The sequence below is a fragment of the Diadema setosum genome, chromosome 14 (assembly GCF_964275005.1).
Source record: "Diadema setosum chromosome 14, eeDiaSeto1, whole genome shotgun sequence".
Lineage (NCBI taxonomy): Eukaryota > Metazoa > Echinodermata > Echinoidea > Diadematoida > Diadematidae > Diadema > Diadema setosum.
The window spans coordinates 7428739-7500827 of record NC_092698.1 but is presented as its reverse complement, the minus strand read 5'-3'; the positions used below and the strand labels follow the sequence as shown (position 1 = coordinate 7500827).

General features: G+C 38.7%; 1 protein-coding gene across 1 annotated transcript; it reads left to right on the top strand.

The window, feature by feature from the left end:
- The first annotated feature begins 34482 nt into the window (after nucleotides 1-34482).
- On the top strand, nucleotides 34483-63079 carry LOC140237853 (alkyldihydroxyacetonephosphate synthase, peroxisomal-like). Its single transcript, XM_072317784.1, is given in 22 exon segments — nucleotides 34483-34552; nucleotides 34555-34663; nucleotides 36504-36596; nucleotides 40155-40242; nucleotides 41435-41555; nucleotides 44589-44663; nucleotides 46420-46491; nucleotides 47392-47471; nucleotides 50178-50258; nucleotides 51146-51271; nucleotides 51918-51971; nucleotides 53137-53191; nucleotides 54012-54139; nucleotides 54717-54845; nucleotides 56288-56350; nucleotides 57227-57276; nucleotides 58452-58521; nucleotides 59745-59806; nucleotides 61197-61286; nucleotides 61711-61810; nucleotides 62429-62486; nucleotides 62863-63079. Coding segments are annotated over 22 exon segments (1896 nt in total). The 3' UTR covers nucleotides 62985-63079.
- The last annotated feature ends 9010 nt before the right edge of the window (nucleotides 63080-72089 follow it).

Here is a 72089-nt window from a genome sequence, read left to right as displayed (position 1 = left end):
CCTTAAGACCAGGCAACTTATTCCTGATATGGCGTCCTCGCCCGTGCTCTTGAGTGGTCTCTGTCAGATCATGAAGTGGGTAACCGACCCGAATGATTTCGGACCTGTGGATCGGGTTACAGATCTTGTGGGCAAGTTCATCGAAGTATTCATGAAACACAATGACTCTCACAAACCCGGTGGTCGCAAAATATTGAAAGGGAAAGTGTGCGACCCAATGACGCCATGTAGTCCACGCACAGAAATTATTGGAGGCGCAACCTCCTCGATATCTACACAAGTACCAGGAGAGAATGCTAGCATTAGGGGACTACTTTCCACCGAAAGCCGTGCCGAAAACCGAAATCCCGAGATTTTGGATGAGGACGAAGTTCGAAAAAGTTTGGCGGTAGTCGCATCTGGCTGCTTTGATGAGAGCAGCTGCAGATATCGGATGGGTGAGGCTGACTTTAACGTGTACCACAATATGAAGGACGCCATGATATTAAGTGGATGCAGGCTGGGGCTCTTGAAGTATGAAGGCGAGGACGAAATCTACCCCACTACTGCTGCTGCCGCTGAGGGGAAGTTGATTCAGTTCAAAATTCCGTGCATCCAGGACCATCTTGCAGCAGTTCATCTGAAATGTTTGATCGAAGGAACTAATGAGGAGCATACCACCTTCACTACCAGCCTGAGGAAAATCCAAAGTGCCAACGACTGCCTGACGAAGAGAAATGTGCTGAAGCATGCATGTGGACTCTCACGTGATGCAAGCAAAGAGATAATAGAGCATGTCATCCAAGTGAAAGAGTCAGAAAACAGGATCAGCATGTCTGACAGAAGCAGAGTCTCTACGAAGCAAGCTGAGCATCTTTGCGGATTAGAAGAACTACTTCTGGAACTGAATTACGAAGCAAATGCAGGTGCAACATTCAACAGCATTCTTTTACCTGCGTTATGTGATGCAAGACTGATCTCACCAACGGAACTGACTATACGATCCTTGCGATACTTCTTTCGTAATTTGCCAAGCCCATCATCTCCCTCACCCAACTTTAAGATAACAATCATCGATCAGTCTGGGGATGCAGGAATGAATCCACCTAACTTTGGACCGAATGTTGACGTGGCTGTGAGGGATATGCCGGTCTCCTTTCGTGTTGGCAGTGACATAAGGGAAGGTTTAGCCTCATCAACCCGACAAGACGCACCACCATCAAATTTTCAGATGAGGGAAATAACTGTGACACCGAAGATGAAACGCAAAGTTTCCCGTAAGTACTCCTCTTATGTGTAATTTCTTTATTCAGAAGGTTTGTTCATCCGAAAATAATATCAGGTTAGTTACTCCAAGCGTTCATTGATTTGGAAATAAAAAAAAAAACAGTTTCGGTAATTCGAAAACAATATAAGGTTTGCAATTAAGAAAGTTCCTCAGTACACACCATCTTTTCAGATAAACAAACCTCATATCATTTCCGCATTTGCGAACCTTCGGAATAACGAACTTCGTTTCATTTTCGGATAAACAAACCTGATAATTCAACAAACCTTCGGAATAACGCCTTTGATTGATGTTCGGATCTACGAATCATATTCATTTTGGGATTAATGAGCATCTGGGTATCCGGAATTTCTGTGTTTCGGAATAGTCAACAAACCTTATTCCATTTTAAGATGAACGAATCGTCGGAATTACGAATATCACCCTATATGTGTAATGGTCAGCACGTGCTATGTATGGGCCCTAGAGTGCACGTTGTTGAAATTTTATATATTTGATTAAAAAGAGTATCCTCTTCTAGTAACTGGTCTAAAGAGCTTCTTGTGATTTACGCATTTTCGATTAGTACAGAATTTGGCATGTGTGACACTCCTTAATATATCTATTTGGAAAATGACGTTATATTTTATGACATTAAATTTTCCAAAAAGTAACACAATATGTGGGATGACGTCACCAAGTAATCGTGACATCGGGCTCTGTTCCGTCACTCTGTGAAATATCTCAAAGCGTTTGCGACATCCAAAAGAAAAAAGGAATTGTGACATATCATAGTGCGATGCTTCGTAAAGTCACTCTGTGAAATGCAATAAAGCCACTGTGATACGGTCACACTATAAATTTCATATAGCAATTGCAGAACACACTTCAGGGGGCTTTCGTCATCTTCATCAGCACGATGTATTGTAATTTTCATTGATATGCTGAAATAAGATGTTAGCAACATTGTTCATGTAATAATGCGAAAGTTGCCGTGTCATTGAATTTCAGCGTCTCGAAAGCTGGCTCCAAAGTTTCAAGCACCATATGAAGATGTTGCAGGTATGCGTACGTAATCCCTGAATACCCGTGCTTCGGTGTAGGTTGCTGAGTATATAAGTGCTAATGCATGCTTCAAATATTTTTGAAAAAAAAATATGAAGAAGGAAGAACAGCTTGGATATTAGAGGAAGGTAATAAACTTTACACATGTATAATGTTGAACATTTACAACATTTTTCGATCTCTCAGTTCGACGCTGTTGCAAATAGGCGTACTAATTATTACTTACCTGATTGCGACAGTGAATATTGCCTCAGTTTCGCTGGGGATGTCGTAGCGAAAGCTAGTTTTATTGCAGAGGCAAGACTAACATTACATGTACAATTTGTAGGTACCTTTTATCTCCTAAGAGTATGCTATTTACATGTGCGTTCATGAAATATGCTATGTCAGATAAGTCTCTCATTAACCTGTCCATACTTCTTTACAACACTTTGTTTCTAGATATGCATTCGAAACAAAAATAGTGGCATAGGCCCACTGATCAGCTAACTGTGAAAAAAAAAAAAAACAACCACATGGCAACATTATAATGACAGAGACTCCAACCCCCAGCACCTTCTGATCTGGAGATTCTCCCGCCTGAAGCCCCTAGCAAACGGGAGACTCCAAATTGATGTGCGCGAAGCGCGAAATTCTTTGCGGCCGGGGTTCAGTCAAGGGTTCTCGATGCTCTCTCGTGCTACATGTATCTAAGGCTTATTTTTCAACATACGATATGACAATAAGTAAGGAGTCCTTTCCAACGGGAGACACAGAGCGAGGGCGGGAGAAATCAAATCTCAAGCGGGAGAACGGGAGATTTTGCAAAAATGTGCTTTCGGCGGGAGATCTCCCGTCGAAAGCGGGATAGTTGGAGTCTCTGTAATGAAAGCGTTATTATTTTGAGTGCGGAAGGCCATTCAAGACCATCATTCACAGGATGAAAGTAACATGAAGCAATTTACGTGAGTCGTTGGAAATAACTTTTTATGTTTCCTGTGATTTTGGTGTAAATTAGTGGAATACAAGATATCTAAATGCCATACGAGAGTACATTAGCGCTGTTATTGGTAGTTACTTGCAACCTCTTCAGTTTAACTTATACTTCTTTCTTGTGCGCATGTGACATATCGGGAAATACTCCCTTGATTACATCTTTGCACATGTGACTATTTCTGCAGGAGTTCACGCAACCGTACTTCTCTCAATTTGATTAAAATCAATTCAGTTATAATCTATTTCCATGCAAGAAAAATGTGAAAAAATACAAAGCATTCATTACACAAAATAATTATCTTATCAATTTGCAAGAAATACATTATGCAATGTGGATCGTTAAAAAAAAGTATATGATAAAATACATGCAGAATAACCAAGAACAGCAAAGCATATTACTGGGCCTATAGCAAGCTTCCTTGTGGGACACTCAATTCGATTGTATTCGTTTGGGAGTCAAATTTATTAAAGTGTACATACTTGATTGAGATGTGTTACTTAAGAAACTCGTGAACCCATCGCAACTGCAAGACTTTCTCGTGTCTGCCGTGATGAGATGATTTTGAGAGAAGTATTTTGTGGTTGATCGAAGGCTCTTGAGTAGTAAAAAAAAAAAAAAAAAAAAAAAAAAAAAAAAAAAAAAAAAAAAAAAAAGCCGATTGTACGTGCGTATAGTGCTGTGATTTCCCCTAAATCCAAATTGGAAATTTAAACAATTCATCACTTGCTTAAAAAAAATATACTGTTCGGATATACATTATTACCTTCAAAATTCTAAGATATAGGTCTGTAATTATTTATGACCTACGACCTCCTTTCTCCTTTCTCCTAAATTAGAATAACTCTCCTTTTGTTCATACTATTTGGCACGAGGCCAGTTGTGAGAGAGGCGTCGTAATTTATCAACGGATCTAGTATGTGGGGAATTATATTTTAAGTGCCATTATCAACTCCATCGTACCCTGGTCTTTTTCGTTCTTTCAAATTGGCAACAATCTTAATTGTGTCTTCCTTATAAATTATGTGATGTCGGGTGTATCTAAGATTTCATTATATTGTTTAGTAGATGAAGGGATGTTTGCAAAAATATTTTCCCAATGAAAAGAAATCATTAAAATAATACCTATAACTATTGGTACAATACTTGAGACATTTCTCATCGTAATTCAGAAATATCAAGAGCATCATTAGGTGTGTCCGTAGCATTTTGATTGTTCTCCAAATATTTATGATGTTATTTTTATCTTTACTTATTTATCCTCAGGTAGTGGCACTAAACTTCCCTCAAGCAGTGGCGCCATAGCTTCTGCTGACAGTGGCACTACAGCTTCTGAAAGTGTCACCAAAGGTTGTAACAGTGGTACCAAAGTTTCTGACGGTGGCACCACAGCTTCTGACAGTGGCACCATAGCTTCTGACAGTGGCACGAAAGGTTTTGGCAGTGGCACCATAGCTTCTGACAGTGGCACCAAAGGTTTTGGCAGTGGCACCATAGCTTCTGACAGTGGCACAAAAGGTTCTGGCAGTGGCACCAAAGCTTCTGACAGTGGTACCCAAGCTTCTTCTGACGCATTGACTCCTGACGCGCTGGCTTCTGACGTTAGTGAAGTGCTGTTTCTAGGTAAGTTTCTCTCTATCTTGTCCTACTGCTCAAAGTGGAACACAAGATATCATCAAGAAAACTGTATGGTTCAGTTCCTTGCATTTATTTCCTTCTGAAAAAGCTATTATAGCAATTAGCATGAGTAATTTCAATACAGCAATAGGTTATTGACTGTTTGAACTTTGAGGGACGTCGTGACATGAGACTTGCCGATGTGACACAGTCTAATTGTCATGCCGGGCATTAACACTTACCGAGTTTGCTTTCAATTTGAAACAATTTTGCAACCAAGCAAACTCAAAACAAATTTGTAATTAAGCAAATTTCTTTTTTTTTTTCCAATCACGTTTCGCCAGAATTAAGCAATGAAAATATATTGATTACAGTGATTGACCTCCAATTTTTTTTTTTTTTTTTTTGGGGGGGGGGGGGGAGGGGGAGCTTGCGTGACCTTTCAACCACTTCCGGAAAAACTTGCGCTACTGACACAGGCTACAAGAGTGATAGACGGTTACGTGGAAAGAAGTCACACCTCCCCTTCTCACTCTGATATTCAAAACCGCAGAATCCGCGAAGCTTCTTCTTGCGTGTGAACGGACGGTGATTTGAAATTAAATTGCAAACAAGTTTGTAATCAAGTTTGTAATTGGCCGTGTCACACCTTTCCGGGCAAGCCTTGCATGCGACTTGCAAAGAACAATTTTTACTACCCGGAGGCGTCCCCGGAATGAGCCGCACATGACAGTATAACTGTACCTAGCACGTATCTCACCCGTAGTCACCCGGAGGTGTGCACGCAAATCTTTTTACCCGCAACCATGTTTAGGCCCTGTCACACCTTTCCGGGCAAGCTATGCATTCTGTTGCGTGTAGGGATTTTCCAGCATACCGGGAATTTCTGAGGGCGAACAAGGATTTGGGCGAGCCAGTGCATGTGTCTTACTTGCTGGACGCGTTCTCCTTAAATTCTACTTGCGGGTATATTGTGTGACCTTTGTACCAGTCGCGTGGGGGCTGACAACTCAGTGAAGGAATTCCTCTAAAGGAATGACTAAAGTCCCACGGAATGTCATTATCTTGGCTGCATACGGGGACTACGAAGTACCTGCGAGGGAGTTGCCTGCGAAGTGCTGCCGCTAAGGGCCTCCTACTGGCGTTCTGCGTGGACCTCTCCGGGCATCCCCGCGACTTACCCGGAAAAAGTTTTGGTCATGCTCAAAACTTAGGTGCGGTTAAATTCGACTTGCGTGAGTACCTCCGGGCAACTACAGGCAAGATATGCGCTAGGTACTGTCAGGTGCGGACCAACTGCGGAGAGCTCCAGGTAGCAAATTTGTTTCCCCGCAAGTCAAGCCGCAAAACTTCCCCAGATACGGTATAACAAGGCCTTGAGCATGCTTAAAACTTGTTCCGAGTGACTCGTGGGGTTCGCTCGCAGAGGTACACGCAGAACACCAGTAGGAGACCCTTACCGGCAGCACCTTGCAGGAGTTGGCTCTCACGCAGGTCACACGGAATGCACGCAAGTAGAAGCTAAGTAGCACGCGTCTAGTAGGTAAGAAACAAATGCGAAAATTGCAAACATTCTTGTTCTTGTTCGGAAAATCTTCTACGTGCTGGAAACTACCTCCTCGCCACAAGCCCGCGTAGCTTGCCCGGAAAGGTGTGACACGGCCTTATGCAACTCGGTACGTGTGAAATGGCCCACAGTGTACTTTGCATGAGGAGTATCCACCCCACCATTCTGTGATCTGCAATAGTGCTCACGCCACGGCCTGGCGGCAGGAGGATTCATTCGTTCTCGGAATGTGCAAACGAACCCAGTTCCATCTGTAGCAATATTTCCTGCGATTCTAACGATACCACCTGTAGATGCTTCGTATCTCCTCTCTGTGTACAAACTTTCATAATTCATACATTTATTATGTGATAGGATATAGCTTGATAATTGCATTTAGAGGGTTGATTGAAAAGGGGAAGAGCTCCCCTCACTGTGCCGTATCCACAACATAACTCAGTGGACTGAGATCTGACGTCTTCCAAGGATGGGGTGATAGAGGATCCGACTGCCATGAGGCATTAGAAAATATAGATAAGTGATATACACATGTCTAAGTTTAAGTGATTTTTCCTTCTTTATTTTTGTTTGTGTTGGTAGGTCATGGGACTTCAACTTGTAATAAGCCTACCAGTGGAACATCTACAGGTACGATAACTATATGACGTAACAGTCTGTGAGTAACCTGAAACAATTATCTGATTAAGTGCAGTGCAGGAAAAACGGTTATACTTACAGGGGCATTCCAGACAATTTATGCATTTTCACATCATATAGTATAACTTAGATTGATAGTACATGTATGGATTTGTGGAATTCATTGTTTTCCTTGTTTAGATAAACCAACACTCTGAAAAAAAACACACCACATAAACCACTGAACAAGGATGATAACATAGGGGACTAACGTATTCCAGTAATCTGGTCATGCAGCAATAATTTCGTCACAAATACCATTTGTTTGACAAGCTGACCTGTGTAGAATTTATGCATGCATTCATAATAGTCATCATCCCTGTTTCGAAAACATTCTTATTACTTACCCCCATAAATCACTATAAATTCTGAAAATGTATGTACAGTAAAACCAATTTATGAGATAGAGATGTTCAAATGCAAACATCTAAAAATCATCTTGGGTTTCCTTTAAAGGACAAGTTCACCTTCATAAACATAAGGATTGAGAGAATGCAACAATATTAGTAGAACACATCAGTGAAAGTTTGAGGAAAATTGGACAATCGATGCAAAAGTTATGAATTTTTAAAAATTTTGTGTTGGAACCGCTGGATGAGGAGACTACTACAGCTTGTGAGCCATATGCGTACAACAGTATAAAGAAAATGTAAAGAAAATTCAACATATTTTCACTTTTTTCGCATAATAATAGAGCACTTGACTTGCCTCTTTCTAAAGGCAGGGGGAATAGTATTAGCCATAACATTTGTCGGTAACGAGTCGGGGGAATGTGTATTTTTTTTGAAAGATAAAATTTTGTGAAATTCTCTTTATATTTTCCTTATATTGTTGTACGCATGTGACATCTAAGTTATTCACTCACTGCAATAGTCTTCTCATCCAGCGATTACTGCACAAAAACTTCAAAAATTCATAACTTTTGAATGGATTGTCCGATTTTCCTCAAACTTTCAATGATGTGTTCTACTAATATTGCTACATTCTCTCAATCCTTATGTTTATGAAGGTGAACTTGTCCTTTAAGAACTCCATCGGTGGTTAAACGATGGCCTTAAGATGCCATCAGGAACAACCCAGTTTTTCGATGATCAGAGCGGAAATGGCAAGCTTCCTTATATCGTGTGTCCATCTTTGCTCAACTTCGGGACAGTGTGATGCCTTTATTGTAGGAGAAGCACTATACCTGCACACGAAGAAAAAGTCATCACACTTACGTGAAAAATATGTTACTATTTTATATGCAGAGTGCGAGAACAAAAACTGGAATAAAATGTGATCATTAGAAATAGCGTGTATATAGAAGAACAGATGGAACCCATCATTAAGCAATTTCCCCTCCCCGTCCCGATTTTTCGGGAAAGGGGTATTTTTTTTATTTGGGGGGGGGGGGGGTCAATTTGTGAAAAAGTCCCGAAAAACGTTGAAATATGGATCTTTCCTTCCTCGCCAGTTACCCAAAGCTCAAGGGCTAAGGTTTGTGTATTTTCCTGCATAACGTGTAATTATGCAAACATTAATTAAATTCTGTTCGAGCTGAGGGGCTTTATAAAAAGAGGTAACTTTAATTAAATCGCACAGCCACTTTTAGGCCGACAAATTTTAAAGTGTGTTTAAGGTCAATTTACCATTCGTTTAGGGAGTATAGTACGTTCTCAACCTTTCTATAAGGCTTATCGGGTTCTCGGTTACACCCCTGTATAATTCATTTTTGTTTACAGGTCTCCAGGACAGCATGCCAAATATCAGCGGTAAGTCCTTCCTCATCCACTTTCCTGGGACACAAATCAAAGAGATAAGTTCGTTGTGATTCTTTAATAGGACTACTGCTTTCAGTTTTGCCATTCTGTCAAATTCATCTCGCTCTTTTTGTTTGGAGACTTTGCATTCCTTTGCAGACATGGCAGAAATACTCTATTCATATCGGAAAGACATCAAACCAATATCTCCTTTGAGTTCAAAAGTATTACATCATAGAATCTCTGAGAATTTCTCTATGTAATTCATTTATGAAAGAATTCTATATCCTGTTGAATTCTTGTGTACATATTGTTGGCATAGATTCACAATATACTGTTCATATTTTGCGTGTTTGGCGTACATTAAAATTGTATCTATACACAAGATACATAATTTATCCTCTATAAAAGGATTTCATTGTTGCTTGAATGAATTACGTATTGGTACTTCTCTAACATAAAGACATTTTCAGACAAGCCAGGAAGGGGAAAAAGCCTTTTTCAGACAGAATATTATCATATAGGCAACATTCAAACTTTTTCATTTTGCAAAGTTTGTCTATGTGGTATAGAGAGTCATGGGCTTCAGTTTGTTATTATCAGTTTCATAATTTTTCAATTTCAAAGCGTGGCTCTATTCAAGAACAGTGCCAACATGGTCGAGGGTCCCCCCAAGAAATACAGTTTTCCAAACAGTAACTAAGTGTCGCAATAATCTCTTTGTATACCATTCTTCGAAAAGGATTTTTTTTTTTCTGACACATTAATCATTATATAGAACTGCCATATTTAATTTGCTTATTATTTCCTTGAAAGAAATCGATATCTATATCATTTGTATACTTAGATTACAAACGTTGAATGTAGAAAATTGAGTTTACTTACAATATATATATATATATATATATATATATATATATATATATGTGTGTGTGTGTGTGTGTGTGTGTGTTTATTTTTCTATGTTTTCTCCTTTTTATTGAGTATTTGCTTTAAGTGTACGCTTCATATACAGTAGAACATTCTTTCATATTTTGCTCTTGTCACAGCTAAGCTTGCATCTGGGCATGTTAATACATGTAATTAACATTATCATAACTATTTTTTGGAATCACCAGTCTTGCTTTAACTTGCTGAAAAGTTAAGAATACACCACGAGGATCAAGCAAAGAGTTTGTTCGCAGTTCCTGTGATGGGGGGGGGGACTGTTCCCCCCCCCCCCACCACCACCAAATCTGATTTTTGCTCTACCTTCTTTAATCTAACTATTTGACTTTTTTCATCAGAATATTTCCCCTTATCATTACGTTCAATATGTGCGTAAAAGCTAAAAATGAATAAGAAAGAATAAACGGACTGCCATTGCTCTTCCATAAAAAAAGCCAAATGTATAATCGGGTGGTTCTAATACTAATAGGTTCAGTTTTTGTTTCGTTTTAAAATGGCGACACCTATTGTAATTATTAAATGGCAATTTCTCTTTTTCCGATGGTTATCCAGCATTATTGTATAGGCCTATCTTCGTTCTCTGTTGAAGGTTAAAAGGGAATATTTTGTTCACAATATTTCAGAATTTTTTATCAGTTTTCCTTTGAACATAATATGGACGTGGACAACACAGAAGATATTTCAAATGTGAAAGCCGACCTGTAAATATTCATGAAATATTCACTTTAGTGTCATATTTATAGAGATATGTGGTTTCCTACTGCTCATTCGTGACTGCCTTAATAAGTATTAGCCGACATGGCAATGAGAGAAACGCTTATAACATATTAGTTACACAGTTTATATGTAATAATCATGTACATGCGCACATGTATATACGTATGTCTGTTTAATATTTCTTTCGTCTGTCATTAATCGTGATAGAGGTCATTCTCGCAGTGTGGTATTCACGACAGCATCAGCGGCATCAAAGATAAACACAAGAGTAATGTCAAGCAGAGATAAGCGAAGGTTTTTAGCTTCTCCAAATTGATGATTTATCATTAAATTTTGCCACCCTTGCTATTCATCATCGTATAGCTTCTATAATTATTATTAGTAATTGCTTTGTGCCCCGCGTTAGTGGCTAATGTTGAAGAAAGGACAACGGGCTTTAGATAATGGTGTATGGGCTGCAGAGTACGATGATGATTTCTGACGTTAAATTGATTCTAAGGAAAAGCAACTCTTGTCATTTCCGTCTGTTTCTCAATGCCCCAGGTATGATATGGATCGAGAACAAAGAAATTGAATATGGAGATTTTATCGCAGAGGGTCGGTTCGGAGAAGTATACGCGGCCAAGTGGCGAGATATGACGGTTGCTGTGAAGCGAGTAAAGAACGTAGAAGGATCGATACGAAACAGCATAATTAAAGAAATCAAGATTTATCGGTGAGATTCGTTGTGGTTGACGAAAATAATACGCCCAAAACAATATTTACATTTGAATTGATTTGATTTGATTTGATTTGATTTGATTTGATTTGATTTGATTTGATTTGATTTGATTTGACTTGATTTGATTTGGTTTGAGTTGATTTGATTCATTGGCAGTGGCGTATCTAGGGAAAACGGCGCCCGGGGCAAGCACGAAAACTGCGTCCCTAATTGCTGAAAAGGTGTTCAACCCCAACCCCATCCCGGTAGGGACATAAAACAAAGTCCACATGATACGCTTTTTCAAGCACTTAAAAGGGGTCTTTTGAGTGTGATATAAATGTAATGAATTTTGATAAACTTTGGCGAGCGAGCGCAGCGAGCGAGCTGAATTTTTTTTTTTTTTTTGTATTTCAGCTTATAAAACTTGGAATTGTTGTCATATTTTGCTTATCAAATCTTACAATTCTAATCAAGACATAGTGACGGCCTTATAGATAACGATTTAAACCAACAAACTGAGGACTTTTACGATTAAAATAGTTAAAATTAGTACGCGCGAGTGAGCCCAAATTTATATATTTCCGCGTCATCATCACGTTTTGTTCTTATCTCTCTTTTTTTTTTTTGATAAATTTTGGCGAGCGAGCGCAGCGAGCGAGCCGAAAATTTTTGCCTACAAAACATGGAATTTTTGTCATTTTTTTGCTTGGTAAATCTTACAATTCTAATTGAGATATAGTGACGACTGTACAAACTGTCTCATTACGGGATTCGTGGCAGCGCCTTGGAGTGGTTCAGAGATTACTCACAAATCGATCACAATTTGTACACATTAATGGTTCTGATTCAAGCACAGCAAATATAACGTGTGGTGTTCCACAAGGCTCCCTCTTGGGACCACTTCTTTTTATTGTGTACATAAATGATTTGCCCAGGTCGTCAGCACTCCTTTCTTTCCTCTTGTTTGCGGACGATTCAAGTCTTTTTTTGACGCACACAAATCCTACTGAGTTACTTGATATGCTTAACTCTGAGTTGAATCACGTCAATGATTGGATTCAAAGTCACAAATTATCCCTAAATCTAAACAAAACTAATTTTATGGTGTTTAGTAATACAATCACTTGTTTACCTGGCTCAATTTCAATCACAGGAGTAAACTTACAACAGACAAATTCAGTTAAATTTCTTGGTCTTTTAATTGATTGTAAATTATCTTGGCAGGAACAAACAAATCATTTATGTAAGTTATTATCAAGAAATTTGGGTGTTATACAGAAGCTTAAGCATGTTTTCCCCACATATATATTACGTACCTTATATTCGACTTTGTTATTGCCGTATCTTCATTATAGCATACTGGCCTGGGGGAATTGTTCCAAAATACGCCTGGAGTCTATCTTTAGAATACAAAAGCGAGCTGTAAGGATTATCAATTGTACCAATTATTTAGCACCGACAAGCCCTCTGTTCAAAAGTAATAACCTCTTAAAGATTTTTGATATATATTCTTACTCCCTTGGGATATTTATGTACCAGTTAACTAAAGACGAATTACCTTATGCTTTCACTCCCATGTTTGTAAAAAATAAAGTTATACATTCCTACCCTACAAGACAGGAAAATTCATTTCACTTTTCTCCCGTGAGAACTGCATTTGCTCTTAAAACAATAGTACATACAGGTCCAACATTCTGGAATAGCCTTGACTCCGACATTACTGAATCGTTGTCATTGAATTGTTTTAAAAGTAAACTAAAAAAATCCCTTGTGCAGGCTTATATCTAATAATATAACATGCAATTTTATTTGAACTCCCTCTTCTTTATCAGATTCGTTGTTTATCATATGCATTCCATGTTTGCCTTTTGTTTTTTCTTTTACTGAGTCATTTATGTCAAGGCTATTCCTGAATTAATGAATCATTATGTATCATGTGCGTTTTTGCGCATTCTTACAGTTACGTAACTGTGTTGCTCGGGTGACAAGGAGTCTTGTAAACGCGTTACAGGTGGCTACTTTGTATTTCGCTATGCTTTCGTATATTTTATTCCTTTCTTTTGCTCTTTTTGCTCTCTTTTCTTTTACGTCCCTTTCCTTCCTTTCATAGTTTTCGTTTCTAGGTTGTTTAAGAAGACCAACACTTTCATATATACAGGGACCTATACATTACAAGCTTTGCTTTTTAGTAGGTCCCCACATTTCATGTTTGTTAAATTGTCTTCTCTTGTATTTTTTGTAATTTACGACGCTATGTTCAATCTTATGTTCAATCGATCGTATCATGTTTGATGTTTTGAAATGTGGAACAATAAAATCAAATCAAATCAAACCTTATAGATAACGATTTATACCAACAAACTGAGGACTTGAAAAAATACTCTAAATTAGTACGAGCGCGTGAGCCGAAATTTGTATATTTCAGCGTCATCATTATGTTTTTGTTCGTATCTTTTTTATTTTTTTTTGCGCCCCCCCCCCCCCGTATGTTCGAAACCGTTGGCGTCCTCTTTTGATCCAATCGGCGATCGCTTCAGAACGAATGAAATTGCAGCCGCTGCTCCGTGAAACATTTTGCCTGCTAAGTATAAAATGACATGTGTGAACACAATAGACATTGTCATTTTGTCCACGTCATCATCACGTTTTGTTCTTACCTTCTTTTTTTATATAAATTTTGGCGAGCTAGCGAGCGAGCGAAGCGAGCGAGCCGAAAATTTTTGTATTTCAGCTCACAGAACACAATAAACATTGTCATTTTTGTCCGCGTCATCATCATGTTTTGTTTTTATCTTGTTTGATTTGGTTTTCTTCCCCCCACCATTCTCCCTCCCCCCTTTTTTTCTTCTTCTTTTCTTTTTTCTTTTTTCTTCTTCTTCGTTTTTTTTTTCTCGTTTTTTTGCGCCCCCAAGGAGTGGCGCCCAGGGCACGTGCCCCCCTTGCCCCCCCCCCCCCTAGATACACCACTGTTAGTGGTTCTGCATTTTCACTGTACATGTACACACATTGTTGGTAGCATTATGACATAGTGTCAACAGGGTAATTTTATCTCTACAATGTGTAACAAGAGTGTGTAAGTGGTACAAAAGATAATCACGACTCACAAGCTAGTTATATAACGCAAGCAGGATCTTTTGTTTTCATTGTTGCTATGTATTTATGCATGTCTGTGTCTCTGTGGTGATAAAGCGTTTTTACTTATAACAAATTCGTCTCTAAAAACAACAACAACTCCAAGGTTTAATTTCTTTTCACCACGGTACAGCATACGTCCCTCAGCCCTCTTCGCCACTCTCTTGAAATGTTGTATCTTGGGATAACAATTAAAAAGAACTCAGTGGCGCTAAAAGATCTGACTCGTTGCCACTCGCAAAAACAGCATGTGAGTATCTAATGTTTTTTCTCCCCCCCCCCCTTTTTTTTTTTTTTTTTTGGGGGGGGGATTCCCTGCTGAAATGGCCCTTCCAACATGGTTAGAAAAACTATAAAGTTTGAGAGCCGCCATACTGAGACCCAATGTTTGCTGTTGTACAACACTTGGTATTGTAAGGAATTTTTAGGGTACTGTATATAGAAGGCCTATATACAGCTATATACACTGTATTCACGTAAATATGTATTTATTCCATTTCTGTTCACAGCCATCTAAATCACGAAAACATCATAAAAGTGTACGCTTACACGTCCTACAGACCCGGCAGATCAAGAAATTGTAGGTTTGAACTCGTCATGCAACTTATTGAAGGGGTTTCTCTAGAGGAAGCCATCTTCGCCAGGAGCGTTCCTTTCCTAGTAAGATATATTTCATTTTATTTCTATTTCATTTCTTTATTTGTCCAAATTATGTATAAAAACATGGTATGGAAATTTGGTTTTCTCACACATTCATCATGGACACGTCTTGACAACAGATAAACAAAAAATTATATTACATAAAACATCGAATTGATACAAAAAAAATGCAAGGAACTAAACATTCAATCAAAACACAAACTGTCATCGTTTGGTGAACATAAAATACATACATATATATATATATACATATATATATATATATATATATATATATATATATATATATATATATATATATAAAGAATCAGCTCCCGCAATTCATTAAAGAGAAGCTTCATACAAACTACACAATATCATTATCCATAAGATATAAAACACACTGCGATTTATTGCTCCTCCCCCCGCCCCCAACAGCTAAAATCTGCTTCCTTTCACTGATGTCCTGTTAAACTGAAAAACAAAACAAAATGATATTTCCAAAGAAACAAATTGAATTAACTCATTTCATTTGAAAATTGTTCTGCACGAAAAATAAATCCACAATTCATTGATTATTCCATGTGATGCACAAACATCCACCCCAACCCCTGCCCCGCCCCTTCATACTCAAAACCATGCAGTTGCAGCTCTCTCTTCACTTTATGCAAAAATCAGCAGCTGTTATTGTGCATCCCGATTGAGTATGGAACAAAAGAATCTGCATATCCATTTGTACGACATACATTTGAGAGACTGGGGTCTTCTGCCTGATCATAGGAATACAAAATAATCATGTAGTGGGTGATTCTCGTTTAACATAATACCATCTGCCATATTGACGATCCGATCTGTACATTCCTTTTAAAGACGTAACTTTTCCCAGTTATTTTGCGAGTCTATCTCACTATAGCTTCCATTCTCTTAAAATATTGTTACCTGCAAACCCCAAACCAGATGACACAGTAAAATCATGAACCTACTACACATGGACATTCATCGCTCGTTAATCAATTTGTGCACTTGTTTCTATCAAAAGCGTCACGAAAACATTTTGAACATGCTTTCCTGCTTTTATCCATCACAGTGTTGTCCACCGACAGCCAGCCTGGATAAAAACAAGACGGAGCTGTGACAAATCTAAAAAGTACATGCACAGAAGATAGGAACTCTCTTAAATCATATAAAATACATGGGCAGTTGCAGTGCATATTGCGAAATCGTTGCTAAAGCAATTTCATTTGCGAAATACAAGTACTTTACAAGAAAAAGCAAACAATTAGGCAGGTTGACTGTGATTTATTTTTCCCCCTTATTTTGTCGCACATTGTTTCAGAATAAACATGGACAGAGGGTGATTTGATGTCCTGGGGCCCGTTGCATAAAACTTACCGTTGAATTTCAATGGTAACTACCGTCAAAATTAGGCATCACAGCCAATCAGCATCAAGGATTCTAAAATTTACCGCTAGTTTGAAGACTTACCGCTAGAAAGGAGCGGTAAGTCCAGCGGTAAGGGTTTTATGCAACAGGGCCCTGGTATCCAAGAAGACGCCTTACCTGTGCTGTGCATGAGCGCACGAGCCCGTGCAGATGTCCAAACATGAAAACGGAATAGTCTCTCCACAAGGATGTGATACAAAATACTTGTATAATATAAACACATAACCGTGTTTCCTTGAAGTGAAACCTGACAGATTAATAATACAGACAAGTCGGAAGTAGCTATACTTAGGCTTACTCAATCAGTTATGTTCACAGGAAGTATTCTTAACACACAGTCATAAAACCATACATAATATAGCAAAGTCTGCACGCCGTCGTCGATTTTTGCAAATCTGCATGGGTATGGAACTGATAAAAGGATTTGATAATCTTTGCAAGGTCATGTGAAGGAGCCAGAAGTGTATTTCACTGCGTTTCGTGTCTCAAAGTGTTGATTTATCTTATTAAGTGCGTTGAAATACACGCTGAGACATAATGATTCATGATTTCACGTTTAGGTGAAACGGGGATACAAAGAGGAAGGTCCATAAATTACGGGTGCACGTCACGAGACCGACACCCACGAGTCATACAGCCCACGAGTCAAGGAGTCATACAACTTGCAAGTCATACAGCCCACGAGTCATACAGCCCATTAGTTTGACACTAAGCTAACAAGCCCCACGAGACCGACACATTAAGCCCCGTGTTGTATCTGTCGAACTCGTGGGCTGTTTTTACCCAGTGTCGAACTCGCGGGCTTTATTTGTTTAGTACGCATCGAATTACTCATGGGCTGTATGACTCGTGAGCTGTATGTTTCATGGACCTGTTTTCATTGTCGAACTCATGGGCTGTATGATTCGTTGGTGTCGGTCTCGTGGGATGACCCCATTAGTACGACAATAATGATCGTAATTTTGACGACAGAATTGACAAGGGGATAATAAAGAAGCAAAACTGCACCAATTAATCGGCCATGGATAATGGCATGTATGCTCTCATTTTCTTTCTTCTTCTGAGCAGGAAACTGATGAGGGGAAACTGACCGTTGCTAGGAAGATTTGCGACGCCATCGCACACATCCATGATGAAGGGTTCACCCACTCCGACATCAAGCCGTCTAACGTGCTGGTATGTTGTTGCGTTAATATAACGCGTCAAACTAGGCGGACACTATTCCACTATTATTCCATCGTTCGATCTTTGTACGTTCATATGCAGCCATTTATATGCGTCTGCGGGGAGGTGGTACGTGTCTTCTCAGCATGGGCGTAAATCCCGGGGGGGATGGGGGGGATATATCCCCCCCTGAAATGGAGGAGGGGGGGGATGGCCTGTACAATCATCCCCCCTGAATTTTGAAGAAAAAAAAATGGAGGAAGCAGAAATGTGATTGTATCAATTTTGGCATATTGCATGACATTTGTACGCCGGCCTTCAGACAGGTAACAGAGCTGAACAGTATTCTATCTTGTAGGAAATCGAATGCATAATTGTCTCAAGCTCTCGCTCGCTTCGCTCGCTCGCGGACATGGACATACACTGTAAGGTATGGCTCAGACGTTGACAACGTCAAATAGTGTAGGCCTACATGTAAACATGCCAAGACGAGAGTAACTTGGGACCATCTGCAAAATATGTACGAAAACAAACAAACAAACAATAACAAAACTATATTGCCATAATTGAACCCCCTCCATTTCCTGAATCATTCATGAGGAACGACAGTGACTGATAATTCAGTCAAGATACATCTATGGGTATACCCAGGGAAGATCAGGGGCGTCGAAAATATCTCGGGGGGGGGGGGGGGGGGCAAAGGGCATTTGCCCCGCCCCTACGAAAGTGTTTAGGCAGGCAAATCATTATGTTTATCCCCCAAGCAATTTCCGAGATGAGGACAAATTTCGAACTTTCTTAATGGAATAATTGTCCAAATACCGCCAGAACTATGCACCAAATCGTTGAATTGCAGTCATAAACATGCAAAAGCTCCGCTATACTGGATCCCTTTCGATAAGTACACTGTTGAGATTGACGTATATTTCCCTAATTTGTGAAAGAGTGTGCAGCATATCTTTCACTTAACAAAAGCTCCCTCATAGGCAGAGGCGTCGATGGGGGGGGGGGATGGTTCCCCCATAAAAGTGGGACAAACCAAATCGCAAAAATATAGCTAAAAACGGCAGTTTTGGGGGTGTAAAATGTCAAAATTTGAAAGCTCGCTCGCTCCGCTCGCTCGCATTTAAGCGCTAAGCCATTCCCCTGATGTTGCTACCAGTGATTGACAGCAGTTGTGCCCGGTGCGCCCCCCCCCCCCCTTAATCTCCAAAGCAAAAAATATAGCTACAAATGGCAGTTTTGGGGACTGTAAGATGTCAAAATTTTTCAAGCTCGCTCGCTTCGCACACTCGCATTTAATCATTATGCCATTCTCATGATGTTGCTGCCATAAATTGCCAGCAGTTTTCGCCCGGTGCTCCCCCTTAATTTCCAAAGCTAAAAATAAAGCTACAAACGGCAGTTTTGGGACTGTAATAAGTCAAAATTTTGAAGCTCGCTCGCTCCGCTCGCTCGGATTTAGTCATTATGCCATTCTCCTGATGTTGCTGCCAGTAATTGCCAGCAGTTTTCGCCCGGTGCTCCCCCTTAATTTCCAAAGCGAAAAAATACAGCTACAAACGACATTTTCTGGGATTGCAAAATGTCAAAATTTTAAGGCTCGCTTGCTCCGCTCGCTCGCATTTAATCGTTATGGCATTCTCCTGATGTTGCTGCCAGTGATTGACGGCAGTTGTGCCCGGTGCGTCCCCTTTAATTTCCAAAGCGAAAATATAGCTACAAATGGCAGTTTTGTGCCCGGTGCGTCCCCTTTAATTTCCATAGCGAAAATATAGCTACAAATGGCAGTTTTGGGGACTGTAAGATGTCAAAATTTTCAAGCTCGCTCGCTTCGCACACTCGCATTTAATCATTATGCCATTCTCATGATGTTGCTGCCAGTAATTGCGAGCAGTTTTCGCCCGGTGCTCCCCCCTTAATCTCCACAGCGAAAAACATAGCTATAAACGGCAGTTTTGGGACTGTAAGATTTCAAAATTTTGAAGCTCGCTTCACTCACTCGCATTTAATCATCATGCCATTCTCCTGATGTTGCTGCCAGTTATTGCCAGCAGTTTTCGCCCGGTGTCCCCCCTTAATTTCCAAAGCGAAAAATATAGCTACAAACGGCAGTTTTGGGACTGTAATAAGTCAAAATTTTGAAGCTCGCTCGCTTCGCTCGCTCGCATTTAATCATTATGCCATTCTCCTGATGTTGCTGCCAGTAATTGCCAGCAGTTTTCGCCCGGTGCTCCCCCTTAATTTCCAAAGCGAAAAAATACAGCCACAAACAACAGTTTGGGGGACTGTAAAATGTCAAAATTTTCAAGCTCACTCGCTTCGCTCGCTCGCATTTAATCGTTATGCCATTCTCCTGATGTTGCTGCCAGTACGAATTGCCAGTAGTTGCGCCCTGTGCGCCCCCTTAATTTCAAAAGCGAAAAAATACAGCCCAAAACGGCAGTTTTTTTTACTGTAAAATGCCAAAATTTTCAAGCTCGCTCGCTTCGCTCGCTCACATTTTATTGTTATGCCATTCTCTTGATGTTGCTGTCAGTAATTGCCAGCAGTTTCACCCGGTGCCCCCCCCCCCTTAATTTCCAAAGCTAAAAATAAAGCTACAAACGGCAGTTTTGTGACTGTAATAAGTCAAAATTTTGAAGCTCGCTCGCTCCGCTCACTCGCTCAATCATTATGCCATTCTCCTGATGTTGCTGCCAGTAATTGCCAGCAGTTTTCGCCCGGTGTGCCTCCCCTTAATTTCCAAAGCGAAAAAAATGCAGCTACAACGACATTTTCTGGGATTGCAAAATGAAGGCTCGCTTGCTCCGCTCGCTCGCATTTAATCGCTATGGCATTCTCCTGATGTTGCTGCCAGTGATTGCCAGCAGTTGTGCCCGGTGCGTCCCCTTTAATTTCCAAAGCGAAAAATATAACTATACAAATGGCAGTTTTGGGGACTGTAAGATGTCAAAATTTTCAAGCTCGCTCGCTTCGCACACTCGCATTTAATCATTATGCCATTCTCATGATGTTCCTGCCAGTAATTGCCACCAGTTTTCGCCCGGTGCTCCCCCTTAATTTCCACAGCTAAAAATAAAGCTACAAACGGCAGTTTTGGGACTGTAAAATGTCAAAATTTTCAAGCTCACTCGCTTCGCTCGCTCACATTTAATCGTTATGCCATTCTCCTGATGTTGCTGCCAGTACGAACTGCCAGCAGTTGCACCCTGTGCGCCCCCCTTAATTTCCAAAGCGAAAAAAATACAGCCAAAAACGGCAGTTTTTTTTTACTGTAAAATGTCAAAATTTTCAAGCTCGCTCGCTTCGCTCGCTCGCATTTAATTGTTATGCCATTCTCTTGATGTTGCTGTCAGTAATTGCCGGCAGTTTCACCCGGTGTCCCCCCCCCCCTTAATTTCCAAAGCGGACAAAATACAGTCACAAACTGCAGTTTTGGGACTGTAAAATGTCAAAATTTTCAAGCTCGCTTGTAACAGTTTGTCAGAAATATATCACTCTCCTCCCACTTTATATTTCATGCAAAAGAGTGAGACATCCGATCCCTGTAAAGTGTGTGTGTGTGGGGGGGGGGGGGGGGGGGTTACCAAGCTTCTCTCACCCCCCGTCCCCCTCAAAGTTCGGTTATGGGCTTGTAATCGTGGTGATGGTGACTATCGCCGATCATCCCCCCCCCCCACTCCTCAGTATGGATTTACGCCGTTGCTTCTCAGGATAGATCTGGTAGGTTATATTCCCATACCAAGGAAGTAAAGACGCAAAACATGTCATTAGCCATTAACTCCATGCTGGCATAATCATCAAACTCTAAAAATGAGTAATTCAACATCCATTTGCAAGTTGTTTTCACACATCCAGTTATGTAGTGATCTGACTCAATTAAATCTATCTCTATTTTGGACAGCCAGCTTGTCCTGCCCCATGTTTTGACAATGTTCCCGCATCTTGATATGTAGTGTATGAAGTTTTAGGATCAACAAGGTACCTACGGCTTTCTATCTATGTCGAGATAATTTCTTTCAAACCGTCTGAAACGGTAAACGAAAAAAAAAAAAAAAAGCTGTGAGGTAAGACAAAGAACAGCATATCCAAGAACAGTCAGAGTTGATGCAATAAAAAAAAAAAAAAATTATGATCCCTGAAGCACCTTTAATACCTGAAACACAATAACCATTTACAACATGTCTATAGAGTAAAAATGATGAAGTAAAATACGAAATAACAGAAAAATTATCAACAGAAAACGTAAACTGCATCGGGTCAAGACAAGGAAACATCATGCATGTTGAAAAGTCATGATCTACAAGATGAACATGACGAACATGCATGGTTTCGTGATAAAAATGATGGTAATTTATATAGCGCCATAGCCACAGAAGTGCTCAAGGAGCTATAAAGAAGTGATAATGAAAAATTATACAAATTTGGAACAATGCACAACACAAATAATATACGTCAAAACAAACTCCTAATGATAACCATGCCAAGTTAGCGATATAAGATTCTAAATTTTACTTACAACCCGTCATAAGTATCGCATGAGAAGAACAAGATAGTTTTTTTTTTGTGAAGAAGAAAGGGCTTGTTGACCGGCCAAGCTTTCCCGTAAAGAACATTGTTATTTAGTCACTCGCAAAGAGAGCGAACTTCTCTCATGATGTCATTTCAAATATTTACCATTAATGAAATTACATAATAAGGTAAAGTGATTTTGTTTATGATAAAGCAGGGATGCCGCTCTTTTCCTCGCTTTTCATTGATATTTTCCATTAACCATTATCGACACAAGGTGAGACAAAAAGACGGCGAACCGTTCGTGTGTGACCTCGGACTAGGGCACGCCTTCATTACATCGGGCCTAAGTTTTGAGTCATCTGGCATACGGGCTGGAGCACAGCGATGGACCTCTCCCGAAGCTATCCAGGGTAAGGAGGCATCGCCGAAGTCCGACGTCTGGTCGTTGTCCAGCGTGCTGCTCGAGCTATTCACGCGAAAGAAGATGTGGGACGGCATCAAGTTAGATTTTCAGCTCTTGGACAGGCTGAAAGAGGATGACGTCACACCACCAATCCTGCAAAACGTGCAGGACGAGTGTCTGCGGAACCTACTTCAACGCTGCTTCTCGAAGGTTCCAGATGAACGTCCATCGGCGCAGGAGCTGGCAGGACATTTCCAGACAGTGCTTGCTCAACGTCGATGTGGTAGTGTAGCTTGCCACAAGTAAAGCAAAATGGTTAGATGGGGCGTAAGAAGGAAGGCGTGGTAATGTATTCAGTGCCTTCATTTACCGTCGAAGCATGTAGATAAGACCCTCGTGCGTCAAGTTGTTTTTTTCCTAATTGCCCCAACTGTACCCCCCCCCCCAGCAGTGACTGACTATGAATGAATAATCTATTCAAATCTAGAAAAGTGTCATCACTCATAAATCTGGCAACATTCTGCAGTGAGATAATGCTCCACTTTTTATGGTCTCCACACAAATTGTGAATGCAGTAATGTGATGAACTTCAGTATGGTTTGGTAGTTAAGCTACAGAAAATTTCTTTTACATTTTCTTAATGTTTTTAAGTAGGTGAATTTATTTGTTAGCATTCATTTATGTTTTGTAAATAACCTTGCGGGTATGATGAATATATATTCTATCTCATTTTTTTTTCCCGATCTGCATCTGTGGCTGGTGAACACCTGTATGGTTGCTGGGCGTTTGAGAATAAGAAAGAGCCCTCTTATAACATGTGACTGTCAATCCGGACAAATCTACGTATATCTGTGTTGTCCCTGATATTCACCATGCCGATGTGAATACAGTGCTACTGTAATGTTTCCTTCACATTCTGTATGGCGTTATTGCTGCAAATCCTTGTCAAGTATGAATTTCTGAATCATCCCAAATATACAATAATGAAGTTGAATGCTGCACTTTTATGTATAGTACTATAATCGAGTGGATCTTTTTTGATCACTAACACAACAAACATTAAAGGGATGGTACAGTATTGGTGGAGATGAGAATTGGGTTTTTAACTTTTTGCGAGATACCAAAAAAACACTTATGAAATAGTACAGAGCATACCATTCTAAGAGGAATTCAAAGTTTATATGATGAAAATCGGGTTTGGAATGACTGAAACATCCAAAAACAAAGTAAAACAAAGAGATCGTAAAAAGTGTGCGTCCCTTACTTTATTAGAATCGCTCTGTTTTGGATATCTCAGCCATTTTGAAACCAATATTCATGAAATAAACATTGAATTCCTCATGCCCTTTCATATTTCATAAGACATTTCTCATTATCTCACCAAAAAAAAATGTTAGAAACCTGAAATTAGGTCTCAACCAAAACTATACGATCCCTTAATTTGTGTAGCATGTTCCGTGGAAGTTGTATCATGCTATTTATAGATAACGTCATGACGTGTAGGCTTTATATATCATGTTTGGTCATGCAAAATTACAGAAAACGTATAGAAATGAGAATTCTACATTTCATTTTACATTATGCACATTTTATTAATTTGTTTATTTTTAGCATTTTCCGTTTCGAAATTTTTTGTTAGAGATCTATTTGGCATTTAGATTTATGCAAAGATTATCAGGTATACTGAGTAGGTCAATTGGCAATACAAGTTGGAGTGCCTACATAACATTTCACAATTCAATGAAAAGAAAATACACATATCGTATTGTGGTGCATTGCAGACATATTAAATGAGAGATTTCTTATTGTTTACCTGCAAAACAGACAGACATAAACACACTGTTGACAATTTTGAAATTGTGAGAAGTATTCTTTTTTTCTTGTTAAATATACACATGAAGAGGCAGAAAGTAAACGCTGTAAATAAGTTTATTTTGGTCTATTTTTAGAGGAGGTGTATGTCTGTATTTCACAATGGCATGCACAAAGACCATTTCTGGAAGAGTGTGTACAAGGATTAGTAGAGGCTACTATGTAATCCCGTGAGATTTTTGTGCCAAAATTGATTTTATTAGCTAACTTTGTCAATTTGGGGGTGCTGAATCCAAAAAAACTTTGATTCCATTTTTTCCAACCACGTCTTCAGCCGCCATTTTGAATTTCAAAATGGCCGCCATAGCAAACTGTATTTTTACCCATATTTCATGAAGTGAGCATTGTAGAAGCTTCAAATTTGGTGCAAAATGCATGAGTGTGATGTCAGACACTCTGATATAACTTTTTCTGATATTGTGGATTGTTTTGATACAATTTGTAGGCTGCCATCTTGAATTTCAAAATGGCCGCCATATCAAACTGTAATTTGACCCATATCTCATAAAGTGAGCATTGTAGAAGCTTCAAATTTGGTGCTAAATGCATCGTTGTGACATCAGACACTCTGATATATCTTTTTCTGATATTGTGGATTGTTTTGTACAGTTTGTAGGCTGCCATCTTGAAATTCAAAATGGCCGCCACAACGTTTTTACCCATATCTCACGTTGCAATTATTGTAGAAGCATCAAATTTTCAAGAATGCACATGCTTGTGGTGTCCAACATTCCAGTACAGCTGTTTCCTAATTGTGAATCATTAGACAGGCCACCATATTGAAATTCAAGATGGCTGCCATAGAAAACATGTAATGCTGTTGTAAGCGCCTTAGATGAATTTGCCAAAATTGTTCTAGATAGACCGAATTCATTTCCAGGTCAAGCGGAATGACAGCTATCTCTCAATTCAAAATGGTCGCCGTAAATTCAAAATGTAAGGACGAGGTTCCAATGACGTCATCAAGCCATGCTGAGGGGCAAAAACTGTGTATGGGTGGAGGGGGCATACCACTGTCCCATTCATGTGGGCAAGCGTGTAGGGGGTGCCTAAGCGTTACATCCCATAGGCCTTTAGCCAGGCAGGTATATGCAGTTCGCGAACTGCACGCTAAAGCGGTTTGTTTTTGCCTCTCAGGGAACACATTATTTTGCATCGTGGAACCTCGTTAATGATTATAGTTAAGCCCAGTCAGTAAAATATTTGTACAAAAGCAAGCAATGTTACAACTGAAGGTGATCTTCAAAAACTTGATGCTGCCTCGAGAGAATGAAGACAAACAAGGAAAAGTCTCGCAATGGCCAATGGCAAGAAATGCCATGGTCACCCTACCAGGCATCCCATTCACAAGCTTGTTTGTTGGCCACAGACTGAAACAAGATTTGCTGGACATTAGATATATTTCTGGAATAATACAGAATGAATAAGGAATGAGTAGGCTTTTTCCTGATTGCCCTTGAGTGGGTCATCTTCAGCTATGAAGACTTCCAAAATGCTTACTGCTGTACAGCCAATGATTCTAAAACAACAAAGGAGCAATAATGCTCAGTTCTGTGGCGCTTTGCATGCATCAGAATTCCTCCACACTTTAGAAGACCATCACATGAGGTTAATCTCAAAAAATTGTCACTGCCTTGAAGCTGATGAATGTGGTGTTTGGCAATCAGCTATCGGAAACATTCAAGGAGGATATTTCTAGAAAGAGATGAAAAGGGAAGTTTTCATGTTCTGTATTAAGAATTTGTATCTAGGAGAATTAAAATATATTAATCTCTGAGATAGTATGAAAAAGGGCAGACATTCAACTCGTGCGATTAAAATACACCATGTAAGATTGGATCCAAAGTCATTAAGCTTAAGAGGATCACCAACTTCTCATAACATTTCTACTGGCTCTACAGTCTGATAGACCTGTCATTATCCAGTCATTGCTGAACGATACAATTATCGGAAGGTATAAGTTCTAAGTAATTCCACAATCACTCTTCATCTCATAATTTCATGGCCTTCTCCTCATTCTCACTATCAAACCCATACCCATGCCTTGGAAACCCACAAAACTGAGCCATATAATCAGCCTGAAAGTTGAAATACTGAGCAGTCATTTCCATCTGACACAGAGACCACATCACTGAAAGAAAAGAAACAAAGGGTTCATCAAAGATGCCATGGGAGCTGTCACCCGTCACTCACAACGAGGAAACAGATAGCCTCATTCCATTGTATGTAGATGCTACTTCAAGAGCAACGGGAAAATCAGAGATATTGATGATTATTACGTAGACACTGACATCTCAATTCTCCTCATGGATCTTGTAAGTTTGCTTTACTTACTGCATTGCATGATATTTGCTCCATCACTGGAAAAGGACATGATAAAAGTACAATTGACATTATTGAGAGATTATCTTCTGCAGTTTGTTGTGAAAAAAAAAGTCTGCCTTTTCATGCCTTTTATGGTGCTGGATGAAGTTGAAAATTTTAGGATGTCTCAAAGAGCAGATGGACCAAGAAGTATCTAAACCTGGAATCATGAAGAATGTGCAATGACACAGTCCATGCCTCCCAGAAGTTTGGCGTGGATGACTTCACCAAGGACAATCTCCCGCTTTACCCTCGTAGAGTCTTGATACAACAAATCCAGAGAGCAAAGCTCGTAAACTCTCACAACCTAATTTGTGCCTCTACTACAGGGAAATATGATATACATTGTAGTTACTTCCAGAGGTTATACATAAAATGTTCAATTAAATGCTTTGAGCTTCCTACACCAACGGTGGCCACAGAATTCATTATCATGCTCATATAGCAAGAAATGCAAAAGTCACTGTTTCCGGAAGAATTTTATAGAACCAATTCTCCCTTGTGTACAGCCTTAAAGTGCTGTGACTTCAAAAACATATACAGGGAATGAGCCTAGAAGACATTGTTTATTAAAGTGACTATCCCATGAATTTTCAGAATGTAGGGCTAATGTTGTAAACTCTACACCCAAATCGTCTAAATGGGGCATTTAGTCACTCAGACACAGTTATTAAGAGGTTCTTTTGAAATTCATTTGTTTTGACGTCAGAATCACATGATTTTCCATTCACAATTTTTACCCAAACGCAATGCTTTTAAAGGAATGTTTCCCATGGCAGCCATTATGCATTTCAACATGGCAGTGTACCTACAGGACAGGAAGCAGTCCCGCCTACGTAATTCACTGAAGTGATTGACTTACACATGAGTGTTCCAGTATGTTTGGGTTTGCAGTTTAAAGATCTTGAATTTCAAGAGTGGCGGCCAATGGGAATAATCCATTATAATTACAGAATGTATAGGTCCTATGCGTGTTTTTTAAAAGAATGTATACTGTACGCCACCACAAACATTCATATTATGTCCAAAAGTTGCTTGTAACCAGAGATATTAGCTGAAAAGCAGCCATTTTGAATGTTAAGATGGCCGCCTCGAAAGTGATCTGCAATTTAAGGGAGGGGAAAAGTGCATCTGAATGTTCAACATCATGAGCCCGGTTTATGCCCGAAATGTGAACTTTCTTTATTGCTTACAACATGAGATATGGGTCAAAAAATACGTTCTGGTATGGCAGCCATTTTGAATTTCAAGATGGCCACCTTCAATATCAAAATGAACCATCGTTTCAGTAAAAGATGTTTCAGAATGTCTGATAGCATACGCATGCTCTTTGCCCCAAATTAGAACCTTACACAATGTATACGATATGAGATACAGGCCCAATTACATTTGTTATTGTGGCCATTTTGAATTTCAAGATGGCCGCCAATGAAAATGATCCATCATTTAAAAAAAAATGTATATATTAGCATGTCTGACATCACAAGCATGCTTTTTGCCCCAAACTTATACTTCCCATAATGTTTACAACCTTAGATATGGGTAAAATATATTTAGCAATGGCGGCCATTTTGAATTTGAAGATGGCTGCCTAAAAACTGTATCAAACCTATCTACGGTATCAGAAAATGGTGCATCAGAATGTCTGACATCATAAACATGTTTTTTTGCATCAAATTTGAACCTTCTATGATGCTCACATTATGAGAATTGGGTCAAATACAGTTTGCTATGGCGGCCATTTTGAAATTCAAAATGGCGGCTGAAGACGTGGTCGGAAAAAATGGAACCAAAGTTTTTTGGATTCAGCACCCCCAAATTGACCAAGTTAGCTAAAAAAATCAATTTTGGCACGAAAATCTCACGGGACCCAATATTTCGACATAGCAGACCGTACTAGATCCGAAGGCTTCTGATTACGAAATCGTATTCTTTATGGAAGCGGATACTCTTACTGCTCTGATTGATTACATAATGATTGTATATTTGGAGATAACAGAATAAAATTTGTCAATTGAAATGAGTGTTCTGTTCAAGGGAATAAATTTTAAGTGTGAAATAGAAAGTCCATATGATATTTTGCTGATTGTGAATCGCTGTATATATACAACTAGTGGACAGTGACATGTGCTCATCATTGACACTATGAAAGACATTTTACCAAAGTTTGTGAATGATAGAATGTATCAAGACGATCGATGGCACTGTGACTGAGTAAAAGGTGTGGATGGATATGAGGTTTCCACAATAATGAGTATATAAATGAGTGATGTTTCTCATATTTTCAAAAAGTTTCTGCGGTTTTTTTTTTTTGTGTTTTTTTTTGTGTTTTTTTTTTTTTGGTGACTGTAGAATTGTTCCATCGGCAATCTGATGTTGGGGCAGCTTGAGTATAAAACAGCAGAGCAACTATTGTAAACAAATTTTGGGGGGTGTTCTCTGCCCCACCCCCTTAACATCCCGCCGGCACAAGTGCTTATGTACAGTATTTATGAAATGAGAAGTATTTAGCTCAGAAAGAGGCTGTTAATGAACGCGTGTGAACACAAGGGGGAGTGCGGGTTATGTGTTGGCTTTTCTTTCAAGTCACTTTGCGTACACAAGGCTGCGTTCACATAGAAGTATACAATTCGGGTATTCGGGCTCGTTTTTCGAGGGCACGCGAATAGCTTGAATCGAACGATAGGATTTCCTCACACCGGTTCACATAGGAGGGCACTATTCGAAAGTACCGAATAGCTGCGAAAAGTATAGCAAAGTGGGAATCGAACTTGTTCGATTTTCTTGCAGCGTATACCGTCTCTCGTTTATGAAATAATGACAATTTTGGTCTGGATTTGCCCTTTAGCAAAAATAAGCATGTAGACTGACATTCTGATGCAGTTTAGAAATTGTTAATAAGATTTGCTAGGATGTAGGAGGAAGAAATCCTCACTGCATGGGATGGTGGGTTGGCGGTGCGGGTAATGGTGTATTCGGGGCCCGAATAGCGAATACCGAATACCGAATACCGAATACTTCTATGTGAACGCAGCCTTACGTAACTGTGTACTCTATGCGCCACTTCTTTGCCTTGTCCTTAAACTGTCTGCCATACATTTCTATCCTGATGGACACAATGTAAGGTTTAGCTTTGATTTCAGTATCAGTTCTTTCAAAAACAAAATGAAGTTCCGTCGAACTGCATAGTGCACATTGACACATCATTTTCCCCTCTTAGTCTTACGATATCCAATGGTTATTCTACCTTCCACACTGTATCCAATATCATGTTGTGTATAAAATTCCATTTAGGACTTACATGTAAAACGTATGTCTTGTTTGCAACTCTATTACCATGTGACATTGTGTCATATATTTCTTTTTCCGGTTATTTTACAAACTTACACGTTTTAGTTTATGTCATGTGATGTGTGACCTGGCAACACTGGGGTAATGATAATGGCAGGGCCCTCTGATAGAGCAATGGCAAAACTGAAGAGGCTACCCTGGATAAATAGGCCTAAGACCTTATTATCATTATTATTAAGCATTTATGTTTTCCATTATTCTATGTGCTAAATAGGTTTGCTGAATTCAGTTGATACATAAAGGTTATAGCTATGCAGGTAATCATTGCGAAATAATCTGGGTAATACTGTGGTATACTATGATGTTGAAGTTATGTATACTCAGGGAGGTGTTAGAAAAGGAGAGACAACTCTGCTCTCCTTTGAAGTCATGCGCGGCACCGCCGAGAAGTTATGCGCTTAACTACAGGTGGAAATCAGGTGCTTTGACAAAAGAGAGCATCAATAATCGGGACTAGCGCTCTCACATCTAGAAATATACTTGCCCCTACTGCATTTCGCTCTCTCTCTCTTTCAATGTGATGGCAACAATGAATTTGTGTACCTTGAACTGGAGCAGCGAATCAAAATGCAGTGTAAAATTGACAATTTTAACAGCAAATAGTTCAAAAGCACGCTGGTGCACGCTTTAGCGGAGTACTTTATTTGAAAGATCAAAATATCCCAGATTAAAGGATAGAAAATTAACATGCGGAAATGTGCGCATTATAGAAAAATATTAGGTTTTTAAGATGGCCTAATTTTCATTTCATTTCAATTTGCGCATTACGAAGAAACTAGAAATACATGTTTATAATATTGAATTCTTTCCTAAACTACTCTTAATCAATTCGAGTATTTCATTTAAAATTTTACGGGGAAATAAAGCTTGTAATTCAGCGAAAGGTAAAATGCGTTCTTCGTCTCCGAACTCCGCCTTGCAACTAGAGCGGTGCAGAGCATGACTTCAAAGCGTATAGTGGAGTGGTAGACATCCCATTGTAACGCTTTAAACCAAAACATGTGTTTGCATGAATTACGAAGAGTTGTCTCTCCTTTTCTAACACCTCCCTGGTACTGATAATTTGCTGTGTAAAGCGTGCATTCAAATTACCCATCGTATGCATGGTTTCACACGTGTTTTTGATACGCAAACGTTGTTCATCTTGGGGTCTTTCTGAACAATGCTTCCGTTGACGACGAAGTTCTTTGATAAAAACAAATCAAACACGTGAACATCGGTTTCAGTGAAAGGGGAATGGAGGAGGGGGAAAAGATTTTTGAGAAGGTTACCAGTGTCCAGTGCCACTTGTAATGATTGGCAATTATCCATTGTATGAAAGTTTTTGAGACAAATTGTAGAGTTTTATCTTTGTGACGAGACACAGTATTTTAGCTTTCATACAGAGGGATTAAGTCGCCAAACGGGGCACTTCGGTTAATGCAATGACATTGAATGAGAAATAAATACAGATGTTCTTGGTCGGAATTATACAGATGCCTATTAAAACTGGAAGACAGCAGGACGCGTCACTAACACACTGTTTTCGAAGAAAATAAACAAACAAACCAACGGTTTCGTTTAACATAATAAAAAAACAAGTGTACATTCTTTGCAATCCGAAAACGTCAACCCACTAAAACTAAAACTAACTGAGAATTTCTAAGGATCTCACCCAAGAACCCCCTCCCCTTTCTGTGCTTTCGGTTCCCGTGTGTGCATGTATGTGTGTATTACTCTGCCTTTTTTTGTATCATTGGCGCAAATTGCCTTCTTTTCTGCAATTTGATTTTTTTTTCACTTTTTCTCATGAGGAGACTGCATACTACAAGCTCTGCTTTTTAGCAGTCCCCTCCATTTCCAGCAATTTTGTTTCTCCCTTTACCATAATGATATAACAATTATTTGTATCTTTGTTGTAGAATTTACTTGTGTCTTTATCACATGTTATTATGTTCATCGCATTGTTGTAATGATTTCCTGACACCTGAGTGTATATACGAACATATATTGTATTCCTAATTATTTGTTTGTTGGAAATGAAATAGATCAACTTGAACTTGAACTTAAATAGCTGGTTAATTAGTCCCACCCCTCAGGAGCCTCCCACCCCCCCCCCCCCCAACACACATACATTATACTTCAGGAAGTCCCACGATCCCTGGTTTAACGTGAAAGGTGTACTGTATATAGGGTATTTTTTAGTATTACTGAAAAGGATACATTCTGTGATGTATTGTCAATGAATGCATTGTGGATACACAGTACGAGTGTAAGTACACTTGTATTCTACCTCACGAGCCAACAAGCTCTTCCAGTTACTGCAGTACTTTCACCCCTCTGCAATGCCTCGACCATGGTTCTTTTCAGGAAGCTGAGAGCCTCTATGTACATCTCTTTTTTATACTTCTTTCCTCCGATGGGAAACCTGGTATATAAATTATGTTTGGAATAAAAAAAAAAGAAAAGAAATGTAGATAACCGTGAGTTCTCGTTGTAGTCCTTTATTTAGTTTTCGTGATGATGACGATGATGCTTGTATTGTGACGGATATGACAATCGGACAAATATGACAAAAAAATCATGAAAATAATGACATCTAAATTATTATTCAGCTTATAAAGATCAAAAGATTATAAAGATTATCGTCAATTATCACTGCTATCTTAACTCTACGTGAGATAAACGCTACAGATATAGATACGCTCTTAAGTACTTTAGTCACTTGTATTGTGATACATAATGTTGATATATAATATATATATATATATATATATATATATATACATATATATGTTTCATTCTTTACATATATACATATATATTATATACATGATCAATGTTTTAACTCTAAGAAAATTGCTATAGATATAAAATAGATGCACTCTTATGTTTATATTGTTATATGGTATTATTTATTTATATATTCTTCATGATGTTTACATATTCATGCTTATGCTTGTATTTACATTTTTCGACGGCCTCCAGCCTAACTTCGTCTCCTTCATTGTAAGGATGATGGTTTTCTTCATAGCTATCTCTCAGCATCAAGTAAGGATTGTGTCCTTTACCAAGATGACCATCATCATGACAGTTGATGGTACCGAAAATGTCACTTAACAATGAAAAATCGAATACATGTTGAAAAGAATTTCATTTTTCTTGGGAAGCTATGTATTCGAGTAATCAAATATATGCGAGAGCAAGGATGAGAATGATGCTTGATCGCGTATGCTTGACAATAGAAACATGATCAGGACGTGAATACATGTAATGATATTTGCTTTGATATGTGCTAATGATGACCAAAAAAAAAAAAAAAAGAAATACCGATAAGCACAAAAACTGAAAGAGGACGACTTTTTATTAGCCTAACATTATCTCTTCACCACTCTTACGGATTCTGGCCAATACATCTTAACTTGAGCCAAATCAACTAGTTTTAATATTTACATGTAGAGGGGTTCCTTTGCAGTTTGCACATTGTCATGATTCAGTAAAGACCCCCCCCCCCCCCCCCAAGAATGCACATCTCCCACTCCCCTATTTGGCCTTTGCATTACCATTTTACTTCTTTCGGGGAGAGAGCTGATAGAGAGACAGGTGTGGATAATCGCCCCTCCCCCCCCCCCCCTAAAAAAAAAAAAAAAGAAGAAGAAAAAACATTTTCGCCAGATTGCATGTCTCTGCGAGAAGGGGGCACTCAGATTATCTCTTGTTTATTATTAAAGTCGTTTTCATTCTTGCAGTATCTGCAGTATCAAGAGATGCTTCTCCAGCTAAGCAGACATGCAACTTCGATACCATTCCATGGTCAAAATAATATTGTTTGAAGATGGAAGTGAAGAAAACAAAGAAAGTATTAAAGATATCGTAACTACCACTATATGTCTATGAGTCCAACGACTCAACTTGGCTGAACGCATGTATCCGTTTATCAACTGATATTCATATCCAAATATTCTCAGCAAAACAAAAAAGGTAAAAAGATATAGATGGATGGACATTGTAAACTAGTATGCTCAGTCTTCAAATACTTACTGTATAGATTGCAGAGCTCCGGTTCTGAGCTCGCAATACGTTGTTGTACGATTCTCGTTCTCGTCGTTGTTGACTCGAGGTGGCGCGCTTTAACTTCTCAGTTGTCTCAGCATAAAGAGAGACTTGTTCACGGTTCATCAAACTTTGCGGGTTCAACAAACTTCATCGTTCGATGTTTATGAATGTGCAAAGGTCGAGCGAGCCCAGTGAGCCACGGTTGAGTGGTCATCGTGCGAGTATTTGGTAACCCTGGGCATGTCACAAGGCGGCGGCTCTGTCGTTAGTTCAGTCCCATTCATTGCAGTGGATGTAAGTCCGCGCCCGACATGGCTTCCAAACGACGATTAGAGAATATTTTAGGACATATGTCCACCCCGTCCGCGCAAGAAATACGTGGAGATGTCCTTCCAACCGGCCACACCATATTGGGATGAATGAGTGTATTGAAAATTCGTCAACAGGCCGTTTATCCGGAGCGGACAAGGAACCTCGAATTCCAAAGCGGAGGTGAGTGAGCGCATGAGCTGAGCACACTTGCTTGTCATCAGTCACTACACTGCATGTCCTGCAGCATGCGATATGCGTGAGGTGTATAGATCTAGATGTACCGGTAAATACCAGTGTGTATTTTTCTATACATTATGTTTACATATATTTACAGGCAATGTACAAACAATGCTTGCATGAACCATGATATTTATACCTTTACGATTAACATATCATCAACTTTGCATGATCAGCCTGATGGCTGGATGATTCGATCAACAGTTGACCTAACCGCAGCAGCGACCCCAACACGTACCGTTTATACTGGTTTACAGCACCCTGCGCCGGGGTTACAGTAGACAGAAAGATCCGTCTGTATGTCCGGAGGAGTTTTTTATTTTTTTGACGTTATCGCTCTCCTCCGTAGACAAGGAGGAGATCCGTGAAGCCAGACGCAGTCTCGGCAGAACATTTCCCTGAAGACCAGATATAGACCGATCTTTCGGTCAAGGATTACAGTTGACCGAAAGATCGGTCTGTATCTGGCTGGTCGGGGGGGGGGGGGGGGGGGGGATCGGGATATGTTCCGTGGAGACTGCGTCTGGCTTCACGGATCCCCTCCTGGAGAGTGATGACATCAAAACAATAAAAGACTCCTCCGGACAGCTCGACAGACAGATCTTTTTGTCTAGATCAACACTCGACAACAGTCCCACAAAAATGGGCCCATAGGCCTAATCCAAAGATAAATTCAGCCTCAGCAGAGACTGCATCTGGCTTCACAGATCCCCTTCAATACACTACCGGGGAGAGCGATAGCGTCAAAAAAATAAAAGACTCCTCTGGACAGATGGATCTTTTCTGTCTACGCAAACACTTGACCGAAAGATTGGTCTGTATCTTGCCGGGGATATGTTCTGCGGAGACTGCGTCTGGCTTCATGGAATCCCCTTATGTCTAGGTAGGAGAGAGAGCCTTGAAATGTTGAAAATGCCTACTCCCCCTCCCCCCCCCCCCAAAAAAAAAAAAAAAAAAAAAAGAAAGAAGGAAAAGTCTGGGCAAGGATAGCCCAAAATTCCTCTGGATAGACAGATTGTTAGCAATTGTCTATGCAAACACAAGCCATCATATGAGCCATATTGTTAGCTCTATTGAATTTATTTACTGTGTATTTGACAGGGAAATATCAGTATATGAATATGCATGTATCACATGTAGACTCTATACATACATTTAGTAGTATTTTTTTTTTCTCTCAGAACCATGTCATGAAATACTTTCAAAATAAAATATGTCTTGACCTTGAAAAGCGCAGACACTGTGATCAGAACCATATAGCCATTTTTCATGTTTTCATATAAAACATCAGACAGATAAAATTGTCAGTGCACCTTTGTATGCGTTTTTGTTTTGCATCGGTATTTGGTATGTGATAAATCCAAACAAAGGGAAACTGACCAGAAATGAATTTTTTTGTGTGTGAAAAATTGAGCAAAGAAAACGGGATTCCATCAGGATCCACCAATTCCACTGATGGAATCCTATTTTTCTTTGCTCCATTTTTCACTAGTGTTTAATATTTTCAGAATTACAAAATGCCCTTCACCATGTTTACACTGAAGTCTTACTTTCCAGGTCATCACCTTGATGTTTGATGAGATACCGGCCCAGTTTGGGACTGCCTTTGGGATCAGTTGGTTGAAGGGAAAATTGAGTACTGATGCTTCACTAGAGTTAATAGTCTTTTTATCCTGCATTAATACCAAATCCGAATCATTAATTCTTACTTGTCTGAATGGTGTTCCTTTTTCTCTTTAGGGTAAATAATCTACCTTAAAATTCACTTTTTTTTTTTTTTCAGACAAGATGTCTTGAAGTGGAATGGCTGGGGATTCAGGGACTGCAAGTTTGAGCTGGACAAGGACACAGAGCGGATTTCTTTTTCCGGAAACAGGTAATGTTCCAAGAAAGTAGGTAGCATGTTGTCCGATGCATACAAGAGACTACCAGGTATATATCATCATCATGTGTAACTCACTTTGTTTAGTCAACTAAAGAAGAAAATGAAACAATTTGTTGTATTTCCAAGACCTACTGAAATTATCAATTGATGTTCAAGATGTTCGTAATCTGTTTGCTAAGGTCAAAGTCAGCAAATCTAGTGGCCCTGATGGAATTTCAAACAGGATTCTTAAAACATGTAATCAACAACTTGCTGAGGTTTTTCGAGACATTTTCCAGCTGTGTGTGGACACTGGTTTCATTCCGCAACTGTGGAAATCGTCAACCATCATTCCGATTCCCAAACTAAATAAACCCTCGGAGTTGAATCATTATCGGCCTGTTGCCTTTACATCCTGTGTAATGAAATGTTTTGAGAAACTTTTGGTTAAAGGTAGGGAATCCCATTTGCATGCCTTAAATGAAGAGTTGTATAAATACAGTGGTATGTTGAAGAGAGTATCATTTTAGAAACTCCCATAAAGTATTGAAAGTGGAAGGTAACATTTAGTACATTTTTATCGACCGTTAGATTTTGAATTGAATTTTTTTCGGGGCTCACCGTAAATTCCAGTACATTACTAGGCTACCTTTGCAGACCCATGCACTGCATGTGTGTCCATCATGTATATTTTGTGAAGAAAGTTCATCAAAACTTACAAACATTTCTATATACATTCTTGCCACACACTCTATACGTTATTACATCAGCTCTTATACTTTTAGATTTGTGTTTATAGATAAAAAGTACAGAAGACTGCAACAAAAAGGCTTAAGTGTGGCTGACACACAGAACTACTGAGTAGTTGAGTTTTGTGCATTATTCAAATTGTAGATAACTGTTGACTTCCAAATTTCTCACCAGTGGCCTAAACAAGTCCCCTGAGGTTCGTATTTAATGTTTTGCTGCATTTTTGGAGGTCTGTAAAAGGTATCCCCTACCTTTAAAGCCCTCAAGGTTTATACTGGCAATTTTGACCCTGCTCAATTTGCCTACCAAACAAACAGAAGTGTCGATGATGCTGTTCTTGTCTTCTTGCAAAATGTATTTCAACACTTGGAAACCCCAAAGGCATTTGTGAGAGCTGTATTTGTTGACTTTTCGAGCGCATTTAACACCATAGTCCCACACAAGCTGGCTGGATATCTGCTTCATCTCAATGTTACCCCCAACTTGTTAGGATCATTTTCAACTTTCTTGTTAACAGGCAGCAATGGGTAAAGTGCAATGGGATATCTTCCATTAAGAAACCCACTAGTATTGGAGCACCACAGGGCTGTGTACTATCTCCAATTTTTTTTTCCCTCTACACCAGTGAAACTAGCTCGCTATTCACAAACTGTTCTGTCATCAAATATGTAGACGACACTGTAATAAGTGGTTTCTTAAGACACGAGTCACGTGATTACATCAATGAAGTTCAAAGCTTTGTTGATTGGTGTGACAGGTCTCATTTGATGCTTAATGTTCAGAAGACAAAGGAAATGATTTTTGACTTCCGCCGTTCCCCTCAACCTCATGACCCTCTGATTATCCATGGGCACCCTATAGAGCAGGTACATGATTACAAATGGGGACAAAGATTGATGATAAACTGAACTGGAATGTTAACACACAGGTCATAGCAGGGAAAGCAAACCAGAGGATGTACTTCTTCCAAGGAAGTTAAAGGACTTTCGGGTAGACAATACCATTCTTGTACTTTTCTATCGCAGCTTGATACAAAGTATTGTGACCTTTAACCTTGTCTGCTTTTGTGGTAATTTATCCAAGGAAAATTTGAAAAAACTGGAAAGAGTAAGGAATGTTGCTCAACGAATCACTCACACAGACTTACCTACAGTTACTGAACTGTATGAGAAGCAAGTTTGGTCCAAGCTTCAAAGAATCATGCATGATTCCTCACATCCCCTTAATCACCTATTTAAGTATAACCGGTCAGGCATTCGTTTCACTGTTCGTAAAACAGTACGTTCTAGATTCAGACAGTTTTTTGTTCCGAATGCCATTCACGTCTTCAATGGTTCTGTTAAACGGTAAAGGATATCATGTGTCTTTGCACGTACCCTGGTACTTCCTGCTAATTCTTCTTTCTATCAGTACTTTTTTTCCTGATTTCTCTTACTCTACTCTACAAATTCTGTTGTTCTCGGGTACTTGTGTGACTCTGGTTCCTTAGCTTTCTTTGTATTCTGTTATTCCTTTTCCATGCTGGTGATTTTGTTAATTGCATGGTCAAATGATTTAACCTGTTCGGTTGATTGTTTGTGGAACCACTGATGAGGTGCACTGGTTCTCGTTCAATATTCTGTTTTGTCAATTCCAATAGCCCACCTGTTTTGATATATTTGAACTTGAACCCGGAAAGTTTGTTATGATATTTATTCTGTTTTTATAGTCTCAAACATACCTCTTCATTTCATTAGTATTTCAGTTTAATTAGTTACGATATATCGTCTGATGATGTATCAAATTGTTAATTGATTATCAGTCATTTTTTTTCTCTTTTTTTTATATGTGATCTGTTTGTTATTCTTGTCGTGTTATGCTCTGTTATCTTGCCAGTGGAGGAAGATTTTCTGTATTTTTTAAATCAGACAATAAATGATTGAATTGAATTGAATTGAAATTACTATTTTGTGGTCTGCAGCAAATTGATGAAAGTAATTCCGCTGTCAGATGGTAGTCAGTATGCATGAAAAACTTCTTCAGATTCTAGCTATTTTGAGTTAAAATTAGTAAAATGAAGACAATTTGTGACGTATAAATTGAACATGTACTGGAAAGTCATGACTGTATCAATGTCAGGCATTCATTAGATAAATTGTCGCAATAGAGCTTTGAATTATTGTCATGTATTTATTTGACTCCTGTGTCATTGCACTGATTAGCAACTGCTCCTTTTTGCCTTGTATTTATGTAAAAGTAGCAAGACATGTACTTCTTTGTCTTTGTTTGTGTACATACAAAACAAAGGAAGAGCAGTTTCACAGGCAAATGGGGGAAAAAAAGGAGGGGGAGGGGAAACTAACAAAACAAATGAAATGATAAAACCTGTCATGTAAACACAAGAGTTACATAGTGTTCCAATCCTGTCAATTAGAGTTTCATGACCTGGTTCAATCCTCAAAGTGTTGACAGTGTTATTTGCTGTAATATGTCTTCTTCTTTTTTTAAGTATTTAAAATGCTGATAAGTTTGCTACACTGCAAGTAAGTAATGTAAGTGTTATAAAAATAAGTGAGTGTTTTTCCTTTAATCAATTGCCTTCAAGACTACATTCTGATTTTTAAAAAACCCTCTCTCCCCTTTTAAGAAATGACATTGTTGCAATAATATAGACATATTCATATTCCACTTAATAATTTTTTTTCAAAGCTATTTCAGAATAAAAGCTGCATATTTGCAGAGTTAATTGTATTATGACTGCACATTCTTACAATCGTAGACACGAACCATTTTAATTCATCTAAGGTTTATTTTATTTCCCTTGCCTTGCTTCAATATTAGGTATCATCTCAAAGGAGCATTACCATTTTTCAACTCATGGTTGGAAACAATCCAAGGTGTGAACTTACAGTCAAGTTGTATGCCTCAGGTAAGTTGATAGAATTAGACATTTTTTAATTCTTTTTTTTTTAAAACCAAGTTAATTTAAGAAATTTTATCAAGCTATCATCTATCTTTTGCTATCTATGTTTCTGTCTTATTACTTTAAAAGTGAAATTCTTTGCACAATGGATTCTTGTGCAAGGCCAAGTTCAAGGAATTTTGCTTGTTCATGAATTCATGGATGGGAGTATATTTGTACTAAATATCTCCAGATGTGTTCACATCAGCATCATTATCACAATATTTCTCTACTGCAACAGTGGTGACTCAGTATTGAATATGCTTGCAATATATATCAAAAGGGTCCACCGAGAAACTTATCTGGCTGACACAATTTGCCAGGATAATGAGTTGTTTGGGAGTATTTTGAGATCAAAAGTGTAAAATAGTTTAGATCATAGTACACAATTTTTATCCCTGAATGAATGAGCCAGGTAGGATACTTGATTGATCATGCCCCAGGGGTAGTATTTCTCAACAACTGCATGCGATTCACTCTCGTGTGGGAGGTCAATGGATACTGGTTTGCCCCGATTTGTAATCGATTAAAAAACATTACATAGCAACCATGATCAGAGATAGCAAAACTACTGTAAAACGAGGAATTTTCGCGTGCATTTTAATTTTGCAAATTTCGCGAGCGCCAAGATTCGCGAAATTAAAATGCACGCAAAAGTTCTCGTCTACACTATATGCATTGAATGTCAGTGGCAGTTCGCGAAAATTTCATGCCGCAAAAAAGGCCGTCGGCTCCAATTCACGAAAAATTCATGCTGCGAATATATCATGTTTCACAGTATCGGTGCGCCTTTTTGGCTAATATTTTGAATTTTCATCAATACTCAACTGAAATTGCGTTACATAGCATGATTCACACATTTCTTATGCATATGTGTCCATTCTGGAGTGAAAATTGACAGTTTCTGCAGACATACGATAATTATGTTTTACCTTTAAAGGAGGAGATCAAAGTTCAAATTGTCTTGACACTCTAAAACCAAAATGCTTTTATAGATTGCATCTTGTCATGTTACCAGGACCATATATTCCTGAAATACCCCAATATTTGTTGGCCACTTTGTCATATCCCACTCAAGGAAGGCAATGCTCTGATTATGGTACAGTATATGCTGTTGTGTTTTGTATCTATTCAGTGATTATTATCATTCTCACAATAGCCGGACATTCCAGCGGAGAAGATCCCAAAGCCGGTCATCAACGAGGGTTTCGTACAGGACCTCAAGAAGACCAGTATCTCCTGCACTTTCGATCCTCACGACAGACTCTTCAGAGCTCATGGTGGGTGTTGCTCTTTCCATTGTCTGCAAGTTCTTGTCATTGACACAGATCACTTGATAAACTTAGAGGGGCATAAGAAAGAGCTGCTGTAATACTTTACCCATAATCATGATGATATAAAATCTGTATACTAGTGTACAAAATATATGAGTGCTGTACAAAGCTATCACATCACTGCCACATTGTTGTTGCAGCACAAATGAGAATATAATGATATATCCTGAATGCCAATGAATGTTGAGCTTCAAAATTCTATAACTTCCTTACACGTATGTGTTCAATTTTAATGACACTTTGACTTTACTTTTACTTTTTACCAATATTCTTTTACTTTAACCAATATAAAAAACACTAGGACAATTTCTAGGTTTCAAAGCTATCGTGTCATTACTTTCCTTTTTTTTGTGTGGTACAAACATAATCACTCTAATTGAATAAAACTTTACTGAATGCTAAATGCATGGAATACAACAGTAAATGAACTCCTTAACAAACATGATAACATTGAAAGCGCTCACAAGATGGCAGCAATGAAAGCAAGAGATTATTAAGCAGAGGGATGAAGGTTGAGGTATGAGTTTTCTTCAGTTTGTCTCCCTATACAAGACCAGGGATAGCCTGGTGGTAGTATTGCTGCTCAGAAAGCAGTAGATGACAGGTTCGAGTTCCTTGGTTGCTTTTTCCCGTCATGTTTGTTAAATACAATCATAGCTTAGCAGTTGTGATCTTACAAATTTTATTTGTAGAGGGAGACAAAATTGAAGAAAACTCACACCTAAAGATGACAGTACCCTGCATGTCAGGAATCAAGAATCATCTATCATTAGTCATCATCACACAATGACAACCTAAAATATCAAATCATATTTGAAATAGAATATTATGCTGATACATTGCTCAGTGATGCAGTACTTTCTTACAGTTTAGTGAAAGTAAAATTCTCCTCAGTGCTCCAGATGGCTGTAATAACAGAGTGAAATCAAACAAATAGAATGGAAAGTTTCATTCAAAGCAGAAATACAATGTGAGAGTTAGGTTATTTAAGAATTGCCCAACTTTTCACAAAACACCGATATTGATATCAAAACTCACTCATCAGTTTGTTCACAAATAATGGGCTAATTATCAGGTTTTGGAGAATCGTGTGGAGTGATTTACATCACCAGCTCATTCAATGTGTATGTTTGATTACACCCCATGTCATTAATTCACTAAATCGTTTGAAACTTTGATGAATCCCATAACTTTCCCTCACATATGATTTTAGTAACATTTCACCATTTGTATGATGTATTTTGTGTCATAAAAATGGCATGGAAATGCACATGAAGTTGGGATTGATAAAACAAAAGCACTGGCCCAAATCACTGGATGCATATATCAGAGTTTAGCTTTAAAGACCCATGTTATCAGATGATTACAAGAAAGATATTATCTCGAGACAAAGTTTGAGGCATTGAGACCCTTCGGACTACAGGCCTGTTCGCACACACTCACAAAACTGATGGTCCTGAAAATCATATTTAGCGACACGATGTGAATACTTATAGTTTTTGTGTTTGAGCAATGAAACACAAAAGAATCATTAAAACTCACAGTACCCATCAGGATGCAAAAATTGGTCTGGCTTGATATGATATATTTTTTTTAATCCGAAGATGCAACTGGCCTCAGCAGGTCTGCACACATGGGTACCCAGGGTCATTCTACATTCATTGTTCAGGCATGTGCAGTCTAGATATTCAAAGCACCTTGGGTGCAGCCGTGTGATTTGTGTGTGTGTGTGTGAATGATGGCAAAGAAAATCCTCCACACTTCTTAAGGTGAGAATGCAGCTTATGAAACAATTGACAATATCACAATCTGTGGAAATAGTGTGATCAGTACAGTTCCAGCTTGGCTGTGGCCTTTGCTCCATCCAGTTGCTCGTGTTTGTACAAGGATTTATTGTTACAACATAGTCAGGCATGTCCCCAATAATACCCTACAATCCACCTCTCTACTTTAATTCAATTTTCCATGTATTCCCACATCGCGAGAAACTACCCCTCCATTCACATTTTTTCAGTATGTACTGTTGAATATTGGGGTTGGAGCTTTGTCCACATGGCTCTGTATGTGACAAACATTGTTTTTCTTATGAACCTAACACAAGTTTTAATGAAGAAAATGCATTTGTGCAAGGGCTACCTCCCCCTTCTCCCCCCCCCCTCCCCCCCCCCCCCAAAAAAAAAAGAGAGAGGAAAAAAAAAGAACAGCAAGCAAACAAACAATGTTGTGTTTGGGGGTCTAACCTTTAAGGCCCTTTTGATTTGATCATCCATTTAATATAGGCTAGAATTAAATACCACATTTAACCTGGTAGACTCCCTGAGCTTTTACAAAACATACTCATTCACACAATTTTTTTCTTCTCATATTCCAATCTTTGCAAGTGAAATTTGACATTCATGATACCAGTGATGTGTGTAGTGTCAGTGTCATTCACTTTCACGGAGACGTTGATATTCTGAGAGGTCATTGTTTTGTTCATTTTGGCTTGGTTGAATTTTAGCCATCAACCAAATACAAAAATTAAGGTTATATACAATGTGTTTCAGTCAAATCTTGACTATAACAGGATGAGAAGAAATTTGATGCATCACAAAGCATTGAGCCAATCCAAACAGGGGAGTGTTAGATCACAGAATGTATTTGTCTAAGAGATCAGACGGGTCATGTTGTGTTGTAACGGGATCAGTTGGTGCTTTAAGCAGTCAAACTCGGTTGTCTATCAGAGCCAGTCTGCCCCCGTTAAGTACTGTGTCACTCCTCGCTAAAGTTGACTTTGATAGACACAGTAAAAACAATGAACAGAATTTTAGTAGTTACATCAAACCAAAAAAAAAAAAAAGCATGTGGTATATACATGTATTATGCAATGCTGACTTGTGAAAACATCGTAATACTTTGAAGCCAATATTTAAACAGGTTTTTGTGAAGTCATAAGTGTATACCCACTGATGGTATGTGATGAGTTCTCTTACTTTTCAGGTCATACCCTTCATGATGTGTTCACACTGAGGGAAGGCAACTTTGAACGCATCCCAGATATCGTCATATGGCCAGGTACAGTCAGTTTCTGTTTGTCCGGTAATAATCTGAAGAAAAAAATGCCACTTTGGAAGAGTATACTGTAAAACATGATATATTTGCGGCATAAAATTTTCACAAATTGGAGCCGACAGCCTTTTCTGCTGCATGAAATTTTCGCGAACTGCCACTTGCATCAATGCATAAAATGTAGACAAGAACTTTTGTGTGCATTTTAATTTCGCGAATCTCGTCGCTCGCGTATTTCGGCGCGAACATTCCTTGTTTTACAGTATCCAGGAGCATATTGCTTGGCAATGAGATTTAAGCAACTAATCTAGTCAAATATGAGCTGAATATGGAGATAGCATTAAATATTTCTGACTTAGTTGATATCATGAAAAATCTGCAGCAGGTGTAAAAGCCTGTGGTCTGCGAAAACATATGCATGGACACTGAAAAAATCATAAGAGTATTTGTTGCAACTGATTGACAAATTGCCCTACATCGACGTAAATAAGCACTGAATTGATCAGTGTTTTAGTAGTAGCCATGATAAAAAATCATGGGCGTACATACTCGAGCAGGATTCGAACCTACGACCTCCTGATCACCGGACAGGCGTCATCTCCACTAGACCACCGAGCTTTCGCCCGACAGCAAGTGTTGGTTCTAATCCTTATAGCATGCAGCGGGTACTGCTTTGTTATTCAAATTCATGAAAATTCTTCCGTCGTGATGTTTTCATTGCAACTGATTGACAAATTGCCCTACATCGACGTAAATAAGCACTGAATTGATCAGTGTTTTAGTAGTAGCCATGATAAAAAATCATGGGCGTACATACTCGAGCAGGATTCGAACCTACAACCTCCTGATCACCGGACAGGCGTCATCTCCACAAGACCACCGAGCTTTCGCCCGACAGCAAGTGTTGGTTCTAATCCTTATAGCATGCAGCGGGTACTGCTTTGTTATTCAAATTCATGAAAATTCTTCCGTCGTGATGTTTTCATTGCAACTGATTGACAAATTGCCCTACATCGACGTAAATAAGCACTGAATTGATCAGTGTTTTAGTAGTAGCCATGATAAAAAATCATGGGCGTACATACTCGAGCAGGATTCGAACCTACGACCTCCTGATCACCGGACAGGCATCATCTCCACTAGACCACCGAGCTTTTGCCCGACAGCAAGTGTTGGTTCTAATCCTTATAGCATGCAGCGGGTACTGCCATGTTATTCAAATTCATGAAAATTCTTCCGTCGTGATGTTTTCATTGCAACTGATTGACAAATTGCCCTACGTCGACGTAAATAAGCACTGAATTGATCAGTGTTTTAGTAGTAGCCATGATAAAAAATCATGGGCGTACATACTCGAGCAGGATTCGAACCTACGACCTCCTGATCACCGGACAGGTGTCATCTCCACTAGACCACCGAGCTTTCGCCCGACAGCAAGTGTTGGTTCTAATCCTTATAGCATGCAGCGGGTACTGCTTTGTTATTCAAATTCATGAAAATTCTTCCGTCGTGATGTTTTCATTGCAACTGATTGACAAATTGCCCTACATCGACGTAAATAAGCACTGAATTGATCAGTGTTTTAGTAGTAGCCATGATAAAAAATCATGGGCGTACATCACGACGGAAGAATTTTCATGAATTTGAAGAGTATTTGTTGTTGGCGTAGAGTTGAGTCAGTGAGGAATAGGATGCAAAGTTAGCACAGTGCACCACAGTCGCTGGATGATCTCTGATTCTCCTCCTCTCTTTCTCTTCACAGACAGCCATGATGAAGTGGTGAAGGTCGTTGAACTATGTTCCAAGCACAATGTCTGTATCATTCCATTTGGAGGTGAGTCATTTAACAAACAGCAGTGCTCTGCCCCTATTTTGTTTCTTATCTTATCTTTTTATCGTTCTTAGAGCAATTATCATCACCAGCAGTTATCTTATTATTACTATAACTATTATTTTCATTGTCAGTATTGTCTTTTTTCTTCTTCTTATGATGCTGCTGATGATGATTATTGTCATTATTATTGTTATTATTATCATCATTATTGCTATTTTTAATTGTAATATTGATATCATCATCATTATAAGTATTATTCAGTTCCAGTGCAAACAGTCAAAATTCACAAGCAAATCAAGATACAATATATTCAGGCCAATCTTGGGTGCACTGGGTTAGGTTGCCATGGTACTGAAAAAGCCTACCCAATAAATGGTCTGTAGACCTTATTCCTCTTCCCCACCCTGGTGCAATCAGTTAACTTAGACTAACACCAAGGCAGTGTTGTATGGTACTCATATGACAATTTTATGAGCGGTAGACTTGGTACCCGAGAACCACAGCTTTCCAATGAGAAAACAGTATTATATCTGTATCTCTATTAAAGAGAAAAGCTACCAATTTTCCTCCTTTGAGAAAATACACATTGCATTTCTATTATACAATGCAATATTTGAAGCAATCCTCTTATGACTGTGAAGGCAGCCTCCTGGAAAGCAGCAACTCTTAAGGCAGTATTAAAACTGCCATGGTTAGTAACTGGTTCCAGTTGCAAGTTGTCCAGGGATATATGGAGCATGTGTTTGTATGCTTAAAGTTTGTACCTCTCTTTTGAAGAACATTTGTGCAGTTTGTGTATTGTTCAAATGCTCAATTCGTGCTTCAAAGTTGTACTTTTGATGTCTTTTGTGCATTGCTTCAATGTGTTTCTGCACAATGTTTTATTCCTTCTCTTCCCAGGTGGCACAAATGTGACGAGGGCAGTGGAATGTCCCATCGAAGAGTTCAGGATGATCGTCTCTCTAGACACATCACAAATGGTAGGATTACTTCTCCCCAAAGACTGCACTTTTTTTTTACCCTGTGATGTCTGCAATGCACTAGATGAGATCTGGATGGTCTGAAAACATTCTTTATTGAAATGCTTCCTCAACATTCCTGCTGCTATCATGAATGCAAATGCTATTTGAATCTTTTCTCTTGTAAAATTAAACGTCTAACTTCCGCGCACTGAGACTTCACACGATCAGAGTGCAATGCAGTTAATCAAAGACATTTCTAATTATACGTCTGTTTTGACAGCAGATCTAAAGCTGTGAACTTCAGATATATACATATAATGCTAATCAACATATTAAAAAAGCATATTATTTCCTTCAAATTTTCCACACACACACACAAAAATATATATATATGTATATATATATATATATATATATATATATATATATATATATATATATATATATATATATATATATATATATATAATCACCTCTGGTCTGTACCTCAAGAATTATTTTTGAATTTTGTAGAGACAATGTTCACAGCACACTCCATTTAAATGCATCATCATTTTGCCAGTTACTCTTCATGGTTTGGAGGGCAGGCACTTGTAAGTGGAAGGGAGAAGTTTGGGTCATGGTTATCTCAGCTTGCTGATGGATTACATGATGCGTTAGGAAGTGTATCCCACTTAACCAAAGTCTCCTCCCACAAAAAATCAATTGTGTTTGAAGTGTTACCATGATTTTTTCATTACACTGGTGCTCATGTGTGTGCCTGAGTCCTAATTAAAAGGCAGCAACTGTACTCATTGTACTGTGTCTACAAAATTTTGTAGAACTCACTGTCACAAACTCTGTACGTGCTGGGAGAATAAGCACAATCCACAGTCTCGGAGTCAACCCCATAGTTTATTGAAACCTAACCTTGGCCTTTAGATAGAAATGTTTACAAGTTTGCTTCCACACAATGATAGTACTGTGATCTGAGTCAATACAACAGGGTAAGAGCGGTGCTCTTTTTATGCTTATCGCCTTTTGATGCAAAGCGCCAACAAGATAGTAGTATCTGATGGCCAAAAGATTATGTGTCAGTTACAGATTATTACCCGCTTCTGTACTGGAGTTCGAGTGTGTGAGTTATGTCTTTAATAGCCATATCATCGCTGGGGTGACAAGACCTTGTATCTGCAAATTTGGTGAAAATGACTTTTTTGGATTAATGGTCAAATAATGGGTTAAGTGATGTCCTGTCCAAATCCCAATTGTCTTACTCCAAAAATGAAGCCACCACGGCATGTCAAAGGAAAGGCTATCCCATTCACTATAGTGCTTTGGCCGCCATGTTTTTTGGCTCTCCTGAACATTTGACATTTTGTAGATACGGGGTCTTGTTGCCCCAGCGACGATATATATCAGTATATCAACTGTAATATGATATAAGTCCAATTTATCAAAACCTGGCTGCAGTGCATGCCTAGAGCTCCAAGAAACAATAATCTCATTGTCAATAAAAAAAGACATAAAGACAAAACCTTGAGGGGGGCATTTCATGAAGGAACTTGTCGGATAAAATGTCCGACAAGTCAGTTATATCCGACAAGTTCAGAGAAATCAGCCAATCAGACTTAAGAATTTCTCAAAACTTGTCGGATGTAATTGACTTGTCAGATATTTTATCCGACAGGTTCCTTCATGAAATGCCCCCCAGGTCAGAATTTTGTCTACCCGTAATACTGTGATGTTGCTGTTGGGGCACCAAAACCTTAAGTATCTAAAAACTGTCAAATGTTTAGGGGAGCGAAGAAACATAGCCGCCAAAGCTCTCTAACAAATAGGATGGCCTTTCTCCTTTGACATGCTGCGATATCTTCATTTTAGGGGTTAAGACAAAGAGGATTTGGGCAGGTCATCACTTAACTGATCAGTTGACAATGAATCCAAACAAATGATTTTCACCAGAATTTGAGATGCAAGGGCTTGTCCTCCCACCGATGTTTAACTGGCATTTCTTTCATTCTTTCTTCTTCTTTTTTTTTTTTGACAGGCAAGTTTTACAAGAGTTAAGAGAGGAAATGGGTTCTAATCCTTCCTATCTCATCACATCTGCTATTAAAAGATCAAAGTACATCCACTATAGACAGATAGCCAGAGATCAAACTCTTACAGCAAAGTTCCAAAGATCAAGGATTAGTAGCTGCCATGTTGAAATCTTTACAGAATTACGGATACTTTTGTGAATGACATTGTGCAGAAAAATTGTCATAGTACTTTAAAAGTCTTTGTGGTACAGTTTCTTTCCATGGTATAGTCAAAACATATGGAAGAGTTAAAGTTTCATCAAAATTTTAAGTTATGTTCTTCCAAACTTTTGCATGTTTTGAGAAAAAGTCATATTAGTCAAAAGTCATGTACTGTATATGGCATATATTTAGCTAGTCTAATGTTTTACAAATCAGGACTTCCTGACATTTTTGTGAGTGGTTAAATTCAGGATTGTGAAATACAACAATGGATAGAAAAAAAAAATGTATGTATGCGCATCACATTCTTGTCAGGTTCAGAGTCATTATTTTTGCACGTTGTTAAATTCACAAATAGCACACAACTTCAGAAAGTCATGGAAAATAAGAACTTTAGAGCGAAATATGTGGCGTATACAGTATGCAAATATGATGAAGAGATCATGTCATCGCATGCCATTGCATTTCTCTTCTCTATCTATCCCAATAACTGCCTCAGAATCGCATCCTCTGGGTGGATGAGAAGAATCTGACTGCTCACATAGAGGCTGGTATCTTTGGCCTGGATCTGGAGGACAAGGTATGCAGTCTTTATCTTTAGATTGGTAGAATTAACATCTCGGTGAATGTGCACATTTACAGTGTGTTAACAGACAGATATTTACCGAGAATGTGAAGTTTTGATCTGAAGACATTTCTGTCAGATATCACCATCAGGTAGGCTTACAATGTAGTGGAAAAGGAGACAAGATTCTGTGGCTTCAGTGAAACCATTCTGTGATTGCCATTTGATTTTGGTAATTAGTTAAATGTTTGATTTTAATGAATGTTAATCAGAAATCATTATTGGCTGCAGTGGATAGGACCTATAAAAGGTTTTGTCCCTTCATTGTCGATAGGGCTTGTGTAAAGAAATGTTCCACTGCGGTGTGTGGTGGATGGAACTGGTATCCACGCATGTCTTTGCACGTTATGTAATACTGGCTCAGAATAGCAGGGGATTTATGAATATAAATTAAAGACAAATACTGATGTCGAGTGAACAGGTCTATGATAGTCCTTGATTTATTCAGAACTGGTCCTATTAACTTTGCAAGACATAGTGCTAGAGAGTGTGTCCAGCAAGCAGCCAGAGTGATGTGGAAAAAATTATCTCACAATTCGTATTATTATTTGGCTGTTGTTAAAGAGAATGGGCATTACATCTGAAAAATGATTTCATTGACAATAAGGGAAATTGTATATTTCATGGTATAGAGCACTTTTATGGTGAATAATGATAATATTTATGCACTCTTCAGGGAATTGTTAGTTAATGATGAATGATCCCAGAGGAAAGATATTACTACTCTGTGAAATGTAAATTTGTCTCTCATAATGTACTTCAGTTCACTGATTGTACTATATGTAAGATATATATTTCATGCATATGGGGAGAATAGAATATGTTTATATGTCTACTTCCAGCTGTCCAAATATGGTCTGTGCACGGGCCACGAGCCTGATTCCTGTGAGTTCAGCTCCCTGGGTGGCTGGGTTGCCACTAGGGCTTCTGGTATGAAGAAGAATGTCTATGGAAACATTGAAGACATGGTAAGATTTGCACACCTCTTCCACATGTGCTTGTGTATGTATGTGCCCCCAAGAATGATTTCTTTTTAAGAAGAATACATTTTGCCAAGGTTGTTTCATTCATTAATATGATTTGAAGTACAAAAATTGTTTTATGTCTTTAGGGAAATCAGATGATAGCCACTTCTTATGACATGTCGTCCCCCTACCATGTGATTTGATGCAAAATAGAAGTCCCTATGATCAGAGGGGATCACCCTCTCCCATCCTACCTACCCCCTATGTTTTACTCTATCAATGATATTCCTAATTTAAAATTAACAGTATCTGCGCATGTGTTGATATGGGAATATGGGCGTTTTATACACAGATATATAGACACACACACATGATCAGCCTGAAGGTAGAGATCAATTTTTTTATCACTAGTAGTTACAGTTTCACAGATCGTGACACTGCAGAGGATAGAATGAGATTTGTGTCCAGGATTGGTGTTAGTATCACAGTATATAGTAATTTAGCTGAAAAGTTCAGTGACCTGTGGTAATGACAATATTAGTGTTGACTTTTGTGAGTATGTTTCTGATCCAAGTGCACTGTGGCGTCTTTCAAGTGTCAATGCAAGGGCACCATGTTAACAGATTTTCACGTAATTGATCTTTTCCAGGTTGTACACATCAGGATGGTCACACCAAGTGGAATCATTGAAAAGAATTGTCAGGTATAATTTCCTCATTCTTTCTCTCTCTTTTTTTTTTTTTTTTTTTAAAGCAGAAGTGATCCAGTCTGTGATTTGGTTTGAGGAAAAAAATGAACAAATATTATGACAAAAATTTTGAGGTCAACCATACACTGATCAATTTCAATAAGCTTGTAGTATTTTGTCTGATTAGATTCCACTTATTTCCAGACAGTCACACTTGTAGACACACAAGGGCCAACCAGGAATTAATGTCGTTGTTTTGTAGTGAAGATTCAAAAGATTTCATTTTAATCGCAAGCAAAGCAGCCACAACAGCAGTGAGAGAAAGAAGTTGATAGTCAAACCCTTGTTTAAAGACAAATATGTCTCATCACAGTTAAGCATAGAGTTGCTTTCAAACTGCTCCTACATGACCCACTGTATTCTACGTATGAGATAAATTTGTTTGACAATCTTATTCAATCACTCCAGTAATTTCAAACATGATATAAGTTATCATCAAATCAGGAAGATTTATTGAAAGTCAGTGTGATGTGCAGTTGTTGAATCAGTTCTGAAGCTTGTGTGTCATTAGTTATGATTTTCTTGCTATATTTCATAGATCTGTCATTCAGTGACATGTTTATAAAAATGCAAACATATGTATACATATATTAATTTATGTTTAGCAGTGTACATTTGCATGGCTCATTTAACAGGGTGCAAGTTCTGTTAGGCAATCCAATAACTTTTATATGAAATCCGTAAACCTTATCTCTTAAACTTCTGTAAGATTTTGTGTCACTCTTAATGAATGCGCAAAGTAGAGGAGAGTCCTGAATTATCTACTCTCTTTCCACAGTGCAGCTACAATGATTTTGAAAATATCTTCTCTCTTTTTTAATACAGAGTAGTCACTCAGGAATGATGGCACATGGATTGTGCTTAGTTTTTGTCTTGTTATACTGTGCTCTCTTGTTATAACGAAGTCCACGGGACCTGCAGTTTTCTTTTGTTATATTAAAATTTCGTTGTAACCAAAGATTAATTCATGTAAAGATACATAGATGGTAATTTTGACACCTGATTTTTTCAGCTTGTTGTAACAAGAATTTTGTCATAACCGTGTTAGTTATGACGAAAGTGCACTGTTATAAGAATTATTATGATGAATAAAGTGCAATCTATTTTCTTTTCTGCGAAGGTTCCTCGTATGTCAACAGGACCAGACATACATCATTTCATCCTTGGATCAGAAGGTCGGTGGGGCATATTGTGCTTTTAATGAAACCATTAGTGACCTGTGACACCTATTTTGAATCATTCTAATATGAACAACTCTTGTTCACTGAGAAGCTGAAAGAAAATTAGTCAATTGAAAAGAATCACAGAAAATGGTGAAGCAAGCATTCTAATCTATTATATCATTCACACATTTCATAGGTAAAGCACGATAATCAAACTTGTCATTGGCACATTGTTTCACAGTTTTATAACAGTTGAGCCCTATCTGTATCAAAAGTATTGTACAGTCAAACTTGTCTTAGCAACCACCTGTCTATAGTGGCCACTAGAAACAATTTCCTCCAAAAGAAAAAACATGTTAAAGAACCTGTCTATAGCAGCCACCTGTTTATAGAGGCCACATTTTTTTGTCTCCCTTGGGTGGTCACTATGGACAGCTTTGACCGTACTTCATATGTGGACAAGACAGGCAGACATGCAGTTCACACATGTGGATGGATGTCTTTTGTACTTAGTGCATTTCAACGAATAAACAAAGAAAGTGCCATTTTTTGAAATCCATAGTATACTGAGTTTGCAGCCGTATTCTGTCTCTACTTATTACGTATGCATGCAATGTGGGCTTTATGTCTTGCAGTGCATCAGTGACAACAAAGCCCTCTAGTGTGCAAATACACTACAGGCCAGCAGAGAAGTGCCCTAAATGCCTCTAGGGTGAACTATTAAATTATGTTGAGAAGCAACCATGCCTGCTCATGTTTAAAGATTGTTGAGCTATTCATGGTCAGTCGGCAGATGTTGGGAGTACCATCTACTGTGTGTTCCACCTTTCAGGTACTCTCGGCGTAGTGACAGAGGTTACACTGCGGGTCCGCCCGCTTCCACCCTGCAAAAAGTATGGCTCCGTCGTCTTCCCAAACTTTGAGCAGGGCGTGTCCTTTGTGAGGGAGGTGGCCAGACAAGTAAGTTAGCAATCTGGAAAACTGACTTGTTTCAGACTCTGATCAACTACCATGTAGAATGGTAGGTTCCCAAAACAGGCAGGTGCTTATTGATAATGATAATGAAAGTCATGAAGATGATAGTGATGATGATGATGATGGTGATGATGGTGATGGTTGTGATGATTATGGTGATGATAATTATGATGAACGGTGATAATACTGATAGTGTCAGTAATGATGGCGGTAATGATTGTAATAGTGTTAGAAAAATGATCATCATTGAAATTGAAATTGAAATTGATCAGGTTTATTGCCATCAAAAATACACAGATGGGTGAAAAGTCTGAAGACTTATAATTCCCGTTTACAAATTACAAATTACACATAAATACAAAATGATACCTTTTACAAAACTAAGAATGTCATTATCAAAAAGAAAGATTAAAATTATGAAGAATCGTTACAAACACCTACATCATATGAGATGTTTTGCCCTCGATGTCCCTTTATGATCCAGCAGGTGTATTATATGCATATCTGGCAATGTTAGATGTTCAAAATGCTCTCTTATGTGGTCCTTTGACATTTCTTACAGCGATGTGCTCCAGCATCCATCCGCCTTATGGACAACGTCCAGTTCCGCTTTGGCATGTCCCTGAAGCCACCCTCGGAATCCATCTGGTCATCTCTAGTGGACAGTCTGAAGAGGGTGTATGTCACCAAAGTAAATAACTCTTTATGCCTTGGACGGTGTCCACTCTTGTGTCACTTCCCTTCAAATTTAAAAATGATATGGTCAACCTCGCCTAAGTTGAATATATTTGGGCTGAAGAAGTAGCTTTGACTTCGAAAAAATTTGACTTATCAGGAATTAGAATCAATAGAATATACAGAGAAGAGAACCTGGAAAGACCTTCGAATTAGGTGATTATTCGACTTATTTGAGGTCGACTTAAGCAAGGCTGGCTGTATTTTCTCTCATTGACTGAGGTATCGTGCCAGATATGCATTAAGAGATATATTCATTAAATGGAAATTCATTGTTGTCTTTTATTTTATTTTGTTGTATGTTTGTATTCATAGTTCCAAGGAAGAAACAGTGAGAGGCATATAAATCAGCCTGGAAGTGCATTGACATATTTGCTGTCATACTATTATCTTTGTTTTGTGTCCATGCATAATTTCAAAAAAATTACTGTGATTTCACTATCCCCCCACCCTACATACACCCAAGACTGCTAGAAGAGTAGTGTGGAATCTTGTCAATCATTACTTCATTGTTGATTATACATAAAGCTTGCATTGTGATAAGGTGAATATATATGGTAGTGGGGTCTAGGGCAATTACCCCCTGGGCAATTACCCCGGACCCTTCCCCTGTCCCTAATCCTAATCCTAATCCTGAAACTAATCCTAACCATAACCCAAACTCCTAACACTAAACCCAACCCTAACCCTAATCTTAACTCTAACCTTACCACTAACCAGTATTTAGCCGGGGGGTAATTGCCCTCTGGGGGTAATTGCCCGGATACGATGGTAGTGAGCCAGTTCACTCTTGATGCTTTCTGTTCATTGAGAGTGCATGTACTCAGCATGGAGAGCAATGTGTGCACCTGTGTATGGTGCCATGCAAGCAGACTCAGGGCAGATGTATAGAAGTTTAGCAAATCAGTTGATGTGTTCGCCTCAGTGCTAGATAATGATATGATTCATGTGCATTTGGTATTACATCCCTCACTAATAAAACCCTGTTTAATGATTGGTCTGCATAGCATCATGTTACTATCAATAGCACATGTTACTATCAATAGCACACATAAAGTGCTATCAGTATCAGCCTTATAGACCACTGTGTAAATCTTGTCCACTGCAGTACACTGATCATCTACGCTGCAAGATACATGAACAATTTTATCGTAACAAATTTTTACTCCTTTCTTTAAGATTCGTAGGAGGATATAAAATGAGCATATAATGCTTTGTCTTGAGCTACTCATGAAATTATGGATTTTTTTTTTTTTTTTTGTGACAGAAATTGCACTATTTTCTTCAGGGCAAGAGACAGTGTTATTCCTGCTACCTGGAAAGCCATAAGTTCAACGAGAGCCTCTCAGTGTATTTGATATTTGTTTAGTATGTTCTGTTTTTGTGTTCATACTACAGCTGAAGGGCTTCAACCCAGAGGTCATGGTGGTTACTACCCTGCTCTTTGAAGGCACAAAGGAGGTAAGCTTGTTCACATAGCATAGAGGCTTGGGCAAGTTATGCTGACCCAGTAGCATTTGTTTTGGTCAAAACAGAAAGATATAGGAAACCAATAGTACCAAACAATGCTCAGCATGCAGCAGATTGACTTTGTAGTCAACAATGCTATAACGTATTATTCTTTTGCAGAGTGAATTTTATGTGTAGTGTCACTGTTGCCAAGTGTTTAACACTTTCAAGTTACTTTCCTCCCTCAAAGAAGAAAAAAAAATATTTTGAAAACTAATTACAGAAAACAGACAATAATGCACAAAAAATTACAACAGAATTACAAAGTTATCAGTCATCATAGCAATTTCTGGAAACATTGATGGCCTCTGTGTGAAGAAATCAGGTTCCACTGTCTTCAAAGATGAGTGAAAAAGCTTGAGGTCATGTACTTGTTATCAACACTGATTGTAATTCAACAAATTGGCACATCCGCTAATTCGCTCTTTAATGTTCCAATATTAATTGTAAATGAATCTGCCAAGCACATCCTGATTCCTTGTTTAATCATTCTGGCCTTCATTGGAGACTACTGCATTGTTACACCTAATGTGGTTGGCATTACTTACAGTAATGTCACGCTGTTTTGTTTTGTTTTATAGCATTTTTTTTTTGGGGGGGGTGGCAGTTTATCAATAGTCCTAATGAAATAGCTTTGGAAGGTACAGAAGAGTACCAGCTGTCCTAAGGGAAATTTTGGAAGGAAAATGTAATTTTTTTATGATAGATGCATATTCAAACATCTTTATTATTTTATCGTGTCCCTTTTAACCCATGCAGTCTTGTATGTAGTGACAAGTTCCACATCTAGGTGTCTAGCTAGTTGTCATTGGTTTGCATTATCTACAGGAAGTTGCAGCCCAAGAGAAGAGGGTCTACGCCATCGCAGCAAACTTTGGGTGAGTTCTGGAAAGGTGGCGAGTGGAAGGTGACTGTTGGTGACAGGTGTTTAGTAAAAAGCTGTATTTTATTTCATTTCACCCCACTTTCTCAAACTTTTGTTATGCTGCCGATGATGACAGAATGATACATCATCATGATAGATTAAAAAAATCAATAATAATGATAAATAAAAAATCAATAATAATGATAAATAAAAAAATCAATAATAATGATAAATTAAAAATCAATAATAATGATAAATTAAAAATCAATAATAATGAATAAAAAAATAAAAAATAATGATAAATAAAAAAAATCAATAATAATGATAATTCTGCTGCTACTGCTGATGCTGCTGCTGATTGTGATTATGATAATTATCATTGCTATGAAACAATGATATTGATCATTGTTGCTATGATACTGTATTTGCATAGTTTGTTTTCTTTGTATGTTTCTGTGCTGTCTAAGGTTAAAAGAACGAGACGTGTAAATTTTATCATATTGTTGGAAGATTTATTTGAGAAAAAAAATAAACAAACAGTAATGATATTACATGCTGTTGTACAATTTGATAAGACTGTAGAGACTGCGATTTTCTGAAGAGGAGGTTTACCTGACCAAAAATTGTTGGGAAAGACAAAAAGATGCCATCAAAATCTGACGTGACAAATGCATAAAATCAAGAGACAGATAAATGTTCGTGATTTACTAGTTTCATGCCAATCTTATCTGTATATAGAAATTGTTTCGTATTTTTTCTGTACGAGGATCTCGACGTAGTAATTTAACAGCCATCAGCTTTGGATCCTCAATTTCTTTGGCATACACCATTATCACAGAGACTCCAACCCAAAGCACCTTCTCATCTGGAGATTCTCCCGCCTGAAACCCCTAACAAACGGGAGATTCCAAGTTGATGTGTGCGAAGCGCGAAATTCCCAGGGTTCTAGATGCTCTCTGGTGCTATCTAAGGCTTATTTTTTCAACATACGATAGAAATAAGTGAGAAATCCTTTCCAACGGGAGACAAAGAGCCAGGGCGGGAGAAATTGAATCTCAAGCGGGAGAACGGGAGATTTTGCAAAAATGGATTTTCGGCGGGAGATCTCCCGTCGAAAACGGGAGAGTTGGAGTCTCTGTTATCATTTGACTTCATCTCTCTGATTGTTGTCTCTCATCACTCCATCAGGGGCTTGGCAAGCGGGGAAGACAATGGTCAGAGGGGTTACATGATGACGTACGCCATCGCCTACATCAGAGTAAGTATATTTTCTTGAGTATACTCTGACATTCCTCACTATGTGCTGTATACGCCATACATTTCGCGAGTCTAAATTTTCGCAAATCGGAAATTCCCGACGATTTCGCGAGTGGTTAAATTCGTGATCGTGGAGTTCTGTACCGAACGGAATTTAATGTACATGTTTACATCACATCCAGATCGGGATCAGAGTCAATATTTTCGCGTGTCTTCAATTTCGCGAATAGCACCTGACTCGCGAAATTCGTGAAAATAAAAACCTCGCGAAATATTCGGCGTATACAGTATGTATGTCAATGGTCAGATGACATAAGGGTATAAGAATTAATTTTTGTCCAGCAACAAGTTTGTGTTGTGCTTATGCCCTACTACTAACTGCTTGCCCTATAGCTGCTTGGATGTTCCAGGCTATTTTGACCTTAGCAAATGAAAGAGCTACAAAAATTTTAAGACAGAAACACCAAATTTAATGTTTTTTGTTCTGGTCAAGGTTCTTTGTGATGAATCCTTTCTGGTAGCGTTTGTTTGCAAGTATTCAAAATTAGTAGAGTTACTCTGTAATCCTTTCTCCACTGCTGTTATAGATGGATGGTATTATCAAGTTTCATGTGATGTTGCAAAAGTATTTTTATTGTGTCATCAAAACTTTCATGATCTGAATTACATGCATCACCATTGTCATTTAGATCTTCATCAATGTCATTATGACAGTTTTTCTTCATAATTGTCACTTCTAATATTTCCATATAGTGAAGTGTAAGGTCTGAGGCAAGTGATGATATTCTTTTATTCTGTCCAGTGACAGAGAGTTGCTGGATATAAACTAAGATTATTCCAGAGGTGGTGTCTACCATGTAGCGAACACAATGTCTCCTAAAGGGAATAACAATTCTTCATCATTGAAATTGTCTTCACTTCTTTAAAGATGAATGTAATGTTTTTTGTGTAAATAATGAAGAAAGAGGTCTTTTTTTGTGTGTGTAATGTTCTCAATTTTCCAAACTGGCAATGTGACCAAATCATCAAGCAGGATATACATTGTACAATGATTCAATTGTAAATGTAATGAATATGTACAATCTGCCTGATGGAGAATTAAGATAATACAAAAACAAAAACAAGAGTGTGTTTGCATCATAAAGATCTAGCTACAAACATTGTGTCCATTGTTTACAGTGAATAATATCTTCTGTTGTCATTTTTGTCTTTGTTTGTTACTAGGATTTTGCCATGGATCATTTCATTATTGCAGAGTCATTTGAGACCACAGTACCCTGGGACAGGTAAATACAGCAACTGTAAAAGTGAAAATTGTTGTGCATTTTACACGACATGAAGCCAGCATGAAGATAAAAGCGTGCAAGTTGAATTGCTTGGTATTGTATATGCTGAATAATTCGCGAGGTTTTTATTTTCACGAATTTCGTGAGTCGGATGCTATTCAAGAATATAAAGTCACAAAAAAAATATTGACAAGGATCCCGGCATGAATGTGCCGTACATATATACTTTTCAGTTTGTTCAGTACTATGCTCCATGATCGTGAATCTAACCACGCGTGAAATCATCTAGAAGTCCAGATTCGTGAAAATTTAGACTCGCTAAATATATGGCATATACAATATTTGATATATATGATATATATCAGTATACATTTTGATTTCAAGATGTGTATATTGCAGGGTATAACTGCTATGTTATTTGTAGTTTTTTTCATGTTTGTTAGTCCTGTAGCGTGACAGAATTTGCTGTCGCAATACAGACCAGTTTCCTTTCACTGTAGCGTGTGCTTCCAAAACCCTTAGCTGCTATGGTAGCGGCGACCTGTTTGAAGTGCTTACTGAAATGTCATGAATGTCCACAAAGTTACGAACACATCAAAGTCATCTTGCCTGGCCGAGTGCACAAAATTACTTTTGCGAAAATGTCCACTTTTACAGTGCCTGGCATTGTTTAGAAACCATTCATCATACGTACTATATGCTGGCACTGATGAACTTTGTTTGTGCTGTTTTATGAGGGTTCTACAAACACTCTCCCTCAGTCATCCCCCCCCCCCACCTTCATCACAGCTTTTCTCAGTTTTATGATTGCGTAAAGAGATTATCAAGTCCATTTGCTTATGGCATGCCAGGACTGGACTCCAGGGAAGAACAGCTGTTCCAACTTGGCACATCTTATGCTGGGCATATCCAGCTGTTTAAAATGAATACTACTTCAATTGCTACTACTTCTACTGCGACTACTGCTACCACTAAAGGCATGAATCAATGTCAGTCTCAAAAGGACTGTCCAAACCAAAACCAAGAGCTTTACTTTCAGTGTGAAGGCACACCCATTTCAGAAAGCACTTTCCTGTGTGTCCTCCAACACCTGGAAAAGATAATCTGCCAAAAGAAAACTATAGATATACTGTAAAAATAAAAATTTTCAAGTGAGTAAATGAATGGATGAATTTTGCATGTTTTTAATTCTACTTAATCAAAAAAATAAATAGTGTTTCGTATAACAATCAAAATGTTTTAATGCTTTTATTTTGCACTAGGTTATGGTCGTGCGAAATGTGAAGTGTGTGTGAATTGTTGTTGTTTTCAGCTAGTAAAGATTGCTAGCAGCAATTTATACGAAGGGCTAGGTATCGATCCAAATGTTTTCAATGATCTTTCCGCACAGGGTACTGGACGTCTGCAGAAATGTGCGGGAACGAATCATCAAGGAGTGTGCAGCTGTCGGCGTGGCTTATGAACCGATCGTCATGAGCAGGTAGATTCACGGACAGACGTCTTGTGCTTTTCGTGGGCAGATCAGAGTAGAAGCCAAGTGTGGGGACTGTCAAGAATATTTTGCATCTCAAAACCATCAAATGCTTATGCTTGTTTGAAGATTGCGCTGCTTATTTTCCTATCTCATATTTTCAAAATGAGACATTTAGTAGATATTCTCAAATTATGAGATGCCATAGTGTGAGATTATTTGGAGAGATACATATATGATATTCTATTATTTACAGTGAGTGTGATCATTACTTTATAATTGATGATGTTCAGGGTTGGGGTATATATTTTGCCAGCAACTCTCATACTCTTATGTCAATGTCATCTGGGCCTGATCCATTCCCCCTCTTTTTAATTTTTTTTTCCCTGTGATTATATTCAATCATTCTTGTTTCTGCTTCATTATTCCGCAGGGTAACCCAGACCTATGATGCCGGGGCCTGTATCTACTTTTACTTTGCATACATGTACAAGGGTCTGCCAAATCCTCTTGAGATCTATGAACATGTTGAGGTTAGTTATGCGCTTCACAACTCTATGTTTACAATCAACAGTATTATTAAAAATCAAGCAAACTAGAAATATACTGAGTCTAGAGGATACTGCTCCTAAAGTGATAAAAACACCAAAATCTTCACATCATTCTTCAATAGTCAGTTGTCAGTGACAAGTGGCTGAAATAGCAAAATGAAAGTCCTTCTTTTAAATAAGTTCATGAACAGTTCCATAATAGATGTTTCATCTGAAGGAATTCTTTACTTATCATGTGTGGAACTGTTATTTATCATTCACTTATATGTTTATCCTATCAGTTACTTTGATTTTGGGAGTATTACCTGTCTTACGACACTTTCCTTGATCAAGCCTGATATACTGCTTTCTGAAGTGCATACAGGGTTATTCAAAAACAAACAGTGACGGACATACTGATGTGATTGAAGTTGTATCAGCCTCTGAGTTCTGAACCACACCCTGGATATTGGCAGGACATCTCTATGACTCTTCCGTTACTGCACTGAATTCCACAATTTGATGGGGGAAAATGAATCAGAGTGTTAAAAACCATTGAGCACTCCAGCTTTTTGCCAGTTGACGTAACTCCTTTGTTTCTTCTTCCTAAAATTGCACCAGAATGCAGCAAGAAACGAGATCATCGCCAACGGCGGCAGCTTGTCACATCATCACGGCAGTGAGTATCGCAGATTGCTCGTTTGTTCTTTGAATTATTCCTCATTTTGTTTCCAAAATCATGAAAGTTTAGATTTGCATGTGGGCATCAGAAATATACAACACTTCTTGTCTTTGCTGTACTTGACAGTCTTTTTAAAAGGGATGTTTCTGAGCTTTGGTAAATAAAGCCTATGATTCAAAAGGTGGATTTAGAATGTCTCTCTTTCATCCTCCCCGTTCATGTGCCAAGGTAAGTAATATTGAAATATTTCATAATTTACGGATCAAATGATCTACCAATATGACTGTAGAGCACAGTATGCTAGTACAGTACAGGCATTCTTCTTGTACGACTACCAGTGGATTACGACGTAGTTTCCTTTCTCCGTTGTCAGTTGGCAAGTTGAGGAAGCCCTGGATGAAGAAGACTGTCTCGGATGTCGGGATCCAGGCTCTGAAGGCTGTGAAGGAGAAGCTTGATCCGAATAACATCTTTGGCAACCAGAACCTCATCTAGACCATCCCAACAGCAGGTGTCTTCCCAGAAACATGAGATTAGTGGCGCAATGTCCCAGCTAACATCCAGGCGGTTCTCCCTCTCCTCCTCCTCCTCCTCCTCCTATTATTGTCTTTCATCTATGCCTCTCTTCTCTTCATCCCCCTTCTCTCCATCTCACCATCTCTCCCCTTCCCCTTTTCCCCTTTCCCTCTTCCCCTTCTTCTTCCCTTTACCCTTATCCCTTCTGCCCCTCCCCACCACTTCCCACCCCCTTTCACTCTTCTCCCTTCTTCTCCATACCCCTCTCTTACCTCCATTCCTCTCCTCCTCCTCCTCCTCCTCTTCCTCTTCCCCTTTCCCTCTTCCCCTTCTTCTTTCCTTTACCCTTACCCCTTCCGCCCCTCCCTGTCTCTTCCCACCCCCTTCCCTCTCAGTCTCCTCCATTCCTCTCCATACCCCTCTCTTATCTTCATTCCTCTCCTCCTCCTCCTCCTCCTCCTCTTCCTCTTCCCATTTCCCTTTCCCCCTTCCCTTTACCCTAACCCCTTCCGCCCCTCCCTGTCTCTTCCCATCCCCTTCCCTCTCAGTCTCCTCCATTCCTCTCCATACCCCTCTCTTATCTCCATTCCTCTCCTCCTCCTCCTCCTCCTCCTCTTCCTCTTCCCATTTCCCTTTCCCCCTTCCCTTTACCCTTACCCCTTCCGCCCCTCCCTGTCTCTTCCTACCCCCTTCCCTCTCAGTCTCCTCCATTCCTCTCCATACCCCTCTCTTATCTCCATTCCTCCCTCCCTCCCTCCTCCTCCTCTTCCCCTTCACCTCACACCCCTACCTCTCCCCCACCAACCATCCCCTCCCCCTCTTCCTTCCCATCCCCTTCCCCTACTCTCCTCCCCACCCCTCTCTTCCCTCCATCCCTCCTTTTGCCATCCTTTCTTTTCCTACGTATTCATTTGCCCACATTCCCTCCTTCTGTCTCTCCTCCAATGTGTCCCATCTCATCTCTTTTCCCCCTTTCAACTTCCTTCTCTGTCAATTGTTCTGTCTTTGAAACTCCATCTGTTGAGGGGGACAGGTGTTAGTTATGATAAATACATACTAGTCAGGCCATATTTGTTGAATGTGAGTTCATATGCTGAGAACAGACTGAATCTATTTTTCAAAAGCAATGTGCACTGTATACGCCATACATTTGTGACCCGCTACAACAAAAGGATCTGAAAGTCGGGGGAGGACAATTCTCTGAAAATGGCATGATATTATTCCCGTACTCTTCTACTTTCATTTCACATGTAGCACAACTTATAAAAGTACTCGGTTGCGGAGATATCGATGATTCTACAGCGCATGTCAAGTGGTTCAGGAAATCAGAGTTTCGAGAAAAACGCCTTCAAAGTTGTCCTTCAGACGCTATCATGACCATGGGGAGGCGAGACAATTTTCACCGCTTCACAATAGAAGGCACGCTCCTAGCGACCTCGCCATGTTCAGTCAAGCTTAGCGCCAGCGGTCTACGCACGACCAATCGGTAATCAGGATGCCACGCACTGGCCAATAAGATCACTCCCTCGTTGCTTGGGGCGGAGTCTAGCTGCGGCGCTAAATCTAAATCTTCGGACACGTTTCTCTTACATTGAAAGTCAGAAAATCATGGCCCAGAAAAACGCTAATTTCTTGCCTTTCCTTTGATCATTTAGCTTCGAAATTTCGGCAGATGATGGACAAAACATTAGACTAGAGAATTATGCCAAAAACAGAAATCCGATTGTTTTGACCAATTTTGATGATGTGACTTCAAACTCGATTTTCTCGGCTCGGCCGTCAGCGACTTTAGGATCCTTTTTTTGTAGAGGGTCACATTTAATTTGTTGCGAATCAGGACTTTGTGACAGGTTGCACGAGTGATTAGATTTGTGATCTTGGAGTCATGAATGAAGGAATACATGCATGCATTTCGCATTTACATCAGGATGAGTGTTTATATTTCACATGTGGTTAAATTCATGAATAGCACCCAATTCCTGAAATTCACAGAAATACAAGCCTTAGCGAAATATATGATGCATGCAGTTTATCAATACACATCATACGAAGCATGAACTGGCTGGCCTTTCTGTGAATTTCCATCTGAGTATTTCTCTTAATCACTTGAATCTGGACTAAGGCAGCAGTAGAGGTGTAATGTAGGCCTGACTTGTAATATACATATATCGTGCAGATGCTAATGCAATCAGAAGACAATCTGAAAACTGATTGGCTGTTGCTTGTGTTGTTTCTGCACTTTTATGTTGACTTAGTTATGCAATCAGACCATTTCTAGAGTATGTACAAAGATATGGTGGATGTGATGTAATGAGTCAAGCTGTAACTGGTTCAAATAAGCACCAGTGAAGCATGTAATCATGTGATGTATATTACAATTTGTATTTCACTGTGTAATTCAGTCTCTTCTGTTTGAGTGATCGTATTGTCGATTGTCTACTTTTTTTCTATTCAATTTGAAATGTATTTATTGAGATTTGTGCGTTCAATCTATTTAGAGGACAATTAGTTTTTTTTTAGTTTTTTTTTTTTTGTTTTTTGTCTTTGATTAATTATCAAGTTTGATTGTTAACAGTTTACATCTGTTCCAAGTACCAGACGGATTATAGATTTGGAAGAAGGTTGATAAGCCATGATTTTAAGCAGAGGATAGGGACTCCATATAATGGGTCATGAGAGCAATGTTAAGGTCAAAAGGTTGCAGGAAGTCAACTCTGTCATTATTGTTGAGATTTTAGGGAGATCCCCTACTATTAGAGCAAGAGTACTGTAAAAGTGGAAATTTTTGTGCATTTTGCGCATCCAGAAACTCTTCCTCACCAGCTGAGCGTGAAAAAATTAGTCGCGCGAAAATATCCACTTTTACAGTAACCATTGTGCAATTATTGTCAATGCAACTGAAATGTAACCTTCAGGAAGATAGCAAGGAAGTGAATAGAATACAGTCAAACCTTGCCTTTGTGGCCACCTGTCTATAGCAGCCACCTGTCATATATGGTCACTAACCCCCTCCCCTGACAGATAAGCTACACTACAGTGGACACCTGTCTGTAACAGCCACTTTTTTCATTTCCATTGGGTGGCTGCTGTAGACAGGTTTGAGTGTACCCTATTTTTTTCTTTTTGTAGAAGCTCTCTTCATAGATGGTCAGTGTATTATCTTGACACAAAACTGGTTGTACCGTTTGATGGCAACTGGTGAGTGGCCTGTGAATGAGAGAGCTTTGGCCAACCATGTCAAATTGTTTTCATTTCTTGTTTTATTTCTTGGATGGTGTCATATTTGTTGGTAGATGATTGTTTCACTGAGAGTGCCAGGTCAATGCAATATTGCTGAGAAACTTTGCCTTCCGAAATATCATCATTAATTTTATTTTTCAGGTTACAGTATGCCAAAGGTATCGATGAAAAAGGCTTGATCTGCTTTGAAACATGTTGAACTCTGCAGAAAATATAGATTTCTGCCAGACGTTTGATAGATACTGTAGGTAGATATAGATTGGCTTCTCCCAAGAATGTAATTTAATGAAGTGTAGCATTCCATTGTGTTTGAGAGAAAGTATTCATAAACCTTTTTGTTTATGCTAATTGACAAGGCAAAGTTACCTGTGAATCTTTTCATCTGGAAGATGTTGATATCACAGTCAACCTTGCCTATGCTATAAGCCAACCCTGTGTGTTTGTAGGGAGCAGATAGTTCACCGCTGTTGGTTAGATAATGAACGTGCGAATGGCACTTAAAATAAAAGATGCATGCAGTACATGGTGCATTGTGTATATTATTTTTTACTGGCTTTTAATTGTCGGTGAGCAGTGTATGCAAATCACAGCTGATCAGGTTGACTGAGAAAAAAAAAATCAAGCATGACGTTAACCTTGGATATTGTCAGTCAGTATATTAAATATAAAAGGCAATGGTTACAGTGCTAATAGTTGGTGCGTGTAACTAGATGTGTAAGCGTGAGTCAGTTTTTCATTTGAGAAAACAGAATTATGTCATGTGGAATGTGTCCTCTTGTCATCTTCTCTCTTTTTTTTTAGTTCCTTTTTTTATAAACTGCAGTAGTGATCTCATGTCCATCATTATGGATTGAAAGTTTAAAAGGTTTGTGGTAAATATGATATCAGTTGTGATCTTGTCTAACAACTGTCTCACAACATCTAGGGAAACTCTATGATGTGTTCAAGTTAACTTTAACTCTTTGTGTACTTTGAGTGGTCATTGGCATGGAAAGCCCAATGATGTTATACTGTGAATGCCATATATTTAGCGAGTCTAAATTTTTGTGAATTGGGACTTCTCGATCGTGGAGTACTTAACTGAGCGGTGAAATGTGCATACCAATACATCACATTCATATCGAGATCAGAGTCAAATTTTTGTGCGTGTCTTTAATTTCGCGAATAGCACCTGACTTGCAAAATTTGCGAAAATGAAAACCTCGCGAAATATTCGGCGTATACAGTACACACTGTCCTGAATCTCTGACACAGACAGGATTAAATGAATTATGTAAAGTCAAGAAAATGGAACTATGGGAGTTCATTAAAATGAGATGAAAATCAAGCAAAAATGGATAACAAAATTTCTTTTGCATTCACCGAGTTACAGTAAAACCAGAGCTGTTTGCATGCATTTTAATTTCACGAATTTCATGAGAGCCAAGATCTGCGAAATTAAACTGCATGTGAAAGTTCTTTTGTACACTATATGCATTGAATGCCAGTGGCAATTAGCGAAAATTTCAAGCTGCGTAAAAGGCTGTCCACTCTAATTCGCAAAAATTTCAGGCCAAGAAATAGAGGAGATGAGTTAGAGATCCCGCCACCTCACATCTCACTAAATTTTAAGAATGGAAATTTCAAGAAGACTGTGTGTTGATAACTTGGATACTAATGAGGTGATGATATCATCACCTCGTCAATTATATGCATGTGCTACTTTGACAAATACTAGACGTATTATTCTTTTATAAGAGCATATTGTCAGCTGAGAACCAGAAGGGGGCAATCATATTCTGAGATGCTAGCATAGATTAAAACAGAACAACCAATTTTCATGAAATAACGTCATTTCATCAAAAGTGAGTAAATTTGTAAGAATTGATCCAAATATAGGGTAAAATATTGCCCTATTAATAAAAAAAAACAAAAACATTTTAGTGAAAATGAAAGTACATGTAGGAAAAGATTGACACCATAATGTAGATGAGATGAAGCTCTACAACGTGATATCAATAACTCAATACTCCTCCAAATTGCTACAATGCTTTTCTGGTTCTGAACCAACGATATGTAGCCACCACAGTCACCTTTCCTTTCCTTTTTTTTTTTCGTGGCACTCTTAGAATCACCTACAATATGGTTCTGAATTTCAGTGTAACATGGATGGTCACTGCTTGGTTTATCATGATGTCTGAGAATGTTTCTTCCCTTGTGGGTTTCGGTCAAAATTTGGCAACATTGTTACTGGTCAGTGCCTAGAAACTCTGAGCTCACAAAATGTTTGTGAAATTGAGTTTTTTTTTCCCCAAAAAATCAATGTATTCCATAATTGTGGTTGTGTTTTCTGTGGTTGTGTCTTCTGTGTGTGTGTGTGTGTGTGTGTGTGTGTGTGTGTGTGTGTGTGTGTGTTTGTGTGTGTGTGTGTGTACTGTGTGTTTGTTCACTCTCATATTTGTGCAGGGGAGGTATAAAGTGTGAATGCCCTGCAGGCCAATGATTCACAAATATGTTTTGTTTCCATATTTAATATTATAATCCAAATCTATCCCTTTGCTGGATCTCCGTCCACAGCCTTACATCTCTCTGATTGAAAAATTTGTAGACATTCCTCTAAAAAGTGTGCACCAAGATTGTTGAATTTCAATATTCAAAATGCTAGAGCCCCCTAGAATGGGAGGGGGATACCTTCCCCCTTCGACCCTCCCCTTTGCTTGGCCCCCTCCATAGACTTAGTACACTTTCGTGACTGACAAATTTCCAGAAAAATGCAAAATCTCCGTTGCGTGGGAGGGAGGTGATCCCCCCCGACCCCTCCCCACCGCCCTTGACCCTTGACCCATAGACTTAGTATATAGTGATGATGTACGCAAGGAACAAGAGCCGAGACACTGCAATTTAACCATTCACATTTTCCTGAATATCTCATTTTCCCCTTACCTTTTTGATAGAACAGAGTCGAATATATTTTCACCAAAAGTGTGCACTTGAAATGCTAAGTCTCACCTTGCATATACCCCGCTAAGCTTCCTCGCACATTATCATCGAAGTTTTGCCCCCCCCCCCCCCCCCATGAAAACAGATCAAGGCCCTTGGGGGCGACTATTGTTATTTAATTAATCTAAGAAAATCTAGCACTACTCTCTCAAAAAATCGAGTGAAAATGTTCATTTTCACTGATTTTGGAGTGACCTCAGGGACCACTCCAAAATCTTCGAGTGATCCCTGAGGTCACTGTAAAATGAATGAAAATGAAAATTTTCACTCAAAATTCACTCCAATTTCACTCGATTTTTTAAGAGAGTAAAATCTGACAAAAAACGAAATATCTATTACACTAAATCTCATCACCATTTTATACTTATTTCATATCATTTATAGTTTTGAACGCACGTATCACGCACATGTGCGTCAAAATGTTGAGGGTTTGTGTTCATACTAGTATATGATAGCGCGGATTTACTCCACTGATTATGGAGCTTTACATTTTTGATGGTCCTATCTATCACTGCTATATCGGCCGACCGCTGATTGGTCAATTAATATTTGTATGTTGTTGTTTTCGTTTGTTGTTTGTTTGTTTTTATTGAGAGTGTTGGTCAGATCTTCTTGATAGTTTTCGATGATCCCAGTAATATATAATCCAGTCTCCCTTACAATGTGCGATGCCACGGTCAAAACGAATGTGATGAAAAGAAAATGTATAAAAATTCCACAAAATTCCTTTTTGTTTTAGTGAAAGGAAAGCCAACAAATTTCCTTTTATATTTGTTACTGACATATGTTTAAGGGCATTATTAACCATTCCCCTCCCGCTTGTGAACTTTCTTGTATTGTTTTCCACTCAGGACGTCACAAAATGTCGTGCTCTCATCCAGCGATGGCGGCACTGAAATTTTGACAATTTGTAACTTATCAATGAATGGTTTAAAGGGACTGTACAGTACTGGTTGAGGTGGAGATTCAGGTTTATAACATTTGTAAAAATAAGTGAGATAATGAGAAACCTCTTATAAAAAGAAGACCTGAATATGATAACGACCCAAGTCCAATTTTTGGCCAAATTCAGTTTGACATGGGAAATTGTAGTTTATGCATAGACTCATCTTGTGTATAAATGATAAATCCTAATTACCCCCGGAAGTGCCTGAAATTAATGAGTTAAATCTTATATGAATGTAAAAATGAAGGACTTTGGGTCATTCTTACATTCATATTATAGCGCCCTCTCTCATCCTTCTCTCATCTCTAAAGCAGAATATCATGTGTATGATTCAACGAACGACCCAAGTCCATATGATTCAAAGAACGACCCAAGTCCATCACACAAAATGGCCTCTCCACAATTAATGTAAATGTTAATTGTCATAATGATATATGTTCTAATTTGTATATACAATGTCGCCTTCCCATCACAGTTGAATAGAATATTATTGGATAAATAAAAAAGATATGAAGTTTTTTTTAAGTTTACTCGAAATGGTCTTCCATGGACTTGGGTCGTTCTTATATTCATATACTCAAATATGAAAGAGCATGTAATTACAAGAAGGATTCAACGTTTATTTGATGAAAATTGGTTTTCAAATGGCTGAGATATTAAAAAAAAAAGTGATAATAACAAAAGGCGACAGGCCACGGCTTTTATTAGGATCTCTTTGATTCACCTTGTTTTTGGATATCTCAGCCATTTCAAACCCGATTTTCATCGAATAAACTTTTGATACCCCTTAGAATTGCACGCTCTTTGACATCTCATAGAGTGGTTTCTGAATATCTTGCAAAACGTTAAAAGCTAAATCCTCACCTCAACCAGAACTGTACACATCCTTTAATTTTTCTCAGACTTCGCTGATGTGTAGACATTGCTGCATTCCCACAGCTCCATGTATCACTTAGATTCCATTATTTAAAGACCCGGTGAATGGGCCCGTATAAAATAGTTTGGGAGGAATGACCCCACCCTCCCCCCCCCCCCATAAAAAAAAACGAAAACAAAAACAAAGAAAAAGAAAAAGAAAAAGAAAGTGAAAACTTCTTCCCAAAGCTCTGACTGCAACAGAATCGTTTCTTTTTTAATTTTTAAGATTTCGATTGTTGAAAAAGCCAAAATCCATACAAATAACCTTGCCAGGTTGAACCTCCCACAGTAGTGGAAGGGGTGGGGGATTTTTCTTTTCTTTTTGCTTGTCAACCGATGAAACCACGAAGTCTCACCAGAGATTATTTTTTTGCGCCCCCCCCCCCCCTCCTCCCCCCCCCCCCTTTACGGAATTCCCGGACCGCCCTTGCCCCATTCCCGCTTCGTCTGCGTTAGTAGCTGAACAGCTATAGGAGAGTCTTGAGTCGGGACTTCGAGTAAATTGCTGATCAAGATACCTTATCTTGAAAGCCGTGACCCGATCTCGACCATGGCCGTGAATATGTAGCTGGGAAGAATTAAGAGTTTTCACTCCCCCCCCCCCTTTCCCCCGTCTAGACTCAAGAAAATCACGAAGCAATCACAATTTTGGGGTTTTTCTGTATTATTTTGCTAATTACATTTCTCGCTATCCTATTGTATGAATACACGTGGCATTATTGTGTCACGATTATCTGTCACCACTCCATTGAAGGCCGATCAAAAACTAAAATAGATACTGCGAGAGAATGTGAACCACAGGTAAGTGATCGATGAAATGAGTCTTAAAAATGCGCTTAACACCCCTTTTTCCATTGCGGCTAAGTAAGCTTTTGTTGTTGTTGTTTGTTTTGATTTTGTTTTTGTTTTTGTTTTTCATGTCAGCTGATATAAACCCGGAAGTGGCACCTGAAATATAAACTTGCCTCCCCCCACCTAGCAGCATCGGCCCTGTATTAATG